At 38.3% G+C, this 71633-nt stretch overlaps 5 protein-coding genes across 13 annotated transcripts in view; 3 read left to right on the top strand and 2 right to left on the bottom strand.

Moving 5' to 3' along the window:
- Positions 1–5442, top strand: part of LOC103974351 (mitogen-activated protein kinase 10) — a 7971-nt gene extending 2529 nt beyond the window's left edge. Inside the window, exons 2-11 of one of the 4 annotated variants that reach the window (XM_009389156.3) lie at positions 1–374; positions 950–1077; positions 1234–1293; positions 2186–2335; positions 2445–2600; positions 2762–2973; positions 3076–3177; positions 4163–4317; positions 4403–5019; positions 5138–5442. The exon at positions 1–374 is cut by the window's left edge and continues 35 nt beyond it. In XM_009389156.3, the coding sequence (XP_009387431.2) occupies positions 1–374; positions 950–1077; positions 1234–1293; positions 2186–2335; positions 2445–2600; positions 2762–2973; positions 3076–3177; positions 4163–4317; positions 4403–4845 (1780 nt within the window). In that variant the 3' untranslated portion in view covers positions 4846–5019; positions 5138–5442. Of the gene's footprint in view, positions 375–949; positions 1078–1233; positions 1294–2185; positions 2336–2444; positions 2601–2761; positions 2974–3075; positions 3178–4162; positions 4318–4402; positions 5020–5131 lie in introns of those variants that run through there. The other 3 variants (XM_009389157.3, XM_018821807.2, XM_065143664.1) reach the window with 3 other exon arrangements.
- A 10480-nt stretch (positions 5443–15922) lies between these two features.
- Positions 15923–20620, top strand: LOC135632996 (ribokinase-like). The gene is made up of 4 exons (XM_065141981.1): positions 15923–16642; positions 19080–19265; positions 20073–20268; positions 20351–20620. The coding sequence occupies exons 1-4, from the start codon at positions 16007–16009 to the stop codon at positions 20461–20463; spliced, it is 1131 nt and encodes a 376-aa protein (XP_064998053.1). The 5' UTR covers positions 15923–16006; the 3' UTR covers positions 20464–20620.
- Positions 20621–22743: 2123 nt separating this feature from the next.
- Positions 22744–24480, bottom strand: LOC103974353 (WRKY transcription factor 28). The gene is made up of 3 exons (XM_009389159.3): positions 23965–24480; positions 23476–23619; positions 22744–23404 (listed from the first exon to the last, which is right to left on the bottom strand). The coding sequence occupies exons 1-3, from the start codon at positions 24417–24419 to the stop codon at positions 23122–23124; spliced, it is 882 nt and encodes a 293-aa protein (XP_009387434.2). The 5' UTR covers positions 24420–24480; the 3' UTR covers positions 22744–23121.
- A 2698-nt stretch (positions 24481–27178) lies between these two features.
- On the top strand, positions 27179–46403 carry LOC135581924 (tobamovirus multiplication protein 1-like). 3 transcript variants are annotated; one of them, XM_065144364.1, is made up of 13 exons: positions 27179–27524; positions 29587–29637; positions 31459–31492; positions 33120–33206; positions 33318–33369; positions 34740–34917; positions 35085–35180; positions 36699–36759; positions 44167–44231; positions 44820–44894; positions 44984–45065; positions 45325–45470; positions 45999–46403. In XM_065144364.1, the coding sequence occupies exons 1-13, from the start codon at positions 27414–27416 to the stop codon at positions 46020–46022; spliced, it is 1062 nt and encodes a 353-aa protein (XP_065000436.1). In that variant the 5' UTR covers positions 27179–27413; the 3' UTR covers positions 46023–46403. The 3 variants fall into 3 exon arrangements, with proteins under 3 accessions (XP_065000436.1, XP_065000435.1, XP_065000434.1); XM_065144363.1 differs by having other exon boundaries at positions 45325–45505; XM_065144362.1 differs by having other exon boundaries at positions 27185–27524; positions 45325–45491.
- LOC135634127 (cytochrome b561 domain-containing protein At2g30890-like) lies at positions 46045–48284 on the bottom strand. Of its 4 annotated transcripts, none has more exons than XM_065144368.1 (5): positions 47700–48284; positions 47388–47549; positions 47150–47298; positions 46780–47062; positions 46045–46449 (listed from the first exon to the last, which is right to left on the bottom strand). In XM_065144368.1, the coding sequence occupies exons 1-4, from the start codon at positions 47838–47840 to the stop codon at positions 46786–46788; spliced, it is 729 nt and encodes a 242-aa protein (XP_065000440.1). In that variant the 5' UTR covers positions 47841–48284; the 3' UTR covers positions 46045–46449; positions 46780–46785. The 4 variants fall into 4 exon arrangements, with proteins under 4 accessions (XP_065000440.1, XP_065000439.1, XP_065000437.1 ...); XM_065144367.1 differs by having other exon boundaries at positions 46790–47062; positions 47388–47525; XM_065144365.1 differs by having other exon boundaries at positions 46790–47062; positions 47700–48283.
- Between the last annotated feature and the right edge of the window lie 23349 nt (positions 48285–71633).

The following is a 71633-nucleotide window of genomic DNA, read 5'->3' as shown; positions in this document are numbered from 1 at the left end:
GGATGCCAATAGATACAAAATTCAGGAGGTTATTGGCAAAGGTAGCTATGGAGTGGTCTGCTCAGCAATTGATACACATACTGGACAGAAGGTGGCTATCAAGAGGATACATGATATTTTTGGACACATATCCGATGCAGTTCGAATTCTTCGTGAGATCAAACTTCTCCGTCTTTTAAGACATCCTGATATAGTGGAGATCAAACACATCATTTTACCTATGTCGAGGAGGGATTTCAATGACATATATGTTGTTTTTGAGCTCATGGAGTCAGATCTTCACCAAGTCATCAAGGCAAATGATGATTTAACAAGAGAACACTATCGATTTTTTCTTTATCAGCTGCTCCGTGCACTTAAATATATCCACACAGGTAAACTCTCACATATTTAAACAACCACAAATTGATGTGGATAAATGCAACTTTTAGTTATTTCTTTGTCAGCCACATATTTTTCCTAGATATTATTTTCTACCAAAATTGTCTGAACAATAAAATCTTTCAGCCTTTTTTATTGTTTTTGTTCTACCGATATGTCTGATTTAAGTTGTTGTTTTGGCATGTTTTGCACATTATTTGCCACTCGAACTTCACAATCCAATAGTATCAAGATTTACAAGCTAGAAGAAACAGACTTTGTCATGTCAAATTTTGGATTGTTCTTGTTGTAATCTTCACTTTGTCATGTCAGAATACTTAGTGTAGTTGTGATGTATTATTCTTCTATATGCTCAAAATTTGTGATGGTTGAAAATTTTTGGTACTAAACATACTTCGGTGATATTTCCAATGTTTTCGTTTGACCATTCAACAGTTCTAACTTGTATGGTTTATCTCTTTTAAGTTGTGACTCTAATTATCTTTTCTTTCAGCCATGTTTATTCTTGTGCTGGATGCTGATTAACATCTTAGAGCTAATGTACTGACACTAAATCTTCTGTGTCTAGCCAATGTCTATCATCGCGATTTAAAGCCAAAGAATATACTCGCAAATGCAAACTGCAAACTGAAAATTTGTGATTTTGGACTAGCAAGAGTTGCATTCGGTGATACCCCCACAACAATATTTTGGACGGTTTGTTAAAAGGATGATAATTCTTTTTTTCTTTGTTTTCCATTACAACAACTTGCTATTATGTTATGGGTCGTATATTCTTGATTGCTTGTTTTGCCATTTGAAGGAAGCAATGACATTATATATTCTTAACTCTATATCACTAACATATGACAGGATTATGTTGCAACCAGATGGTATAGGGCTCCTGAGTTATGTGGATCATTCTTTTCCAAGGTATAGGCATTAGTCTTTTGCTATTATGTTTGGTGCTTAAAGTATATTATGCAAACACATCTTACAATCATGCATGTATTTCTTGTGCTAGAACAACTGTTTAAAACCATTGTCAATCCTATATCAGACTATATGATAGGTTTATTTTCATGTTATGAAGATCTGATCCACAACCATATGGTTATGCATGTAGGCTTGAGCTTGTGTTCTTGTTTTGTAAACTTGTTCTTCACTTCTATGCGACTACTAAACTAGGAAAGAAATCCTTCCTGACATGCACCAGAAGATAATACTTAAATTTTTGATGCTACTAGACGAGCTACCATATGATATGTTCTCCGACATTGCAGAAAAATAATGGAAGCACCAATGAACTTCTAAAAGACAGTTTTACTTCGAATTTATCATCATTGCTCTTTTCATGTACATGCTCATTTTTTGTTTTTTGGCCTTTTTCTTGGGTATACGCCTATGCCTTTGTTTCGTACGGAAGTGGATCTGGGTCACCAGCTTGCTGGCATAACAGTGATCATGATTTTTATTTTAATTATTCTCTACCAATTTTTTCATCTGATGATGATTCTTTGGTAATTGATTTGCTTGATACTTTATTTGCTGACCGCTCAGAACATTCTAAACTTGGGATGATTGATGAGTTTGGTTATTTTAGCAGTTGTTTTGGTTTGGTGGGAGTCTCCATAAAACTTTTGAAGAATAAAATAGTTTCATAATTAAAAAAACTGCCTGTTCAGGAACAATTTTGAATTGCCCCGCAAGTTGAAATACAATGGCAGGTACCAGTATTTATTTTTTCCTATGTTGGTTTATATTTTTGGACTGTAAAATTTTCATTGTCAAAGAGATATTGATTGATTGCGTTCTAAAATCGCAGTATACTGCTGCTATCGATATTTGGAGCATTGGCTGCATTTTTGCTGAGGTATTGACAGGCAAGCCTCTTTTCCCTGGAAAAAATGTGGTTCATCAGTTAGATTTGATGACTGATCTTCTGGGAACACCTTCCTTGGATACAATTTCTCGGGTATGTTAGTTGCTTCGGAACTTTATAGTGGAAGGTGCCTTTTCTAGATGCAAAAAAAAAAAAAAATCAATTACATTCACAAATCCTTTTTCTTTCTTTTTTGCTGTAGGTTCGGAATGAGAAGGCAAGGAGATACCTGAGCTGCATGAGGAAAAAACAGTCTGTACCATTTGCACAGAAATTCCCAAATGCAGATCCTTTGGCATTGAAACTTTTGGAGAGGCTTTTGTCATTTGACCCTAGCAAGCGGCCAACTGCTGAAGAAGTACGCATTTCCAAATAGATTCACATTATATTTTTTGTTTGTCACCAAGTTATTTCTTGCAATCTTTTTTATAGAATTTCATGATCTTAATATGATAGTATATAGTATTTATTCATACATGTGTTTTGCATAAGATATCATGTTTCCTTCTGGTTTATCAGGCATTAGCTGATCCATATTTCAAAGGTCTTGCGAAAATAGAGAGAGAACCATCTTGCCAATCAATCACGAAAATGGAATTTGAGTTTGAGTGTCGAAGATTGACCAAAGAAGACGTACAAGAGCTAATCTTCCTTGAGATATTAGAATATCATCCTCAGCTGCTTAAAGACAAAGTTAATGGAACTGAAAAGACAAATTTTCTATATCCTAGGTTCTGAATTTCAGATATTTATTCCCTTCATTTCCTAATCATACACAACACATCACTGACATTCTCGTTCTTGGTATCATTTTCTGCTTTCTTTTTATGCAGTGCTGTGGATCAGTTTAGAAAGCAATTTGCATACCTCGAGGAGAATGGTGGTAAAAGTGGATTTGGCATTCCGTTAGATAGGAAGCATGTTTCTCTCCCTAGGTAATTTCACATTCAGATCCTGAACTTGATTCCTTCTATTTTTCATGCATTTAGCTTATGTTAAAAAACTTTTCATGATTGAGGAGGATTAATTCTTTTTAAGGTATAATTTAATGAGCTAGGCAAGGTAAGCAATACCGAATAATACCGCCCGGTACGGGCGGTACATACCGGTCCGACGGTATACCGGTACGCGGACCGCCTGTTCCCGGACGGAACGAATAATAATAATAAAATAATATTTATTTATATATTTATTTATATATATATTTTTTTAGAAAAAGGCTCGGCGACGTCGCCTTTTTCGACGATGCCACCGAGGCTCGGCGACGTCGCCGAGGCGCTTATATATATATATATATATATATATATATACCACTCGATATACTGTACCATACCGTACCGAGCGAACATCGAAATGGTGGTACGGTACGATATTTCGAACTTTGGAGCTAGGGCCTAAGCTATTCTTGGTTGCAGAACAGAACTGCTCTGGTGCATTTAGATTCTCCTTAAGCGCCATGTTGGTTAACTTTCCAAAAAAATTCTTAACAGCTATTGTTTTCATGTATACTATCAAAAACAAGAGAGGAAGGCTGCATCTCTAGTATTTTCTTCAACATAAACTATCATTAATTTCCATTTGAGCAGGAGAAATGCATCATAGGTGGAAAACGTGACCAAATAGGCCTTAAACAGTATTGTGGTGTCATCTTAGCAAAGCTTCATCCTCTTTTAGCATACAGATGAATTTAGTATTAGAAGAAATCTGAAGCATGAAACAGGAATCTACCATGCAACAGGTTCCTTTTTGTTTTTCTTATATTTTGACTTTTTCTCTGCCCTTTTCAAAATTTGTAGGAGCGACTGGTTAGCTTTTATTGGATGGCTTTGATGAACATGCTTTGCAACTGATTCAAATATGTTTATTGTTTTCTACTGCAGTTTTGGATCTTTATGCATAGATTCATTTCCCCCCTTTCAGGTCTACAGTGGTCCACTCTACTACCATCCCTCCATTGGAACAACCAAATATGGGCTCTTCAAGGGATGGGCCAGCACACAAGAACTCTCGAGATATTGGAAGGTCATCTGGAAGAATAGCAAGGGCTTCACAGGCACCTCAAAGGATCCCAACTGGTAATTGCTTAAATGCAAGATTGGCCACAAGTAATTGTGATGCTGTTGCACACCGATAATATAGTATTTTGCTTTATATTTCCAGCTAGGCCAGGAAAAGTTGTTGGTCCAATAATGCCAAAGGAAAGTGGGAGTATGAAGGATGCCTATGACCCTAGGCGTTTCGCTAGGAACCCTGTTCTTCCAGTGGAACCAGCCATTCCTTCATTTTGTTTTCATAGTACCACTGGCAGGTCAGAGAACTCAAACAGAGACCCAATAGATGCTGAACGTGAACGGGGACCCATACAGCATAGACCGTCCCAACCAGGCATGACTAGTAAGTTGACTCCAGATATAGCTCTTGACACAAGAGCTGCCCCCTTTTATCTTGCAGGACCCAAGGCTGATTCAGCTGAGAGAAATACCATGGAGGCAAACATGTTACAGGCAAAATCCCCATTTAATGGGATTGTCACAGCAGCTGGTGGTGGTGGTGGTCATAGAAAAGTTGGTACTCTTCAGTTTGGCATGGCTAGGATGTATTAAGCACTGCGAGCTGATCAATAAGCCATCTTGATGAGCAATACTCGCATTCAAACATTCAATTCAAGGCTTTCCAATAGGAAGACTGGAGAGCATACAAGGAAAAGAAGAAAATTACAGAGAGGGAAAGAATGTGATATAAGCGACAGCTTCCTACTTGCAATGCGCATTGCTACAGTAAGTGGGAACAGTTTAAAAGTTCATCTTTGCTTACTGCTGCAAATTTGGTTTCTAGTAGATTAATCGCGACCAGGTTTCTTATGGCACACTTGTACTTAATTCTTTGGAGGTGCAGGAAATGTCTATGGATGGAACTGTACATGATGGAGGGGCCCAGTAATGTAAAGTGGCTTACATTGGCAGGACTAAGGCAAGTTCTTTGAGTTCACCTCTGTATGAATAGCTGGAATAAGCAATCCACCAGGAACTTCATATCGGATGGCTTTTTTGTGCTTGTCTTTATGTTCGTTATTTTTCTCTGTGGACGGTTTGCACATATGTTGTTTATGTTTTGACGTGTGTTTCTTTTAGGGAACATAGCTCATGAGAAGTTTCCTGAATACCATTTTCGTGCATTTTGTGGAAAAAAACTCTTTTAGATATCTAGCAATGAGGCTAACACTGCGATGTTTCTGATGCTGACAAATAATTTGAGATTGGTTTGTGAAGGAAATCTAGCAAATTTCAAATTAAATATGAAAATAGAGCTGGATGGAAAGAATTGTTCGATGCAATTAATCTTCTTGATATTCTATGATTTGATTGGTTATCGATATGACCTTGTCAGTAAGAATAAAAAATGAAAAAAAAGGGGTGAGATTTTGCTTGGTTATTGATGCAATTAATCTTTTGGATTTAGTTTCAGGGTATAATTATGGCATGGTTGAATTTTAACCTTTCCTATCGATGAAAGTTTCATCTCAATCCATAAATTAGTTGAGGATTTCTATTATTGCATGGACTGTGATTTGGTGAGGAAAAGAAGGGGATAAGGACATAGATAATCTGTTTTGCTTGATGACATGTAAATATTTTACTATTTTTGTAAGAAAACCTTCTAGTTGGTCTCTTTTGTTTTCATTAAAAAGAATAACTTTTAATTTGGGATAATTATAAATGAGGATTATATTTCAAGACTAAAGTCAAAAACTTATATTTGTATCAGAAGACCCTTTTTAGAATTTTAAATTACACTCTTAGTTCCATTGATTTTTATTTTTTTTAAAATCAACATGCATTCTCAAATAGGGAAATCGCCATCCCTATTTGCAGCCATGACTAATAAAGCATAAATTTTTTACGTTTGCCGGTCCTATCCAACATATAGTAATTAGTTTAAATGACAAATATGTTTGAGCATCTATCATCCCATAGACGTTCAATCTCGTATTTTGATAATGAAACCAATTGATAGTATTTATAATTTGATCCGCGTTTTGAGTGATGCATAATGCTTCGATCAGGAAACAATTAAAGCAGGAAGAATCAAGTTGGGTTGGAAGAAAACATGTCAGAAGATTGGATGTTGGGTTGGAGGATCAATCGACATATCGATAAAAGGCTTCGGGCCATGGATTCGGGCATCGGGCCAAGAAGAGCGGATATTGCGCCTAAGGATATCAGAATTGCGGAGTCAACTGGTCGATTGGGCAATAGGCCGCAAGAGAGGACGATGCGTCGAAGAATCGGACGAAGCGTCGAAGAACCAATAACATGTCGGACAACATAATTAATGCTTAGTATTAATTGTCTAGATCGAAGTGTGTTTTACATGTGCAGGATTAAGTACGATAGCAAGACATGAAACAAAATGAAATCTCGAAGTCAAGGACGTGATTTCGTTGGGAGTTCGAGAGTTCGTCGGAAGTATGGACGTTCGTCGGAAGTTCTGTCGGAACCAACCGATAAGTCTCGGAGCTTACCATAGAAGCTCGTCAGAACTCGCTAAGAAGATCGTCGTAAAATCCGAGAGCTTGCCGGGAGTCCGTTGGAACATTGTCGAGAGATTGTCGGAAGTTTGCCGGAAGAAACTATACTTACAGACTTGTTTAGCTTAGAATATGTCTTAGGAATTGTAGTTAGCACATAATTAGGTTTGAATTTGGGCTAACCCAATTGGGGGCCAGTTGGGCCCATGTAAAAACTATGTTGGGCCCAATGAAAAGACCCAAATAGTGCCCCAAGAGGTGACACCGTCGTGATATAGTCTCTAAGACTATGTCAGGCGGTGGTACTGCCCAAACACAACCTTCGAGAGGTTGCAAGCAGTGGTACCGCGAGTCTGGCGGTGGTACCACCCAGTGTCAGGCGATGGTACTGCCAGACTGGGCGGTGGTATCGTCCAGTGCAGTGTTAGTGTCAGACTGGCACTGGCGGTGGTATCGCTTAGACCTAGGAAACCCGGGATGAGATATTTTTAGGCTCCAAGTTTGAATCAACTTGAGGCCTATAAATATCTCTCTCATCCCTGGTTAAAAATACATAAGACTTGAGAGTAAAAATAGAAAGAAACGCTACTGCAATCTTGTGCGAACTCTTCTCAAAAGTTCTAAGTGTTAGAATAGTTTGAGAGAGGAGTAAGTGGGGGTGTAAGGGTTATCTCCTAAACCCGGTAAAAGGAGAATCGAGTTGTAAAAGGTGGTTGGTCTTTGCCTATTGAAGGAAGATCGATAGTGGATGCCGGTGGCCTCGACGGAAGAGGAATCAGCGAAGTGGATGTAGGTCACGACAACTGAATCACTGTAAAAATCTGGTTTGCTTTACTTTGAGCAATTTACTTTAAACTGTAAACTGCCTTCTCATTACTTGCTACGCTCCTCTTATTGCTTTCAAAGTTAAGCATTTCCGAAATTGGTTTTATCATAAGAAACGAAGAAATTTATGTAACCGACGTGATTTGACCGTTGCACTAATTCACCCCCCCTCTTAGTGCCGACCCCTTTCCTAATAATTGGTATCAGAGCCTCGTGATTTCTCATTTGGTTTAACACCCAACGAGAAATGACTCTTTTCGGCTTTCAAGAGGGTCACTCTCTCATTCGTCCTCCCTTTTTCAATGGGCCAGACTATACTTATTAGAAAACTCGAATGAGAGTTTTCTTACTTTCATTGAATCTCGATTTATGGCATATAGTCAAATTTGGTTTTCAAATGTCTTCTCTTCCAATGAACCATTGGAATGATTTGGAGAAGAAAATTTTTTCTCTAAATGCTAGAGCTATGAACGCTCTATTTTGTGCTTTGGATAAAACTGAGTTTAATCGAATTTCTATGTGCGAAACGACTTTTGACATATGACACACTCTCAAAATCACACACGAAGGCACTAATAGAGTAAAAGATTCGAAGATTAATTTTTTAATACATGATTTCAAGCTGTTTCAAATGAAACCAAGTGAGACTATTGGAGACATGAACATCCGTTTTACGGATGTCGTCAATAGTTTAAAAGTTCTTGGTAAAAGCTTTTCAAATTTTGAACTCGTTAACAAGATTTTACGATCGCTTTCTAAGAATTGGGATTCGAAAATAACGGCTATACAAGAATAAAAAATTTTGAATACCTTTTTGATCAAAGAACTTATCGGGTCTCTAATGACCTATGAAATGACGTGCAATGCACGTAAAGAACTTTGAGAACCACTTTCCAAAGAACAGGAAGTGATGGTGAACATGAACTCCTCACTATGAAATTTAAAAGGTTCATGAAACAAGAGTTAAAGAACAAAAATAAACTTAAAAAGAACACAACTACTTGCTATGAACGCAAGAAGAAGGAAGCTCTCTGGGACGAATTAAGTTCATCCGAAGACGAGGAGAAAATTAACAAAGGCGAGGTGACAAACTACGTCTTAACGACTTTCGACGATGAGGTAATCAAAATGTCTTTAATTTATTTCGAAATTACATGATGCTTTTCATGAGTTATTTTTAATTTAGTTTAAAATAATTATTTTTCTTAAAAATTACATGTTTAATAATGTAATAAAAATATAAAAAATTAGGAATCATACTTCTCATGCTAGTAATTTTGAAAATGATAATGACAAATGCATGTTTCATGATAAATAAATAAAATGATTTTGAATGCCTTGTGAAATCATGTTTGATTTGATGTAATAATATAAGTATCATGCTTGATGAATTTATATTTAATTAAGCATGATGTGATGATTTGAAGAAATAGTGTAAGTGTTGACGATTATATATTTAATTATGTATAATGATGTAATGAAAATATTAAATGTTGTAATACCATGATTGACGATTTTATGCATGAGATTTTAAAGTTATACATGATGATTTTCGTGAATTATTGATCTTGATGATTTTTATGATGATAAATCTTGCACTTTCATTTTAAACGATGATATATATATTTTGATTTGGCATAAAAAAGATAAAGACATACTTGTATGAAACAAACTAAAAAGAGGAAACCTTTCTCCTTGAAAATTTTTTCTATTTTATTGATTTTTTTTTAAAAGAGATTAATGAATCTATTTGTATCACTTTTATGAATATCTTAAAAATGATTTTGATTTGACGATTTGAATTTGATTGAGTTTTATTCAAATCATAATCTTGAATTCTTCAAATTACTTAAGATTTTTTTCTTAATCAAGATCTCTTCTTTTTACCCCTACAATTTTTCTTGATATTTTATTTAAGAGGAGATCGATTATATGAATCATGTTTTTTGATATTTACATGATCTTATCTTTCATGATATGATTTATTTTTGTATAACTCCTTGTATTCATCACCCAATTAATTTTTCTTGATGAGATGAAATGAATGTGATGAAATGAAATTATGCATGAAATACTCATAATATTATTTTGATACTATAAAATGATATAAAATTTGCTAGCTTATGAGTATGATATGATTATAATGATGATTGATTTATTTTTTATATCATGCATGAAAAATGAAATGTAAGGTTTTGAAATCATGCATGTTTTAATTTTAAACTATTATGATGCACAAACATATTGAAAAAAAAAGGGGATTGATACTTCAACTTTGTCATGATTTAAAAATTATTGTAAAGGAAAAAGAATTACAATATTGTATTCTTCTCTTCTTTTTTACAATGATAAAGAGAGAGAAAAATTGCTAGCTCAAGATACAAAATTTGGAAACTTGCACATTGCAAAAGAAGTAAACTTGCTAGCTTGCTCATATCAAAAGAGAAGCAAGAAGTGCTATTTTACAAATCTCAAGATGTACAAATGCAAGCTTGCAAACATTGTAAGTTTGTACATCTTTAAAATTTATGATAATTTGGTGATTATGTATGTTCTAAAATATTGTAAGATTCACTAGCTTGCATGATATAGAACTTGTTATCTTGGAACATCACCAAGAAGTACTATCTTGCCTATCTCAAGAAGCAAAAAATGTTAACTTGCACATCTAGCAAGATTTATAAACTTGTATATTTCAATAAGCAAGAGTTGCTTTCTTGAACATCTCAAAATTGCTAGCTTGCATGTTTTAAAATGTTGTAAAATTATTGTTAGCTTGCATGATGATAAAATTGGAGATTTATGATGCAATATTTTGAACTTATATCACAAACACTTGATAGTTGGTACTTCTCATTTTTGTTGATGATAAAAGGGGAGAAGTATGATCATGTTATGCATGATGACGTATTGTAAATATTCATGATAAAATTTGCAATGACTTGAATTCAGCTTGAATTCAAGGTTCTATCAATATGACATATTGATAGGGGAGTTAACGTTAACTCTGTCATCAATTGATTGTCATCATAAAAAAGGGGGAGATTGTCGAATCTCATATTTTGATGATAAAACCAATTGATAGTATTTATGATTTGATCTGTGTTTTGAGTGACGCAGGATGCTTCAATCAGTATGAGACAATTAAAGCAAGAAAAATCATGTTGGGCCGGAGGAAAATATATCCGAAGATTGGACGTCGGGCCGGAGGATCGGTCGACATATCGATAGAAGGCTTCGGGCCATGGATTCGGGCATCGAGCCAAGAAGAGCGGATATTACGCCTATGATATCGGAGTTGCAGAGTCAACCGACCGATTGGGCAATAGGCCGTAAGAGAGGACGATGAGCTGAAGAATTGGACGAAGCGTCGAGGGACCAATGACATGCCGGACAACATGATTAATGCTTAGTATTAATTATCTAGATCAAGTGTGTTTTGCATGTGCAGGATTAACTACGATAGCAAGGTATGAAGCAAAATGAAGTCCCAGAGTCGAGGACACGATTTCATTGGGAGTTCGAGAGTTCGTCGGAATTTCTGTCGGAACCAGCCGAGAAGTCTCGGAGCTTGCCAGAGAAGCTCGTCGGAACTCGCCAAGAAGATCATCTTGAAGTCCAAGAGCTTGTCGGGAGTTCGCTGGAACATTGCCGAGAGATCGTCGGAAGTTCGTCGGATGATCGCTAGAAGCTCGCCAGAAGAAACTAGACTTATAGACTTGTTTAGCTTAGAATATGTCTTAGGAATCGTAGTTAGCACATAATTGGGTTTGGATTTGGGCCAACCCAAGTAGGGGCTGTTGAATCTCGTATTTTGATGATGAAACTACTTGATATATGTATATGATTTAATCTGCGTTTTGAGTGACGCAGGGTGCTTCGATCAGGATGAGACAATTAAAGCAGGAACATCATGTTGTGCCGGAAGAACATGTCAGAAGATTGGACGTCGGGCCGGTGGATCAGTCGACGTATCGACAGAAGGCTTCGGGTCGTAGACTCGGGCATCGGGCCAAGAAGAGCGGGTATTGTGCCAAGGATATCGGAGTTGCGGAGTCAACTGGCCGATTGGGCAATAGGCCGCAGGAGAGGACGATGCGCCAAAGAATCGGACGAAGCGTCGAGGGACCAATGACATGCCGAACAACTTGGTTAAATTGCTTAGGATTAATTGTCTCGATCAAAGTTTTGTTTTAAGTGTGCAGGATTAACTACGATGAAAGTTAGACAAGCAGCAGGAGTTACGCCGGAGTCAAGTTCATGATCACGTTGGGAGTTCGAGAGTTCGACGGAAGTTCGGACAGTCGTCGGAGGTTCTGCGAGAACAGATCCGAGAAGTCCAGAAGCTTGCCAAGCGAAGCTCATCGGAACTCGCCAAGTGGATCGTCGCAAAGTCCAGGAGTTTACCGAAAGTCCGTAGAAGAATCACCGAGGGTTCATCGGATGATCGACGGAAGTTCGCCGGAAACTCGCCGGAAGAAGCGATTGACGCATCGGAGCAAAGCTGCAGAAATTGTCTTAGATTTAATCGTAGTTAGCACATTGATTAAGTTGGAAAATGGGAGGTGATCCCATTAGCTTAATCTTGGGGCAATTGGGCCCTTGAAAATATTGAAATTGGGCCGAATGGAGCTAACCATTCGGACCCTGATTGCACCAGGAGGTGCAACCACCTAGGCCAGGAGGTGGCACCGCCTGGGCTAAGCCTCCCAGCGAGACTGGGCGGTGCAACCTCCCCAGCCAGGAGGTGGCACCGCCTGAGCTCAGTCTTCGAGCTAGACTGGGCGGTGCAACCTCCCTGACAGAGAGGTGGCACCGCCTGAGCTCAGTCTTCGAGCTAGACTGGGCGGTGCAACCTCCCTGACAGAGAGGTGGCACCGCCTGAGCTCAGTCTTCGAGCTAGACTGGGCGGTGCAACCTCCCTGACAGAGAGGTGGCACCGCCTGAGCTCAGTCTTCGAGCAAGACTAGGCGGTGCAACCTCCCTGACAGAGAGGTGGCACCGCCTGAGCTCGGTCTTCGAGCTCTGCCAGGCGGTGCAACCTCTCCAGTCAGGAGGTGCAACCGCCTGATCCCAGAATTCCGGGATTTGATCATTTTGAGCTCCAAATTTGAACTGGGTTGGGGCCTATAAATACCCCACCCATTCAGCACAGAAAGAGCAAGAGACCTACACCGAAATCTTGATCTTCTCTTTGATTCTTGAGCTCAAAATTGTTGAAAAGCCTTTAAGTTCTCCTCCTTCTGTTCTTCAAAGTCTTGAGTTGTAAAGAGAGGAGAGAAAGGTTCTGTAAGGGTTGTCTCCTGAGCCCATCAAAAGGAGTGAAACTGTAAAAGGGCAGTTGGCCTTCGCCCATTGAAAGAAGGCAGCTAGTTGACGTCGGTGACCTCGTCGGAGGAGGAAGCCAAAAGTGGAGTAGGTCAAGACTGACCGAACCACTCTAAATCTCTGGTTTACTTTTATTTCGAGTACCTTATCATTACTGCAAACCTCCTACATAACTACTGCTCTCTGCGCCTTTACGAACAAGTTCTAAGTGCTGATCTTTTCGAATCTGCATTCAGACGTAAATATGTGTTTTTCGTACGATCAGCTTACGTTTGTGTTTTGATTCTGCAAAACTGTCTTCTGCGCTTTTATGAACCAGCTTCTAAGTTTAGATCCCTTTGAAACTGTTTTAGATGCAAACTACGTTTAGACGTAAAACTGCATTTAAACGTAAACTGCGCAAACTGTGTTTAAACATAAAACTGTGTTTTAGACGTAAACTTCTTTTAAATGTAAAACTACATTTAGACGTAAAACTACGTTTAGACGCAAACTGCGTTTAGACGTAAACTGAGTTTAGACGCAAAACTATGTTTAGACGCAAACTGCTCAAACTGTGTTTAGACATAAATCTATGTTTTAGACGTAAACTACTTTTAGACGCAAACTGCGTTTAGACGTAAAATTGCGTTTAGACGTAAACTGAGTTTAGACGCAAAACTGCGTTTAGACGTAAAACTGTGTTTAGACGCAAAACTGCGTTTAGACGCAAGCTGTATTTAGACGCAAACTCAGTTTAGACGTAAACTGTGCTTAGACGTAAACTGCGCTTAATCTTAAGTAATCTTAGAATCGGCTTTTACATCGAAATCGTTTTTATCGGACGAACGCAGCTTTCGTTTTTAAATCGCTGAAAGATTTCCGCTGCACTAATTCACCCCCCCGCCTCTTAGTGCTCTTGATCCTAACAGGGGCCATTTGGGCTCATGTAAGAACTATGTTGGGCCCAATGAAAAGGCCCAAACAGTGCCCCAGGAGGTGACACCGTTGTGGCACAGTCTCCGAGAGGCTGCAGGAGGTAGCCTAGTGTCAGATGGTGGTACCGCCCAGTGCAGTGTCAGTGTCAGATTGACATTGGTGATGGTACCGCCCGAACTTAGGAAACCCGGGATGAAATATTTTTAGGCTCCAAGTTTGAATCAACTTGAGGCCTATAAATGCCCCTCTCATCCCCGGTTAAAAATACACAAGACTTGAGAGTAAAAATAGAAAAAAATGTTGCTTCAATCTTGTGTGAACTACTCTCAAAAGTTGTAAATGTTAGAATAATTTGAGAGAGGAGTAAGTGGGGGTGGAAAGGTTATCTCCGAAACCCGGTAAAAGGAGAATCGAGTTGTAAAAGATGGTTGGTCTTCGCCTATTGAAGGAAGACCGATAGTGGATGCCGGTGGTCTTGACGGAAGAGGAATCGACAGAGTGAATGTAAGTCACGACGATCGAACTACTATAAAAATTTGGTTTGCTTTACTTTGAACAATTTACTTTAAACTATAAATTGCCTTCTTTATGCTCCTCTTATTGCTTTCAAAGTTAAACATTTCCTAAATCGATTTTATAGTATGAAACGAAAAAATTTTCGTAACCGACATGATTTGAGTGCTGCACTAATTCACCCCCCCCCCCCCAAATTTGTGCTGACCCCTTTCCTAACAATGGAAATCCTATATTTAAAAGATTTATTACACATAAGTACACTGTGTGTTGTATTCCGGTGAGGGTTAACTAGAAAATGTGGTGGGTTGAAAATAATAGGAAGCTTATATTTTTGTACATATGAAAAAGAAAAATTAAGGTCAAATTTTCTTTAAAAAATCCTGATTTTATCTTTTTCCCTTTGAGTCGATAGTTTTCAAAATGACAAAGGTATCCTCAATCAATTTTTTTTTGTCTCTTTTCCTCCTTTCTTTTTCCTTTTCTCAAACATATTATATCGAACCAATCTGATGTATTAAACCAATCTAAAATTTAAATTGGTCCAAGATAAATAATAAATTAAATAATAGTAATATATATTAATAAAATAAAAATTAAAAAATAATTTTAAACTTATAAATGTAAATATTATAAAATTAAAAAAAAATATAACAAAAACAATGAGACAATTATAATTTTATAATTTCAACTTAAGTTGAACAAAAATAAAAAAAGTTAAAAATTTTAAAAATATTACGAGTCGAATTAGCTGGAAAGACATCTCTTAATTGCTAAAAAATTAAATATATATATTTTTTATATATGTAACCTCATTCAAAAACAATATAACTCAAGTATTCTATAATAATAATAAAATGATTTTTTATTCTAAAGTTATAGTAAATTAAACATAAATTGAGTAAAAATTAAAAAAATCATAATTCACACCTTTAAATGGTTGAAATAATTTAAAATATCTATTTTAATAGCTTAAATATAGAAAAATAGTCATTTAGGCATCTATATTTTATTTGACAGGTTATCTAAAAAAGTTAACAATTTTTAGAAAAGATGAGATGTTTTTTAATTCGATTATATTATTTTTGTATATGACCTAAGAACAATATAACTATATTCAAAAACAGTGTGACCCAATTTCTTTTATCCTTAAAATCTCATAAAACCTTTCTATAATAATAATCAAGTCGTTTTTTCTCAAAGTTATAATAAATTCATTAAATTGAGTGAAATAAAAATATTATAACTTCATGTAATGACTTAAAAAAAAAACATATTTGTAAGTTATTTGAAATGTTTCTTGAAAATTTAAAATTCAAAAAGAAAATAAAAATAGGAACCAGAAAAGATAACATTAGGAGCTTTTTTAAGGAATTTGTTCAAAAAGCATTCCATGTTATAATATTATTTTGCTAAAAAGATTACAACGATAAGATTGTTCATTTGCCACATACGAATTCGAGTCATAAAAATAATTTTTTTTAATATTTAAAACAAAAATGGGAGATCCGAGCTTCGCTTTTTTAAGAAAAACTAATTACTAGCAGATAAGCCCCATTCCATACGTTCGAAATATGCCATTAGGTATATTGTAATAGACTTCCATCGCCACTTCGCTCAACCAAGTTGTACAACGGCGAAGACGACCTCCCATGAACTCGTTAACTCGAGGCCCCCTCCTTTCTTCTTCCCCGCGGCAGCAGCGCCGCAGCCAGTGGTGGAACGCCGAGCACCCTCACCCCACCACCGAACGTCCCATCCCAGCCCGCCTCTCCTTTGCCGCCTTCTCCTCCTCTTCCCCCGCCGGCGCCGCCGCCATCTCCGTCTCGGCGGCGAAGCCGGTGGTGGTCGTGGGCTCCGCCAACGCCGACATCTACGTCGAGATCGACCGCCTCCCCCTTGAGGGCGAGACAATCGCCGCCCGCGCCGGGCAGACGCTCGCGGGAGGAAAGGGCGCCAACCAGGCCTGTTGCGGCGGCCGCCTTGACTACCCTACTTACTTCGTCGGCCAGATCGGAGACGACGCCCATGGGCGCCTTATCGAGGATGCCCTCCGTGGCGGCGGCGTCCGCCTCGACCGCCTCGCGCGGGTGTCCAGCGCGCCCACCGGCCATGCCGTAGTGATGCTGCAGTCCGACGGGCAGAACGCCATCATCATCGTCGGCGGGGCCAACATGAGCTGCTGGCCCGAGGATCCCCGCGACGAGGACTTGGAGGTCGTCCGTAGTGCCGGAGTGCTGCTGCTGCAGCGCGAGATCCCCGATCGTGTCAATATCCAGGTCGCTCAGGTAATCGAAGATTTGCGGTTTTAAGATTACTTACCACTCATCATTGGAGCTGCGTACCTTTTTTGAGATCTGGAATTGCTTGCATCTTGCATCATGGCTGAATGCTTTTTTTTTCCCCCTTCTGATCTGGATTTGCTTCGTTCTCCGGAATCCAAAATGTCATCTTTCCCCATTGTTACCGTTTATGCGTCTTTATTTCCTTATACAGAAATTGGCTGTTTCTTCGTTTTCTCTCGGTGCAAGTCTGTTCTTTCTTCTTCTTATTCTATTGCTGTGCTATATTTGAAAATCTCCCATTAAGCGGAAAAAGAGTCCAGACCTGTGCACAAGGTTGTCCAAGGTACCTCCGAGATGGAAACATCAAGTTTTCGAGGTGTCACCTGCACGAACACCAGGTCGAGAGAGGTTTTCTAATCCAATTCCTCCGACACCCAAGTTAGTGATCCATGGTAGATGGGTGTGGACGCGACGCAAGTGGTGAAAAATAACCCCTTACGATTGTGGTAAAATGAGATTTTATATTTGGTCATAAATAGGTAAAATATTCTTTGGAATATTCTACCTATTTACGAGGTGTCACCTGTACGAAGACCAAGGTCGAGAGAGATTTTCTGACCCAATTTCTCTGATACCCAAGTTAGTGATCCAAAGTAGATGCATATGGACGTGAGTGGTAAAAAATAACCCTTACGATTGTGGTAAAATGAGCTTTTATACTTGGTCGTAAATAGGTAGAATATTCTTTGGAATATCTTGTGGGGAGGCAATCCTCAACCACCTCTAACAACCTCACATTGGCCTTTTCTCCACGTGAGCGACAAGGGGGGAGACAACCAACAATTGCTTATCTTGGATCTTTGTCCACGCGTGAAGACCGGTGAGGGGGCATCCTGTCTCTTTTTTCTAGTCTGGATGCCATGTGGAGGCCATGTGTCGGATGATGATTGGTCGATGATATTCTCCCTATCATTTGTCCTCTTCCTCGAAGGTGCGCTTTAGGAATTTTTCCCAAGAGGTCCCGAAGTGCAGTTGTCAGCTTATCCGACACGTCCAACATCTCTCTCTTCTCTCTTCCCTTCCACTCAGCCATGGTAACCGTGATTGTTCAAAGGATGGGGAGAAGCTGGAAGGCGTTGAAGAACTTGTTGCCGAGTAACATCAACATCTCCATCGGCGAATCCTCGTCTCCGCTTGGGGGAAATGTGCAAGGAGAGCCGAGACGGGCTCTCCATGCTGCTCTTGTCGACAAGTCTTCCACGGTGGCTGGCGAGTCCTTCATAGACGAGTTGCAAGAACTATAGGGGTGACTGCATCTGCTCTAGCTGGAGGACAAGAAAATGGAGGAGCGAGGGGGATCGGGGCCCTCGACCTCCATGCCTCGGTATCGAGGAGGGGTCAGAGCACCCGACCTCCACACATCTGTGGCGAGGGGGTCAGGGTGCTCGACCTTCATGCCTTATCAATGAAGGGGGTGGGGCACCCGACCTCCACAACTTGCACGAAGACTAACGAGGTCGAGAGAGGTTTCTCGACTCGATTCCTTCAACGCCCAAGTTAGTAACCCGAGGTAGGTGCGTGTTGATGCGAGTGGTGAAAAATGACCCCTTGCAACTATGCTAAAATGAGCCTTTATACTTAGTCGTAAATGAGTGAATATTTTGTGGAATATTGTACAAGGAGGCAATCCTCAATCGCCACTAACAACCTCCCATTGGCCTTTTCTCCATGTGGGCGACAAGGGGGGAGACAACTTGCAATTACTTGTCTTGGACCCTTGTCCACGTGGGCAGATCAGTGGGGCCAACTTGTCTCCTTCTTCGAGCCTGGATGTCACACTGAGGCCACGTGTCGGATGATGATTGGTCGACGATAATCTCTCTATCACTGATAATACTAATCTATCTCTCACTTTTGGATGAAGATAGAATACTTCTACTATTTCTCTAGGATGTTATAAATGCTGTTGGATGTGAAAAAAATTGATTTTTATCTTTGTTTGTGTTGTTAATAGAAATAAAACTTGGAAATTTATGCCCTAGAGTAACTTTAGTTTATCATATTATTATCTCTAAGTTCAGAAACAGGATTCTCTTCTTTAATACTTTTTTTCTTGATTGATGTTGAGCATTGATGTTAAGATGGATGAAAACTGTGTAGTTCTGTTTTACTTTGATCCTGCACCATTGAATTTCAAATTACCAAGTCTTTTTTCTTGACTTCAAGCGGTCTGATCTGGTTTGTTCTTGAGCTCACATGCTTGAAAGTGTTTCTTAGGGCTTGATATCTAATACTATGTTGATGTACGTTTTTGCTTCGTGTGTGCTGATTGCTTGCGTGGATAATTATCGGCTACAACACATGTTTTGTGTTGTTTCCTGCCTTCCTTTATAATGCCTGTCCATGTTTTGGCATTAAGTTGAATCCTTGTCATCTTCAGGCTGCAAAAGGTGCAGGAGTTCCTGTTATTCTAGATGCTGGAGGGAAGGAAGGTCCTGTTCCTGTTGAACTCATAAAGCTTGTGGATATTTTCAGCCCAAATGAAACAGAGTTAGCACGTTTGACAGGAATGCCAACAGAGACTTTTGAACAGATCAGCCATGCTGCAAAAAGAATCCATGAGAAGGTGAGATCAATGTCTTAGCAATAACTTCATTCACCCCTTTTTTGCTTTTTGTTGCTTCTCGAAGAAACACTTAAAAGTGTCCTGAAACTTGGAATTGTCCCTTTATCAATGAATCAAGAGTATATTACTTTGCTTTGTTTTTTAATTTTTTAATGATAGCATATTTTAAAATGCATTATATCCTATCTTTTCTTTTTCCTTTTCGTCATAGGAAGTTATATGAGATGGACAAATGTTGAATACTATGTATAGGTATTAGATCATGGGACTTGTATTTTTCAAAATATGGGTCCAAGATGAACTATTAACCCAACGAGTCTGACTTCTTTTTAGGATGATGCTTGCCATGATGTTTTCAGAAAAATCTTATTTTAAAAGTTGATGCTTTTATAAAACACAATTGATGTAACAAACACAAGACCTTTCTGAAAGGTCCTGTGATGGTTGCTCTTTTAATTCCTGCATTTGTTGTTTTTGAGGTTCACTGATAATGTGAATACTCAGGACTGTACCTTCTGATATTTGATACAGATCAATGCAGGTCCTAAAATCAAATTCAAGGACTGTTAGTTTAGTATAGATCTAATCTTGCCGATAATTGTTCGTGCAATCTTTAGTATTCCAAAACATGCAATCTCCACATATCAAGTTGATTTGGCATCTAGCTGCCATCAAGAGCATATCAGCAATACTATGTTACTTAACAAACAGCATATAGGCAATTGAAGAATGATTTTATTAGAGAGATGCCCAGACATTAAATCTCATGAAGCATTAGATGGTAATGCTGCCACTCTTTTGTATCAGGCCGTCAAGAAAGTCCTAGTGAAACTTGGGGCAAACGGTTCAGCTCTATTTATTGAAGGGGAAGATCCAATCGTACAACCCATCATACCTGCTTCAGAAGTTCTTGATACCACGGGAGCCGGTGATACCTTCACTGCTGCATTTGCTGTGGCTCTTGTTGAGTGCAAGCCCATGAAAGAATGCTTGAAATTTGCCGGTACAGAGAAACAAAACTCCTATTGCATGGTTCTCATGTCATCCTAGGTAACTAATAAAACTCCTTGATCGTTTTGCTGCAGCTGCCGCAGCTTCACTCTGTGTTCAAGTTAAGGGGGCCATCCCAAGCATGCCTGACAGAGCTGCAGTTGTCGAGCTTCTACAGTCTCTCCAAGCTGATGCTGCTACAAAGTGAACAACTAAGCCAACATAATTCTCAAACTTTCGGAATAAACGTTGGCATGCCTTTTCTTCTTTTTGTTCCACCAAGTGTAATTGCTTATCAGTGTTTAAAGTACAGGTATTGAATCAGTAATCTCTTTGGTGGGCATTTCCAGTGTGCCAACTTTTCATGGATGTTTTCTTCTTACTTTGAGCTACAACACCATATACCCTTTTGCAATTCTGCGCAAGGGGGAAATAAAACATTATCTCTCACCATGTCACTTTTCCTTTATAAGGGCATCAGGACATCCAAGTGAGTATCATATGTCCAAGTTTTCAGTCTATTGTAATAATGCCTATTGCTTAACCTTTGGGTAGCAATTGATTATTTTCCCAAAGTGATTGTTTAATTTATGATGTGTTAATACAGACTGAGAAATTTATTGAGCTAATCACAGATGATGAATGTATATGCCAAAAACCTTTTAGCAGCTGATTTTACTTCGGCAGGAGATGAACTTGATCGAGTCGTTCATATTAATAATATCAATATCTGGTAAATTAGTGGCACAAGCAACTTTTTAAATCATCTAGGAATCTATTATTGTGAAATTTAACTTGTGTTTTTCGACTCCATGAATTATGAGATGATGTTGTGTCCCAAGTATTGTATTCCTTTATGCTACAAATAATTAAAGTGAATTTTTTGAAGAGATGATGAATCATGGGAGTGTGTGACTTGAGCTATTGATTAGGTCATATCAATTATTATTTTAGCTACACATCCAACCATCATGTAAACCCCCTATTTAGTAGGGGATATAGATCAGTTCATTTGAGAAGGATACGGATATGGTCATACCTGAATTATGTTATTATTATTATTATTATATATATATATATAATAATAATAATAATAATAATAAAACTTGTTCATGTATCCTTGGTAATGTTCATGCATCATTTTAGCTAATTCTATCAGTGTATGTTACAGTGATATGCTTATTTTAAGTGCATTGTGTTACTTCTTGCATGCATAGATTTAACAGTCAGTCTAGTTTATATTTATTTGGTAGACTGATGGACACTTAACAACAAATGGAGTATATAGCAACCTCAAAGATGTTAATGGGTGAAACTTGCATCACATTACACATGCACATATGCATCTTCCTATTGACTTTGAAGAAATTGGCAGCCATCCCTACTCTTGTGCTTCACTTATAGCCAGCCTTCAGAGAATCCTTGCAAACAAACTCCCTTCACATGCCACCAAATCCATCAAGAACAAAAGAAATGCCCCTGACCAAGGTCTCCCATGCTATGATATAATATTATTTGACGATATGAAGTCTACGTTATATGATCCATCCTGTATCACCTAATATGAAGTCTCCAATGATAAAAACGATCAAAATTTGATCGTTATCAACTTATTTCGTTCGGTAACGATCATATTTCAACTAATATTGATCAAGGGTAAAAAATGATTTGATTCAAACGATCCATTAGACCGTTTGAACTAGGAAAAGAGATTTTTAAGCCCTTTCTATTCTCTTGTTCCCTCCATTTTACACTCTCTCTAACTTTTCTACTCTCATTCACTTTCTCCACTCATATGTTTCTCTCATTTGTACTCTTTTGAACTTTACAAAATTATAATTTATGGATTGGATTAAACTTAAAAGATTAATTAAGGAGGATTAACACTCAAGTCAAATGAACAACTCTATAATCAAAGATATACATTTTTTTTTCTCATTTTTTGATCATTTTTTAGATGAATAATCATATTTTTGATTCTCTAATCAAAAGATATGTGATACTATTCTTTTATAATTTAAATTAACATTACTAAATTTATATTTATTTTTAATTTAATTTTTTTATATCTATTTTTAAAAATATTTTAAGTTAATTTGCACTATTGACACATTCTATCGTGCCGACACACGATACATCGATATAAGATCATATATATTATATCATCGATTAATCGATACATTGTTTCGTACCAGTAAAACAAACTTTACTCCTGATACAAGTCAATCGCCTAAACCTATATAAAAGTCAGCATAAGCCCTTCCTTCCTCGTAAATTCTACCTCATTTCAAGAAGGATGATTAGTTCTGATACATGTGATGCATTTTACTTGCACATTTAGTCCATTTGTATCATTTTTGATCTATAACTTTTATGATAAGATAATGTTCATGTCCTTAGAGAGTAACAAAATGAGTCACGAGAGAGAGAGAGAGAGAGAGAGAGAGAGAGAGACCGTCTTCTCACCTTTAAGATTCGATAAGCAAAGTGTAATAATGTGTACGAGTTCTGGCTGTTGTCATCTGCAATCATGAAGAAGAAATGGAGCCAATAGCATTCATGACTCCAAATTCCCCTTCGTAAACAACTGACGCTTTCACCATAAACTCCAGCTACCAAACAAGAACAAGACCAACCATGGCCAAGCATTTAATGTAGCCGTACCAAAAGCTTGGATTCCTCACGCAGAAAAGCCATGTCACTCACTCTGATCTCCCAGCCTGCTTCTCTGAATCATTAGTGTCCTTACACGGAGGCTAAACATAGAGTGAGCCCAGAATCGATTAGAGTTTCCCTGTTTCTACATCGTCGATTCATACCCATCTTATGAACACACACAAGCAGCATGAGGGAGTAAAGCAGTATGTTACTGTCGCTGCTTGCTGTGGATGAGAGTAGGGACGATGTCTTGCAAGAGACCATGGCCTTCGGCCTGCTGGTTAATGTTACTGTTCATGGGGGACGGCTGATGCGACAGCAGGTCGCCGCGAAAGCTCGTCGTCGGTGGAGGTGGCGCTAAGCGAAGATTGACTGGGCTGTGATGAGTGTGCTGCCCTTCGTAGGTGGTGACCACGACCGACGAATCCTGATACGATCTCTCCACTCTCTTCTTCACGTTGCACTTGGGCGCCGTGCACCGGTAGTAGCTTCTGCGGCTGATGTGTTAGCAAAGGAGATGGTGTAATGGGAAGCTGGAAGCTGGCGCAGTATACGTACTGACCTGGGATATGGGCTGTTCTTGACTGCCTTCTGCCCGTACTTCCTCCATCTATATCCGTCTTCGAGATGATCAACCTCGCTCTTGGTCATGAATGCAATCCGTGGCTCCCTCTGCCTTCTCTCGCCTTTCTTCCTTGGCTTGTTCCTGTTCCACATCAAAAGATCACATCACAGTTCACACTACCACCTCTTTCAGCTCTGGTTCCGGAGACCCGTGCATCTCTCATCCTAAATTGCACCATGGCAGATCATAAGCAGATCAAAGGGAATAGGGAAACCCTACAAACCGTGATTTGTTCTGCTAGTGGAGGAGAGAAACCCTAGACGCTAGACAAGTGTTCTTATCCCAGTAGAACAACAAGTCCAAAAGGCAAAAGCAATTAGCATATAAACTACTCATTTCTAAGCCGCCTATCATAATTGACTGCCACCAATCAAGAACAGAGAAAGGAGAGCTAGCAAAACATGCACAGAACCGATCAAAACCTACACTTTCTTGAACTTGTCACGCCCTTCTTCACCCCCTGCTGCCTGCTTCTCCTCTCCCTCCTCCTGCTTCGGCCGATCCGTCTTGCGGGCACCCAAGTCTTCTTCCCCTGCCGCTTCCGTCGACGACGAAGTCATCGAGGAGTTGGGAGTCACCGGAGCCGTGCCGTCGCCGCCCGCCAACAATTCACACGGCTCATGTGCACCGCCGAGCAGGTGTGACCTAGGGCTCGTGTCATCGAAGGCCGGAACCAGATTGTGGAAGTCCACCGGCGAGTCGTGGAGGTAGTCGGTGAAGCTCAGGAACGGCGATAGCGTTTTGAGGTCGGAAACCTGCAGACCGTTGGCTGCACCGCTGCTGCTGCTGCCCGGCTTCTGCGGCGACACCGACGACGGTTCACCGTGGAAAGGGAAGTGATCATGGCGGCGGCCATAGTGGTCGGCCTCGTCTCCGGACATAGGGAGAGAGGGCAGTCAGTGGGAGGAAGAGTGTGGCTTTTGCCTTCCTTCTTTTGTTTTGGTGCACATAGATAAGCGGACGTCTTCAGGACGCAAGAATCGTTGACGATGAGCCCCGAACCGTTCGATCTCGATCCGACGTCGAAGAGTGCGGCCACACCGCGGACGCGTTCCTCTACGGTGTGCGCCCGACCGCAGTGCCTTTAGGTTCGTAGACCACTTCCCCTACCCTTTTACGCTCCGCCCACTCTCCCACCGCTCTCGTGATTGGAGGAACCGATGGCTCCACAGATCAGCTCAGAGTATCCCACTTCGATACCGGCTCCGAAAAGCCGTAAAAAGTGGAGCCATGTGGGGCGTGGGGTCCACTCCCAATGGCGACACATGATCTAGTTTAGTCCGTCCGGATCGCGACAGCACACCAACCCGATCGGTGACCGAGATGTGGCTGCTCTCTCCCCACCTCATGCAATGAGTTCCTCCGCCATGGCTTCCCTTCGCGTCGTGCTCTCTTCATGTCTACAGGTCTTCGAGATGTGGCTGCAATAAGTTGTCAGCATCGTCTTAAGTGTGCTGAAATCAATCACTCGGTCGTGCTCTTTTCTGCTGCATGCTGCTCATTTAGCTCGCACAGAAAGAGAGGGGTAGGAACGGAGTCGTTGTATCCGGTAGAGCTTCTGATACGCTTTTGAGTGCAGCTGCGAGAAAGAGAAAGATCTGTGGAGCTTCTTCTGCGAGGATGGATGTGTCAAATCCAAGTCCTCTCGTAGACCGCACAATGATCTGTTTGCATGTGCACCAGTAACTATTTACATTAGAACATCCTTAAGTCCCTGCCAACTGCCAACACTCTTCCAGCTCTGCCTGGGTTTGACTTTGCTGAAGAGTTGCACTGGTCTCTGTAGCTTCGGTTCTCTTCACAAGAGCTGGTTTGGTTTCATTCACTGAAATCATGGAAAGGATGCAGTGCTTTTGTTATCATCCTTGGGTACCTAATGACATCAAACTGCGATCGCGGATTGGGAATATGTGTATAAGCTTATGAGACGTACGGCATGGAGTTGGAGGCGTCACGGCGTCGGATCCGAGAAAGGAGTGCGATGGTGTCTACACTTTACAGTAGAAAACATGAGTCGGTCGCTCGAGCTCGATGACGACGACTACTGTTTCTCCCTCTTCGCTGCAGAGAGAGAGAGAGAGAGAGAGAGAGAGAGAGAGAGAGAGAGAGAGAGAGAGAGAGAGATTGGGGACCAAGTGGTGGTCGTCGGATTGGGTGATCGGTGGGGGAGACGTCGCCATCGACGGAGAAGGGGGGAAGGGAGCTTTTGTTGGGGCTTTGGGCAACCATGCATGAGCTGCGGTCTGGCGTGCGGCATCTCGTTGACAAATGACAGCCGACATCTCCGGTGAACTGCTGCTGTCGCCCCCCTCGCCCCCCCGAATCCAAGACCCTACGTTTTGTTCCTCCATCGACGAACAGTACCAGCTCCAAAGAAGAACATCCACAAACAAGCTCGATTCATTCAATCTTCTTCTGCTAGCTGCTGCCGCTAACTATTCTAGTATCAAGATTTGATGAACAGTGTTCTCTCCAGCTAAAACTCTTACGAACTTTGAGCTTAGAGATATTTGTACATGCCGACATTATTTGACACATCAGTGTTGATCACCCAAGCACACGTCTTCTTCTTTACCGACGAGAGAGAATGAGATGATATCCTCTCCTTCAATTGTCCCGACACCTAACCTTGTCTTTACAAAAAGATTAAGGCATCTTTGAAACAATCATTTGGACTTATGCTTGTCATATAGCTGGAGAGTTGACGATGGCATTTGCATGATTCCAAGACTTCTTCCTTCCGTTCAAGTAAAATGTTGGTGAGTAGCTACCAACAAGTTAAATGTTCTCCAAAGCATGCCAATGATAATGACAAGAGTATAAGTAGCATCTGCATCATGAATGCCTATTAATAAATAGTATCCCACTATATACCTTATAATTTGTTTTCAATTGCAAGAATCTAATTGTTCCTCCCTCATCGCTGTGCCACTCTGTCTTTCTCATTTCAATTCATGCACTCATCCCCTTAATCTTAGTAATTACAATTTTCATTTTTCTTGCCCAAAAAATCAGTTAACTAATATTGCAATCACACATATCATCGCTCGTTAATTGGATGAATGAGTACATCAAACAGTTTCCTTGATTCATGATTGATGTGCAAATGGAGAAAGAAAGAATGGAGGCGAATCACCGAAGACAGGTCGATGGATCGCCACGGAACGGGCCACTTAATTTACCTGCCCGGCCCAAACCGTGTCATTTTCATTTCATTTCGTTGTGTTTCGTTCCGTTTGGTTTGTGCTGGGTTTAAGAACACTGCCCCCGTCTCATCTCATAAAGCGAGGAACCTTCTCTTCTATTCGACTGCAGTCTGGGCCCGCCTGGGACCCTTCTTGTGACTCCAGTCGAGTCGGGTGAGTCAGGAGGAGGGTGTCGTTTGGAGAGGGCTGTGAGAGGAACCCAAAGTACACCGCGAAGGAAGCAGAACTTCGCCGCGTCACGTGAGACAGGAGCGGTTTTCTCGTCCGACAGCTGTCGTTGTGGTGGGTCAAGAGGCCAAAGCCTTCGCCAAGAAACACGCCCACCGAGTTACCCGTGTTTTCTTCGAGCAATTCTTCACGGCTCATCGTGGCCACAGACTCCGGACCCACTTGAACTTCCAACTACGTTACAGGTACGAGAACGAGGAACCATTAAAACATAAATTGCTTCGATGGCATTGCCGTTGAGCGCATCCGACGACGACAATAGCTCTCCTCCTCCATCAGCCACCTTCTTCCCCCACCTTGTGTTTTGACGCCGGCAAATCTCTCTCTCTCTCTCTCTCTCTCTGTGCAAACCCTAGTCGGCGATAGTTCTTGAATCTGGGCAATAAGGTTGAGGGAGCAAAAATCTTCCCTACCGATCCGTTTCCGGAGCGGGCGAGGGGGATGCGGACCGAGGGTGGGGCGGGGCACAGGTGCCTGCCGACCGAAGTCGTGGCGGCAGATGCCGCCCTGGCGGTCGTCGACGGGGCCCTGGCGGTCGTCGCTTTCTTGCAGGTTGGTCCCCCTTGGTCCTGGAGTTCGTTTCCCTCATTTCTGCTCTCGCTGTTTGCTTAAAGAACTCGCTCTATTTCCAAATGACCAGCTATTTCCTTTATGGAATCCTTGATGTGCCTCGCCGGTGTTCTTTATCTTGCATCGGTTGGGAATCTTGGGTATATGCAGTGCCAATTACAGTTATCTTTTCTTACGCATTGCGGGCTGTGTTTGCAGTCATAAATTTGTTATGGTTCAATAGACCAAATGGGCATCATTCTAAGACATCAAGACATTTGTGGACTTCGCCATTCTCGGTAGACTTGATGCTTGAAGAGCCCATAATAGGTCGAGAACCATACGTTGTAGCTTATATTATCTGTTGGTAGCTAAAGATATTCCGTCTTATTAAAATTATAATTTTCAGCGCTTTCCAATTCTTAAAATTATTTATTTTTAGAACTATGTGAACTTGATGTATTATTCAAGTTTTTCAATTTGATCTTCAAAATAAATTTTACTTTTTAAATTCAAATGCTTCATATAATATTACTCAATCATCTTTTTGATATATAAAAATATTAACATAATATAGTATCTTTTTTATCATTATGATAATTATATAACTTATATCATATTAATTTATATAGTAAATTTTTTAACAAGAAGAATGAAACTAAACACATTTTGGGTTTCTTTTTCTTCCTTTGTGGTTTCATTTGTTATGCTTGATGATTTGTAAACTGACTCAATGATTAGTTCTGATAATTCTTCGAAAAATTAGTTGAGCCAAACAACACGCACCCCTATCGCTCACCAATAGCATAGGCTCATCGTTTCAGTGCATGCACCCTGACCACATAGTCCAGTTGTATTGCATACTACTGTAGGGGAAGAAATGGGGGAGAGGAAGACAGAGAGGAGGAGAAATTTGGAGAGGTATTCCACTCTTCTTCATACTAGGTGTGTTTTCAATGGGTTGTTATGCACCTGGTTTTCCATGAAAGGGAGGGGAGGAAAGGGCAGATATGATTTATTGTGGTGGATGGTGCTTATGATGGTGGAAATGGTAATTAGAGGTAAAGGGTGTCAGGTGGTGCAAGGAGAAGTGAACTGGAGTGCGAGGACTGAGATTGTAGAGTGCAGTTGATGTGTCATCTAGGTTGTAAGATGTGATGAAGGTGATGATTAGGCTGTGTGGGAGGTTGTATGATGAGATGGGAAGCAAGGGCAATGGGACAAAGTGACCAGAAAGTGGAGTTGCAGACCATTAAAGGGACAAAGGCTTTCGTATTAAGTTCTAGAGCCATTTTTATTCCATGTTGGGTCACTGATACTTAAATGCTTCTTTATATTATTAATCTTTTCCTTGAGATATTAATTCTCTTTTCTCCTGCACTTGCTTCCCAGTTTTTTGGCTCATTTTATCTTGCACCTATTTAGCTCTTATTTATAATGTGGTCCTTTCATATTTCAAATCTTTAGATATTATGTTTTGCTGAATGCCTAATGATTAACTAACTAGGAGTTAAGTAGTAGTATCTAATGGTCTTGTAACAGTTTTAGTTTCCTTAATTTATTTTATCTTCTCTAGGTTCCATAACAAGTTTTGGAATTTTCTTTTCCTTTTGTTTGATTTACCCTTTTTTTCCCTATATTGTTAGAGCACATTATAAAAATGGTGGTAGGATACATGGTGACCATTTGAGAAACATGCGTGTCTAGGACGTATAGTTATTGTATTGAAAAAAGTTGAATGCTAGCAGTCATAAAGGATGGGGTTCTTCCATTTTAATTATGGATCTATGGAATTGGAGATAGTTTAGATAATGCTTGTTTTTGTCATTACTTGTATGGTTAACTTGGAGTGGTGCATTATCTGAGATTGCAGCTAAACTCCAGCCTATTTCAGTATTTTTTCTCTCTGTTTTTCCTCTTAGTGAGCTTTGAGGTGATTGTAACTAATAATATGTTCCTATGTGATTTTGGGGTATGGGTCTTCATATGTTTTTTCATTTTAGTCTTCTTACACCAACTTTTATCGAGTTATGTTGTACATTGATTAGCTTTCTCTTAATGGCAGTTGTTGAGAATTCACTTACGCAACCAACAACTTGGCTGGACTCGCCAAAAGGTATGCGGAAAACAGCCTCGAGTTGTTCAGTGTAAATACATTATCTTCTTTATTTGTTTAAGTATGAAATCCATCTGCAAGTAGCATCTTAATATTATGTTATTTGTTCTGCTTTAATTATTTCTTATACTTATTTTGATTATCAGTTTTAAAATACAAATGATGAATATATAACCTATGTATTTGTCATATTTCCTTGAGATGCTTAAATTATTTACTGTGCAGTCAGTCAGTCTAGCTGCTACTTAATTTTAGTTTGGTTCTTACTTCATGCAGTGATGCAGGTGGTTGCACACACCTTTCTGATATTTCATTATTCACCAGTTGTGAAATAAGGCTTTAAATAAACCATGATTTCAGGAGAACTTTTCTTAGTATGAAGCTTATTTAGCCACTTGATTTTATAAGATCCATTTTACTGTCCACCTTAGGTAAATTGGAAGTAGAGCACATCCAAATAGAGATTAGCAAACTCAAGCAGTATGTTTCAGTATGTACTTACTGGATCATATACAATCACCTCTTTGAGGTTCTCAGGCAAAACCTGTCATCTTTGTCGTGCTTCTGAGGTTCTCGGGCAAAACCTATCATCTTTGTCATGCATAGACAACCTTGCTGTTAGTCGAATCCATATCTTGGCCCAGCTTTACATAATGTTATATCTTGTATGGAATTAGCTATCGACCTTCTGTCTTGGTTAATGATATATATTAGGCTTTTAGCCATTACTTCTGGTAAGTAGTCACTAGTGTATTGTAGTTATCAAGCAAGAAAGGAAAGCATAATCTCCTTGCTTGACTGCTTGTCTCAAAGTGGACAGAAATATCAATTCTTTTGTAGCAAGATGATATATGACTCGGTTTGTCTCTGATAAATTTACTATCCTCTTTGATTACCTTGGTCCTTTTTTTCATCTTGCTACTTTTACCTTCTAAGTTATATCTGTATGACTTATCATCTACAAATAACAAGTTTTCCAGAAAAAAAAATTATCACCCTTGACTATTCCATTTAAGCTTTGAATGTCAAGTAGATCTTTTTTTCTAAAAGCAAAACTCTATATGCTAAATAAGTTACAGATGCCACATATCATGATCTGGGAGTTATTTATAACCTTCTAGGACTATTTTAGTTATCCTGAATTTTGCATCATGCAGTATATGGAGGCCTTCAACTACTCCAAGTGTGCTTAAGGAGGTTATTTTCTTAAATCAGTGTCTATCCTGTTGGATTTTTTTTCCCTGGACAATGATTCTTCACTTTATTAATTACATGATTACATCTATTCCAGATGTGCAAGAACTTCAACATGAAATGTTGCTGCCTATAATATAAATCTTGTGATTGTTCTATCACCTATTTGCTCTTATTTCTGTACCTAGAATAAGAATGCATGTCACATAAAAAATCTCTACTTAGTAGGCCTTTTGGCACAAGGTGCATGCTCTTCTTGGGGGCTAGGCTTAGCTTTTTCTCCTCCTGAAGAGTAATTTACTTCTCCTGCATTTCCTATGCCAATTGATATAGATCTAGTCTCCTGTTCTCCCAATATTAATTACTCGAGAATATGAAGGGCTAAGTTCTTACTTTTAAGTTTTAAGAATGTGTACCATCATATTTAAACAATGTCATACAGTATTGTACACCAACACTAGAATAATTTGATTCTGGTTTTTTTAACAGATCTTTTTTAATGTCTAGATCATAGGTCTGCTGACCTTGATTTGTTTGAACAAAATCCATTTCATATTGCTATGCTATTTGTTTCAGCCTGTTTAATTGTGCCATTGATTAGTTCTGTGAATGTCTAATTTCTTGCAGATATTCCATCTCATGATTGGTTCATCCAACATCGGTGAGACACCTAAAATATGAACAGTATCTACTTATGGCGCTAAGTAATCTTGAATTTGACTGTTGTTCAACTTTAATCTCATGATCTCATTGTTCAAACACCACAAATTCTAGGTTCAATGTTAAGATTCTGCAACCTATTAACAGTATGCATAACATCAGTTACTTAGTAACACTTACAAAACCATGTCATAATCTGATTCTTTGATGTTGGCACTTTTTATAGTGGTCTTGGATGAACTTTTGAGATTTAGCATAAAATAAGTTATACCAATTAATGCTTGTCTAATTGACTTTTTTCCCTTTTGTACATTGTTTACAACTACAAAATTGACATTCAGTGATAAATCTAGTGTTGGAAATATATGTCTGTGTTTTTCTTCAAATATGATTTCTCATGGGGTAAACTAGATGGTACCACAATTTGCTGATGCATGGATTTTGCTTGTTATATAAAGTGACACATCATAAGCTGACGTCTATTAAAGCCATAATCTAGGGTATCTTGTTTGGTCCATTAAAAGCTAGCATCAATGATGATTGCACCTGCCAGACATGACAGTTTTCTTGAGCAGATATCATGTTATGAAGAAGTTTTACTACTTTACACATGGTAGCAGCATAGCTTAAAGCCCAATATAGTGTTAGGCGGCAACTAACACCAATAATTACAAGCAATGGTCAAGTGAAACTGAATTAAAATCAAAAGACCATTTGAGGTTGTTCAGGAAAAAATTGGCGAAGTGAAGCATTTAATTTTCTTCGGTAAGAAGAATTTATATCAACAATAACACTTTAAGATATGTGGATCAAGATTTTAAAAACTGATTTTACTGATCTGATAGTTGAGTAGTATGCAGACCAAACAATTTGACTCAGTCTGATCCATAAACAAGCTTATTGTGCAGTCAGCTGACTGGAATGAGCTCATCAAATGGTGAGTTGATATGTATTGAGTTGTATTTGGTGGTAAGTCTATCATCTGGTATTGGTACCTGCCGTATCCTACATTTTTCCTCTCTTCCTTTTCATCGTCTTCTGTTAATACTGCTCCACTCCTCCCAGGCTCCATTTGTTGAGCCTTCTCTTATACCTCCTCCTCTTCCTCTCTCTCTCTCTCTCTCTCTCTCTCTCTCTCTCTCCCCCTCTAGTTGTAGTGGTCTAGCCAGTGTGATAGTTTGGCCACCGACAAGTATTGGTACCAAACTGAGATTCCTTTTGTTCAAATGGAAGATAATTGTGCCATCATAACTAAATGGTGGCCACATAAGCTGGTCCACTTAATATGCACCTATATTACCTAGCAGCTTTTTTTTTGTCCACAGGTCTTAATCCAAATGATTCCTTGTCATTTTCTTTCAACTTGTAAAAGACCTCAGCATGCATTTTTTGTTGAAGTGTGAAGTCAAACCATTGTCTCGAGCGTGAAGGTTATTTCCATGAAAAGTGTTTTTCCTGCTATTTGAAGTTCTCCTGCTTATTCTGCTACATGTTATAGAGCTTCTGATAATTTTCATATGATAGTTCCAGTATATTATTATTTTATTTGTTCTAATATATTTTGTCAGCTATTCATAAAAATGATTCATTTTGCCACACTTAAATGATATATGTTAATCATATGGCAGGCTACTTGGTGTACTTTATTTTTACTATTGTTGCTACTTGTGAGGGATGGCAGTGTTGGTCACATGGCTGTGGGTTTATCCTCATGGGTAAGCACAATTTTAATCAAAGTTACTTCAGTTGGCTTCTTCAAATTCTACTGTACATTCAACTCTGATGCTAGTTTTTAAATTGGTTAAAAGTTAAAAACTATTTTGCAGCTTGTCCTCAGATTCTGTTTCTAGCTGCTTTCCTTCTGCTTGTGTCTTTCTGGTGAGTAACTTATCTTCTTTGTTTCTGAGATATAACTAAGGCATGTCACAAGTTCCTGAAATATTTGATTTAAAATAGTGCTTAAAGATTCTACTTGTGGCATACTTTGTATGTATTAATTGGTAGAACCTTTTTTGATGTTTAAAGATGCAATTTTTACCAATATATTGATTTGATGAAGTTATTTTTGTTGAGCATCAGACGAATTTGTCTTAGTTTTTAATAAGTTAAATCACCTTATTTTAGAACATTATGTTATTATAAATGCACACAAACTGCTTGTTGTTGTTCTTCATGTTTTATTATCGTGTATTCTTTGACTTATAGGAATTGTCTATGCTGGTCAGAAACACATTATATTTATTTAAAGTACATTTCATTGTCATATCCATGTCTTAACATTTTCTTTCTTTTTCTCAAATTTCACCATATTAGATATCTATAATTCCATATCATATTATTGTGTATTCCTTGACTTCTAGGAATTGTCTATGATGGTCAGAAACACAATATATTTATTTAAAATACATTTCATTGTCATATCTGTGCCTTAACAATTTCTTTCCTTTTTTCAAATTTCACCATATTAGATATCTATAATTTCATGTCCTATTGTATCAGTCTCATGTCAGAGTCCATGTTTCATAGCCATCATATCCTTGTTGACACAAAATGCTGATATCTCTAGAATCTCATTGTCTCAGCTGTCACATGTATACTGCTCATCTTAATTTGTTTGTAGCAAACTGTAATTTACACCCTTTTGAAAGCTGATGCCAATCACATAAGTTCTCTAACCAAAAGAATTAGCTAACAAAACTTCTGATTTCTTATGGAAGTTTGCATTTTTTTGATATAGAATTTCTTATCCCAACTGATCTTTTTTATTGATTTATGCATTTGTTGTATGGCAAATGATATTGATTTAGGCTGTATACAAAGTAAAAAATATTTTTTTTCGTTAATTTATTTTACCCACATAAGATATACCTTGTTAAGTACATTAATATATGGCCCTTGGATCTGTCTAATGTTTCCTAAATTTTTACAGTCTTCCTGTGAAATGCTAGTTGTATCTGTCTACTAATGAATTTAATTAAAAATTGTTTTAAGGATATAATCCACAAAAATCTCTATTTAAGTAGTGTCAGCTATACACTTTTAGACCTTGGCTACCCATGTTTTAGCTGCCTTCTAAAAATTATACTATGGAGCAACTTACATAAAGTCCATCTGTAAGCTTCGTCTAGGTTTGGAGGAACTCATAGGAAGTCCATTTGTAAACTATGTTTGCATTCTTGTAAAAAGTAAAAAAGGAGAATCTGTAAGCTTATAGTTTGGTAAGTGTTTTTGAAAAATTGCTTTTACAGGATTGACCTATGCCATCAGGCAAACGATGATGAAGAAGATGATGATGAACATGGATATAATGAAGCTTTATTGGAAAAGTCAAAGAGCAAACAAGGTTCACCACATGTTGATGGCCATATGAAATGTTGCTTTCCTCGAACCATTCATATTGGAAGTCGACAAAAGTTTGTAATCTTGGTAATTGAATGTTGGGCATGCCAACTAATCATATCTTCACATGTTTATTGGAGTAAATTTTATAGATTCCTTGGAAATATTCTGGTTTTTCTTCTGAAACATTCTGAAGTTTGATAACATAATATCACACTAACGAAATAAATGGATGTCACACCTTATTTTTGCAGGTGATTGTCCTGACATTTGTTTCGGTGATTTCTTTTGCCATCCTGATATGGATTGGTAGAGGAAAAACTCCTATCAATTCTTCTCTTGTGGCTAGGGTATGTAATTGGCTTTACCGACTTTTCGGACATTCTTTATTGCTTAATTTTTGGACCAAATCCAACTATCTCGAGTTATCTCCAATTGTTATTATCTTTTCTTATCACCTTGTCTTCATATCTCATGATTAATATGCCACCAAAATAAGGATAATTTGGGACTTTCGGCTGTCATTAGTTAAATTCAATTATTTTGTAGAACAACAGTTAATGCTAGGCATAACGTCAACTACATCTGGGACCCTACTCTCAAAATACCCGGAATAAATTAAAAACCTAGTTGCCAAAAACATACTGTTTATTGTACCAACTTTTCCTGACCTTATGCACTAGAGCGTGGAGCGTGTGGAAACTGGCTTATCAAAGAGAATTAGCTTCTCTCTGAAAACTGTGTTTGTAACAAGCTTTGAGTTGATCTCTTCTTTGCCTCATTTGAAATATATCTGCTATGGGCAGACCTAATAAAATTTGAAGTTCTTTTCTGTGAGGAAATTTGGGTGCATTGAAGATAGGACAAATTCTGCAATATGTCAATATCTGGGGTCTGAGCTCACCAAGGATTAAGAGCACTCATTGTTCCTCTCATGTGATTTGCATAGTTGACTGATATCTTAAGGACCCTCAACCATCTTTGCTTGATCTATTTTATGAGATACTTCTATCTACTAATAGGAGATGTGCTTTATGAGATACTTTTTGGAGCATTAACTACTAATGGGAGATGTGCTTTATGCTTTGCTGGAGAACTTTCTTTGTTTTGTTGTACTTGATCATTCTTTGTATCCTCTTGGAGGGTAGATTTTACTTCTTACCATACCACAAGTCCTCAATTAAGTGGAAATTGGATCACCAAGTTTAGGTTAGCTGGGAGATATGTTCTGCCTCAAGTAAGAGTATCTAGTGTAGTTCCCCAGTTTGCACGATAGTACGTGCAGTATGACACTTGCACTTTCTATGTTGAATGTAGATCCGGCTCCGTGGGCTAACGTGAATGCCCCTCGATTAGCTAGATGTGTTCTTGGTAGGCATGGATGTATCTTTTACCAGACTTATGATCTAGGGTAACCTTTGGATAGGTCATGTGTCCTTGTTGCATGGCTTGTGTCCCTGCTTCAGATATATGTGTATATCATAGTAAACACAGTTTTTGTATGTTCATGTCTATGAATATACATATAACTTTATAAGTCTTTGGGTTTATGTCTAAATTTAAAATATCTTAGCACTGATAATGTATCCTGAAAGGTCCACAAGAAATTTCAACAAGTTATGCTCAATCTTGAGTAGATGGATTGGATATCTCATTCAACATTGTGTCTGATAACTTGGTACATGAATGGAAAAGAAGTGGCAACACAACCTACTATTTTCATTTCTCTTATTCATATTATAGTTCTCACTAGTTTGTTAAGTTTAATGCTGTTCACCAGCATGATCTGATGAATTTCCAGTCCCTCTTGGGTTTGCTTTACATGGAAATATATAAAATAATTTTTTTTTTCTGTTTTTCATTTGCAGGTTTCTTTGGATATCTTTTCTGTAGCTATACTCCTACTAGGTGGTGCTTTAGCATGCTATGGTAAGCATTGTTTGATATGTTAACTATTGACTAGTTTAACCAATTAGGTTAGACCAGGCTCTTTTAATATCTCGAAAGTTACGAAACACATCTCATGTATATGTATGAGTTGCATCCATTATCCATGCCATCACCAATAACAACAAAGCCGTAAAGCATTATCAACATTACTAATAAGAAAACAGTTAGAGGGAATGGTGCCTATAGTTGCATTCTTCATCATCCAGAACATAAATGAGATCCAAACTCAAGGTACATGCTTGTCACCTGTATAGTAAATTAGCTTGCTAAAACTTTCTTTTAAAGATTACTAAATTGTGAAGATAAATATAGTTTTTTTTTATGCAATTCAACTCAAAGGGTTTGAGTGAGTCAAGCCTATGTTGAGTAGTAGCAAGTTGAACAGATCCAAGTCATTTTTCTAAGCTTTTGGTATTTTGTTCTGATTTTTTATTTCATCGTTAGAGAAGTTGTCGTTAGAAAAAGTTGTAAAGTGACAATTTTTTTTGGAGTTCTACTAGGAAAAAGGTATAGAGTCCAAGGATGTGTCTAGATTCATCATGTTTAATGTCTTAGTGAGAAAGTTCACCATAGCAGAAAATGATAGACCTAAGTTGTACTCATCTTTTCCTATCGATTTCTAGCAAACAAAACATCTCCAATGCTGGATTTCTTTCACTGGACAGAACTGAAAATTGCATTCATTCTTTACAATATTGGCCTGTAAATTGGGACCTATGAACTGAAGTAAAATTGAATGTTTTCCTGGCCCTAATAGTAATATGCCTTAGTTTCTGACAAATTTCTAAGCTGGAATCAGTCATGAGTGGTCAGATTATTTGGGTGCAGTTATCCTGTAAGAGACAAGGTGAGCTTGTTATTTTGAAATTTGTGTAGTCTCTCTGGCCAAACACCGAGTGATGCCAGCTGTTTCTGTTGACAGACACATCTTCTGGATGTCACCACCTCGTAATTAGGCAATTTTAATTATAATTTATCTTGTTAAAGAAAGTAATAAATCTGTCTAGTGACAGATTGTTTCAGATGGCACAAAGTGCAGGGGTATGTGCACTTGACTTGAGCAAATTCTTCATATATTATTATAATGTCACACATTGTACGTGTGACAAGTTTTTAAAGGAGAGCATGATAGGACCCTAGCAGGGTTGGGTCCTACTCAACTAAGAAGCAACTAATAAAAACCCTGTGAGATTATAATAAACCTCACCTAGCCGCCTCTATCCTATAAAGAAGAGTGGCTAGGGTTTATTTTGGGCCTTTGGGCTTCCTAGCCACCGCCCCCTTTTTACTGGGCCAGTCGACTAGGATTGAGGGTAAAAGGGGTAACTCACTTAGGAAGTAGCCCCTAGGGCTAGGGTTTGGAGCCCTATATAAGCATGTAGCCTCCATCTCTTTGGGAACAAGATTTATCTACAATTGCAGCCATTTGGCTGACTTCTAGGAGGGTGGAACCCCTATAGCGTTTCAAGGGTTGATCCCCCTCAAAGATCAATCTACATATAATTCCTCCGGGGTTCTATCATCTGGTATCAGAGTAGCGATCTTGCTGCTTTTGCTGCCAACTCTGCCGCCCACCACCAGCCAAGCAATTCCCACAATTGCTCTTGACGTCGCTATCTCCATCGTCATCTTCTGCTGTAGATCAAATCAATCTACTGTCGTCACCTCCAATTGCATCAGAGATGTGTTATTCTCCTATCACCAATAACTTTTGTTGTTGTAATTTTCCATTCAAAATACCAAGAAGTCTTTTTATCTATCCCGTGCTGCGAATTCCTTTCGTCGTAAAAGTTATCATCTTTGCGAACGAAGGATTGCTGCAGAAAATTTTAGTCGCATATTGTTGTCTTTAACCGATCTATTTGCTATCCTTTTTGAACGAAATTTCTTATACGCTTCATAGATCGTCTTGGCTTCCATCTAAGAGTGATCTATTGAGGAATTCATCTCTAAAACGTTTTTGTATTGCTGCAAATTTCGTTGCAAACCGTTGGAATTTTTCAACAAGAATTTTGCTATCGTAACTTGCACCGATTTCCTTGCTATTATACTGCCAAAATCTTCTTGATTAAATTTGTCATCATTGCTGTTATCTAAATTGAGATTTTGCTGCTAAATTTCCTCCTTAAATCTCTCAATTTTAGCTGAAAATTTTGTCGTGAAATCGTTGTTTCTTCGATGACAATTCTACTCTTACATACACCAATCCACCAACCCTTTCGGCCACCACTTCTCTCAACTGATACATGCCTCTAACCCGACAACAAAAGAGAGATCTTAACGTTACAAATTTAGAGGCGTATACTATGACATCTGAGGAGACAATCAATGTTAAATTCGAAGCCTTCGAGACGCGAATGAAAGATAAGATTCAGACTCTCTTTATCGAACTCAGTTTGGGCTAACCACCGAGCCTGAAGAAATCACATCAAGGAGCGAGCTCTGACCGAAGATATGACTTCCAAGATAGGGGAGGCTCTGTGATCGATCCCTATTATCCACGCATAAGGGTGGACTTCCCTAGATGGGAAGAAGGAGACCCGATTGGTTGGATCTCGCGCGCGGAACGATATTTTCAGTACTATAAAACCATGGACGCATCTATGGTGGAAATTGCGGCTATACATCTTTAAGGGGATGCCATATAATGGTTTGATTGGTTTGAACACACTCATTGAGTCCTCTTATGGCGACAATTCAAAGAAGGACTACTGATCAGCTTCGGACCAACAGATTACGAGAACATTGACGGACAACTAGTAAAGATCCGACAAACCTCCACCATTCAGGAGTACCAAACCAAGTTTGAAAGGTTATCTAATCAAACTCGTGATTGGTCTGAAAAACAACTATTGGGGACTTTATTGAGGGCTTAAAGCCGGAGATCCAGGGAGAAGTTAAAGCGCGACAACCGTACACGCTTATGGCAGCCATCACTTTTGCACGATTTCAAGATGAGTGATTGAACCATATAACCCGGAGGACTAGGGTCACTCCCCGACCAGCAATACCGAAGCCCTCAGCCCCCCCTATTGTCAGCCGAGCCCCTGCACCAAAAAAGTTGACAAGAGAATAGCTTCGGGAGCGATCTGCGAAGGGGTTATGTTGGCATTGCGACGAGCCGTGGAGCCACGAGCATCGTTGTAAAAAAGGGAGACTTCTTGTGATTGAACTAGTAGAAGAAGAGGTCATTGAACATCCAAAAGAGAGCCTTGAACATAAAGAAGAAGATGCGTAAGAAGAGCCACAACCGATCGACTTTATGGTACACGCGCTAGTTGGCTACTCAAACTCGCAAACGATGAAAGTTGGAGGCCTTCTCAAACAACAATCGATCACTGTTCTCATCGACACAGGTAGCATTAATAACTTCCTAAACAGTAAGGTTGCTGCTCAGATGGCTCTCCACATCGAAGGTTGCAACAAGTTCGACGTAAAGGTCGTCGACGGTAGAATCCTAAAGTGCGACCAAATATGCCCGCTGGTGAAACTATTACTATAAGACCAAGAAATTGTCGTCGACTTCTTCCTCCTACCAATTGATGATTATGAGGTCGTGCTTTACATAGAATGGCTGACAATGCTAGGTGATGTCTCTTGGAACTTTTCCAAATTAATTATGAAATTATATTGCAAAGGCAAACATATCATCCTATGCGGGAAGCGCGGAAGGAATGTAACCACCGTTTCGACCCAACGAATAGAGAAAGTTCTACACAAGGTAAATGGTGACATTTTGATGCATCTCCAGTAACAACTAGAGGGGAAGAAAATATAAATTGAAGATCAAAATCTCGGCTAATTGCTTGCTGAATTTGTTGACATTTTTGTTGAACCTCGCGGTCTTCCTCCTACTCGGCAACATGGCCATCAGATTCCAATTCTTCCGGGCAAACCACCAGCAAACACTCGGTCGTACCATTATCCTCACCTCAAGAAGGATGAAATTGAAAATATTGTAAAGGAGATGCTCGAAACAGGGGTGATTCGGCCAAGTTGCAGCCCCTATTCCTCACCGGTGCTACTTGTACGTAAGAAGGACAAAACCTGGTGGATGTACATCGACTACCAAGCTTTAAATGACATCACCATCAAGGACAAGTACCTAATATCGTGGATGAACTTCTTGATGAGTTAGAAGGAGCTCGAGTCTTCACGAAGTTGGATCTCCGATCCGGTTACCATCAAATTCGGGTATATGAAGACGACATTCCAAAATTGCATTCTGCACACATAACAGCCATTATGAATTCTTGGTAATGCCTTTTGGAGTCACTAATGCTCCTTCAACTTCCTAAAGTCTCATGAATGAAATTTTTTCGAGCTTTCATCGCAAATTCGTACTGGTATTTTTCGATGATATTCTCATTTACAACCCTTCTCTTGAGACTCACTTTCGGCATTTACGGGTTGTTTTGACGATCCTTCGGGAGAATACTCTTTTTGTTAAGCAATCAAAGTGCAGCTTTCTCCAACAAAAATTAGAGTACCTTGGGCACATAATATCAGAAGTAGCGGTAGACCCAACAAAAATTGAAGCAATACATGGCTGTCCGAAACCTACAAACGTGAAATTACTGCACGGGTTCTTTGGAATAACGGGTTACTACCGAAAATTTATGAATGATTATGAGAAGATCAATGCACCCTTCACTTCTCCACTGAAAAAAGACGCCTTCCAATGGTCGGACAAAGCCTCTGCTGCCTTCGACAAACTTAAGGTAGCCATGACGACGACGCCGGTGCTAGCGCTATCAGATTTCAGCCGACCCTTCATCATTGAGGCCGATGCATCTGGAGTTGGGATTGGAGTCGTTCTCATGCAAGATGGTTAACCACTTGCATACACCAGCAAGGTGTTGTCTCCCTCCTATAAAAAATGTCAATATATGATAAGGAGATGCTCGCCTTTGTGCACGTAGTAACGAGGTGTAGACCCTATCTGTTCTGCCGGCGATTTCAAATTAAAACCGACCATAGAAGCCTGAAGTACCTTTTGGAGCAGAAGATATCATCACCTGAGCAGCAAAAATGGGTAACCAAACCTCAAGTACCTATTATGAAATTATTTACAAAAAAGGGAAAGAAAACGTTATTGCAGATGCACTCTCATGGCTACTTGAGCAAGCTGAATTTTCAGCCATCTCCCTTCCTACCACTGGCTTCTTCGAGGACATTAGGGAGGAATGGAAGAAGGATCGCCCACTATACTTAAGATTCGAGGGATCTATGCTACAAAGGTCGCATTGTGCTTGTACCCGACTCCCCTTGCATCAAAATCATCCTGTACGAAATACACTCCACATCTTCAGTAGGGCACTTCGGATTTCTAAGAACCTACAAAAGAGTGAAGCAAAATTTTTATTGGAAAGGGATGAAAAAAATTATTTTTGATTATGTGGCACAATGTGATGTATGTCAATAGCAAAAGGGTAAAACAGTGGCGAGTCCAGGGAAGCTACAACCACTATCCATACTGGACTCGATGTGGACTGACATATCCATGGACTTTATCGAAGGGCTGCCATCTTCCAAAGGTAAAAACACAATCCTCGTGGTGGCTGATTGACTTACGAAATATGCTCATTTTTGTGCCGTGCGAAATCCCTACATTGCTGCTAGTATTGCTTAGATTTTCATAGAAAATATTGTTAAACTGCATGGGATGCCAAGGTCCATTATAAGTGATCGTGACAAGATCTTCACCAGTAAATTTTGGACTGAGTTATTTCAGTTACAATGCACTAAACTCAAGATGAGCACAACATATCATCCACAAACTGACGGCCAAACAGAGGTGGTGAACATGTGTTTAGAGACATACCTTCGGTGTTTCGCTAGTGACCGACCAAAGGAGTGGGCGAAATGGCTTCCCTGGGCCGAATGGTGGTATAATACTACATATTATTCATCTACAAAATGTGCCCCATATGAAGCATTGTATGGTCGGCCGACCCCTGTGATTCCAAAGTATGTAATTGGCTCGGCCAAGGTAGATCAGGTCGACCAAGATTTAATTGACAGGGACAAACTCCTATAGCTGCTAAAGGATAATCTCTCTACCACTCAAGCTAGAATGAAGCAGCAAGACGACACACGACGAAGCGAAAGAGAGTTTTCAGTCGGAGATTGGGTCTATCTTTGCCTATAGCCATACGAGCAACTCTCCATCAACACACGAGCCTCCATGAAGCTATCCCCATGTTTTTATGGGCCCTATCAAATCACAGAAAATATTGGAGTCGTGGCGTATAGACTTAAATTGCTTGAGGATGTCAAAATTCACCTTTTCTTCCACGTGTCATGCTTGAAGCCCAAGTTGGGAGAACACGAGTCACCCCAGATCCAACTGCCAAACACCACTGATAATGGAGATATTCAAGCCTAACCACAAGTCATCCTCGACCGTAGAATCATGATGTGTCGCCGACGTCCCTCTACTGAAGTACTAGTGCATTGGAATAGTTTATTACTCGAAGATGCCATATAAGAATCATATGAGGAGCTGAAGACCCGGTTCCCTGAGTTCATGGAACCTCAGCCTTGAGGACAAGGTTGATTTTGAGAGGACGAGCTTGATAGGACCTTAGTAGGGTTGGGTCCTACTCAACCAAGAAGTAGCTAATAAAAACCATATGAGATTGTAATAAACCCCACCTAGCCGTCTCTATCCTATAAAGGAGAGTAGCTAGGGTTTATATTTGCGCCTTTGGGCTTCGTAGCCATCGCCTCCCCTTTACTGGGCCGGTCGACTAGGGTTGAGGGCAAAAGGGGTAACTCATTTAGGAAACAACCCCTAGGGCTAGGGTTTGGAGCCCTATATAAGCATGTAGCCTCATCTCTTTGGGAACAAGATCTATCTACAATTGTAGCCATTTGACCGACTTCTAGGAGGGTGGAACCCCTATAGCGTTCCAAGGGTTGATCCCCCTCAAAGATCAATCTACATAAAATTCCTCTGGGGTTCTATCGGAGCATCTGCTAGACATTAATCAAATAAGATCAGTTATACATGTCAACCATTTGTGGACAGTGGATATGGCTTGCCAGAAGAGTACCTTCATGAACCCTGTTATTACTTGCAATCACACAGTTTGGTAGTTCAGCTTAGCCATTTGTGTTTACAGTCACTAAAATTTTATTTATGAACAAACTTATTCTCTACACTCTGGTTTTGGTTTATACTTTTTGTTTATAATGAGTGTAGTGCAAGCCATCTTGTATAATGATGTCAATGGCAAATAATATGTCAAAATATTTTTCATTGAAAGATATATTGTCCTGTTATAGATTTAGGTTTTCTCTTCATTACTACAATGCTTTACATTCTGTTAATTGTAGCCCTTAAAGTCTGAATTACCTTTTTTGTTTCTTAATCATGTTGAGGGGTGCTGTTGTTCTCAAAAATGAGCAAAGTACGATCTGAAATGGCTTCAAATGAAATGTGGAAGGTATATATGTTATAAAAAATAAATATTGAGTACATTTGCTTGGTTTATGTTTATTGAGTTCTTTGACTCCTTTATGGCTACATGGTAATTTGTTTTTTTATATCTTTGAATAGTGAATTTAGATGACAGAATTGCTTCATCCTTTAGCATCAAATGTCAGACACATTCTGGGAATCAAATTTCTCTAGCAAAAGTACTTAGATTTTAATTGGTTGGCCTTGCAAAGATATTGAATGACAACATGATATATGTAGTTTTCTTTGCTTAGCTTGTATTACATCTCAAGAGATTGCTTGATGATGGTTTCTCATTTGTTTCCTATGTGTTCGGTATGCATGTGGGGGAGCCCACTTGTCTCTAGATTTGTCTTGGTATTAAGTTAATTTTCATCTTTTCTAGATTCCAAAAAGGAAAATATAAAATGATAATTCCAACAAAAATTGATTTGTCAAAACATATTTCACTGAGCTTCAATACTTTCATAACATTGCCGTTTTGCAGTAAGTTTTTGTTTTGTGCTTAGATTGTACTAGTTGTTGCATTCTTTGTGAGCTGCTGAGAATTTCCCTGATTTGGAGCCATGTGCAGGTTGCAAGTTTGGCTGCTGTCTCTGTTACATGTTTCACATCATCTGCTGTGCTAGCTCTTGTTACTAATATTCCTGTATGTTGCTGCTTCTTGCTGACTTACAGTTTTTGTGCAACATCGAGTGAACTCAAGTTACATCTTAAGATTTCCATGTTTCTTTGCAGCTGGAGGTGCTTTTTTATTGGCATGCAGCACAATCAGACCACATAAGCAGTTCAGTTCTTATATTTCTGTATTATTTTATAGGTATGCCTGAATGTTTATGATTTACATACAAAATTAAATTAGTAGTTAAACAAGCACATGTACTACACGTGTCCTTTTTGTGATATACCATTCATATCTTTCAAGTAGACTAGTGTGCATGCATGATTTTGTCAAAAGGTTTGTGGAAGCTAGGCCGATTACCTTGTTGAACTCTAGCATCTTGCAAGTTCCATCTGCTTATCTGCTTTTGTCTAGTCATACTAATCCTGAAAAGCTCACCTTACACAAGTATTCTCAGGTTCATCAGTACCATCCGGATTTGTCTTGTGGGTTATGAGAGAAATGCCTCCTCGGCTTGTGGCTGATAGTCATAGACCAGCACGGCCTACGGTCGTAAATTTTATCAGTGAAAGAACTACTCAAAATCCACAATGGAGGGCTACGGTAACATCCTCACAGAATAAGGTGCATTCAAAATAGTATGGGCCTTTTCTATTTATTATTTTTGTTTTTGCTTTTACTTTTGATCTGAATTTTTCACTAATTTGAGTTAGCTGTGACTATCTTTTGTTGTTTGCCATGGGGATCACCCACATTTTTCACCTCAATAAAGATGACGAAATCTAACTATGCTGAAAACTCCTAAAATTGGGTAGCCTCACATGGTTAGATGTACAATTACTTGCCATGCATCTAAGTATGACACACAAACTAGACTTGGTTGCAACTTTTAGCATGGCATCTAATGTTGATGGCAGTCAAAATAATTCATTTTCTTTTCATATTTGTGGTCAGCCACTGTTTTCCTTTTTCTTTCTATTTTTTTTCTCCTTAACACCCTATTTTGAATTAATCTAGTGTATTCTGAAATCTGAAATACCAAAGTAAGGTTTCTTTCTTCTATTGAGCAAAATGTCAATTGCTCATATTTAACTTTGGAATACCTCAAAATCTTTGCACTTGCCATTGCAGGGTCTGAAATCAAGCCCAATATAAGAAGTATGCTGGTGCACTCTCGCAGCATAAACAGCAACAATTCCATTCACCCTGCTGTCAGTTAGCGAGCAAAGGATAACAATTCAAGCTTACACTGCTTGTTCTTGGGCCTAAGCCATCTATCACTGAGTTGGGAAGGCCGAATGAAATCTTTCCAAGGTATGGCAAAACTGCCTATCCAATGATAGGGGGACGATGAACAGTAGATTCTCCAGAGTCAACTGTACATAATCAGAAAGGTCCACGGCAATAAATGCTTGTGGTGCTCAATTGTATCCTTCTTTTTGACCTGATGTTGTTATATGATACTCTGATGCCTTTGTCCTACTATCGTCTTTGCAGCTGTAATTCCACTACTAATTCACCTTCCTGCTTTTGGTATCTCTCACTTCTGCTTGTAAAAGAAGCATGGCATCCATAATTGATTCTGCAGGAAGAGTAAAAAGTCAGAGGAAACCTCAAATAATTGTTGTTGTTTTTTGTTCTCCTCTCCTTAACTTTCAAAGAACAAGAAAAAGATTGTTTGAAGATGAGAACGGTTTGCAGAGTTTGGCTTGGAGATCTGCCAACTTGGTTATGATCTATGAGGTGCACATCATTCTCACTATATATATATATATATATATATATATATATATATATATATATATATATATATATATATATAGAGGACTTGGTTTACAATCTAGAGTAGATTTCAATTAAAAGGATCTAAAGGCATCCTAAATTTTAGAGAAGGAAGCAAAATCTACGACACCATTTCTTACTCCTTGTGGCTGCCACCGAGAGGAGATGGTGTGACCTGCTCATCTCCCACCCTTGCTTGCTTCATCAGATACTCCCATTTGTCTTGCAAGAGATAGACGACGGCAACGATCGACACCGCCGCCGTGAGTAGAGACGCCCACAGGCTCACACTTCTCGAGCTTCTCTCTCGGTACGTGTGCAGACCGATGTAGACGTTGGCGACGCCCAGCACGCAGACTCCGGTCCCGAGCAGCCAGTGCAGCAGGTACCACACCCCCCTAAGCTTCGTTCCCCTGAGACGAATACAGCAGGATGGATTTGGGTACGAGTCTCCCAAGCTTGCACGTGGAGCAAGAACAGTCCTCAATTGCATGCCATACCTGTGAGGCCTGAGAAAGGCAACCACTGGTTGAATCCAAATGAGTGCGTACAGTGCTGCTCCTAACCTCTGATGGGTGTTGCTGAAGGAGTTCTCGAAGTTGATTACCGATAGAACCGCGGCAGCAGTTGCAAGCAGGATCGCCACGGTCTGTCGGTTCGTATTATCGACGTTTTATTACTTACGGCTGCTGGTAGCTGTGTCGGGAATTCAGCATGTAGAAGAAAGAGTTTGCTGACCTGAACGATGACATGGGCGTAGAACAGAGCCTTGAGCTTTGTGATGCAGTGGACTCGGTGGGACACTCTGATGATGATAATGCCAACCGGCATCAGGAAGCCAACCGAAACCCAGAGCAGGAATGCATGAACAGTGATCTGGGTTGAGAGTTGGGGTGTCAGCTGCACAATCATGTGAGTCTCAGGATGGGATGATCTCGAGTGGTTTTATGAGTCCAGTAAGGAGATGAACCATCAACGGCTAAGAGAAGGTTAGCTTTCTTTGTATCTCTTGCGTTGCTGAAACAAAAGTAGATTACTACCATGGCATACCTGTAGAGGATTCGGCGGCTGGCCGTTCCTGCGGCTTTGGACCAATCTAGGCGTGTCTCGCAGTGAGCCCACACATGGAAGAAGAAGAGGAAGAAGAAGAAGAAGAAGAAGGGAAGCAGCCACAAAATTCCCAAGTATCATCACAATTGCAAGCTCCTCCACAGGCTAACAACACTCCTGAAAACGGTGAGTCTCTCTCTCTCTCTCTCTCTCTAGATAAAGTAATGTGGGGGAACATGCACTATGCTCTTAGGAAAGAAGGACAGATCAGTCGAATGGGAATGTACTGCAAAGAGAGCTACGACCCTCTTTACCTTCTTCCTTAAACTAACAAACACTGGCCATTTCAGACCTCTCATAGCTCTCCCAGAGAAGAAGAAATGCCTCCCTTCAGATACATTCTCAAGCCTCTATGTTCGTAACATCCGAAGCATACAAAGAGTAGTATCACTTGTTCTCTGCAAGCAACTGCAATCTACATGCCAAGCCAGCTTGAAGAAGAACAAAACAAGGCATCTCTCAAAAATGGGAAACCTAGAGGGATGGGATGGGATGGGATGGGATGGGGTTGGGTGGTCAGAGTATGAACAGCTTGTGCGCATATATTAAGAAAGTCTGTGCGTGGGGACTGGAATGAGAGAGGCTTTAGGCCCAGCCGTGTCAGCTTTTGGTACAGTGGTGAGGTTTGTGGAGTTGCAGCTGGGAGCACCAAAGCAAAAGAGAAGTTTGTCGTTGTTCCCTGAGATCCATTATAGGTTGCACAGAATCGACCGGGATGAGTCGCATGGATCCAAATGGTGTGTTGTCCTCTCCTCTTCTTGCATTCCACGGTAGCTTGTAGTGCTCAGGGAGCATGATAGCTAACCGATTGCATCATAAGAGTCTGACACTGTGGTGATGCCAATATGTGGTGGGTGCTCCATTCTTGTGGCTGGGCAGGTCATGGATGCTGTGCCCTGGGAGCTATAGACACAACTCTTTTTAGAGCACCCCATGTTCCGAAGTCCCCCACAGCTAGAGTTTTCCTCATGGAAGGTTAGATAGTGGGGAGACTTAAAAATGAATCCTTCGGATGAACTGTAGGTAGATAATGATAGAAGATAAAGATTTTAAAAAAGAATAGGGGATTTTCTCTATTCTTCTGTTGAGGAAAATCGTCTATCATAATCTATATAAATAGGAGAGGAACATGTTAATGTATTCAATCTAAAATTATTTCAATAAAACTTCTTCAATAATTATTCTTATCTTATATTCTTTTCATCAGATAAAACACTTGTGCTTCTAAGTCATGTTTCAAAATGAATGGCCAGAGAATGCTGCAATTTGAAAGTAAGGAAGAACAATTTTTTTTGACTGCTTCAAATGCCAAATTGAGACACAATTCTTCTTCTTCTTCTAGAAAAGTTGATGATGATCATGTGATTAACAAGAGAAGGCACCAAATGGAAGAGCATGGAGACCGACATGGCCACCTGAAACACTAGATTAGCATGTGGACCACAAGAGAGCAGCTTCCACAAATCTTTTATCGTATTGATCCTTCTCAGACTGAACAAAGTCAGCCTTACCACTCCAAAACAAAGCACACCGCTACAAGTCGACAACCCACAGTGCCTCAGATTCCACCTTGGAAACCACACTGCTTCTTCTCCGACCTGAGATCATCAGTCACAAGGAGAAAACCTGTCTGCCGCCGTTGAGAAGTTCTCCGACCGAACTAGTAGAAAAAGGGTGTTCTTGAGCTTATCATAAATTGATAGGCCACCGCAGAGGCCAGAGTTAATCTAAAGCATAATGATGACTTGGGTTCCTTTCTTAACAACCATGAATTAGCACGGCTTTTTCTGGATGTAGTTCGTTTTGAGGATCCAATTGTTCTCTTCGGAAAACCATGGGAGTAGTCTGCTGTTTTGCTCCAAAAAGGAGGAGAGGAAGGTGAAGTGGATCTGCGAATCATTATATGCTTCATGTTCGCCTTTTCTCTTCGTATTAATGAAGAATCCATCACCAGAGAGGCTTTGTCTGGCCGAAGCTGAAAGTTCAAAACATGCACACAGATCAAAATCCTCTTCAAATATGGAGCTGAAAGTTCAAAACATTTAAGGTTTCCATGTTCCCTGACACCTATATCACAGGGCAGATTTAGATCAGGAGTGTCCTCTTTGTTGCCTCCACCGGTGTGCAATGTCCTCAGGAAGCAGTTCAGATGCCAAGGTGCATGCCATCAAGTGTCAGAGGGGATGCCACTGAGTTCCTTTTGATGATTACCAAGAGTTGGAATGTGGACTAGGAAGCTTTTGCCTCTCAGGAAAAGAGATACAAAGCAGCTTTATTCTCAAACACTTGCTGTGCTAATGTTCCTCGGAATCTTATCTTGGAGGAGTTGGAGTCCACCAACACCGGTGAAGTAAATTTGCACTTCAAACTCGAACCTTTTCACATTTTAGCAGCATCTTGGAGTACTGTTCATGCTACAATTCCCGCTATAAATTTTTGGAGACATTCAGCATATCTGCACATTTTGTGGCGTCTAAAAGATTACTCCTTGGTAGACAAGAGGGATCATTCTGCTGAATGCAGGTGTAGAATGATCCCTCCAAGAAGATGAGGAAAACAAACGTCTGCTTCGCTGGCTTCAATAGCCACTCCAGATAAGGAAGACAAGCTCAGCAATGGCTTCATTAGCCGAGGCAGGTTTGCAGGAAAAGCAATTTAACCAGTCCTAAAGAAGATGTGTCGCAAGGATAAGTGATTGAAATGGCCTTTTTAGAAGGTGATAGGGATGAATCGTACCACCTAAATGAAGGATCGCCATGTAAGTAACACCTAAATAGACAATCAACGGGAGAGAATGGGGCTGCTCTCTGACAACATAAGGACAGATTTTTCTTTAAATTAAGGAGAAGGGTCTTCTAAAGGAGCCCAAACCCATGAGAGGGTCTCCAAAGTAGAGGAATAAATCCAAGTACTATCGTTTTCATCGGGATTATGGACATGACACAAAAGAGTGTCAGGATATGAGATACTAGATTGAGAAGCTCATCAGGAAGGGTCACTTGATAAGGCACTTGGGACAACCCTAGGAGTGCTCGCCTTGCCCCCAAGGATTCATGGAAAAGCATATTGACGTCATCTTCGAAGGGCACGCTTCCAAAGGCGAAAGCTCCTCAAGTCAGAAAGCCTATGCCCGGGCCTCCTCAGGAAAAACCCCAAGGATTAAAGAAAGGCCTAGGATTGTCTTCAAAGAAGATGTGTGCCACCTAGAACCCACTAATGACGATGCTTTGGTTATCTCTGTCCGGATGGCCAACGCCCTTGTCAAAAGGGTAATGATTGACATCGACAGCTCTATTGACGTGCTAAACCTCCATGCCTTTTAGAAGTTGGAATTAGCCATGAATCACCTCTCTTCGATAATGTCCTCACCGTTAGGATTCACAAGGGACCCCATCTCCCCTCGGGCATAGTCACCCTCTACATCACTTTTCGTGCGGTGCCCTGATCTAAGATGCTACAAACCAAGTTCGTCATGGTGGACCTTCTGCATATAATGCCATCATTGGTCACTCTCACCTCAATCAATTGAAGGCCATGGTCTCCACATATCATATGGTGATCAAGTTCCTCACCCGGGATAGCGTTGGTGAAGTATGGGGCGACCCTTGAGAATCTAGACACTACTATCTAATGAAGGTTTTACTTCCCAAGAATAAAGAAAAACCATCGAAATCCCAAGAGTCCCCTCACCACAAAACCATTGAGGAAAGGGAGATGACCCATCCACAAAAGACCTTGTGATTAGAAAGGGAGAACAAGGGTGACCCTAGTGTCATGAGGCCCCACTCGAGTCAGTTGTCCATAGCCCCCAAGGAAACTTTTAGAAATGATTCACAAGAAAAGACTCTCATCGTAAGGAAAATAAAATTTTCATTGATTGTTGGGAGTACAGAGCCCTATGGGCATCACAAAGGAGGAGGCAAAGCGAGAAGAGGGGTCACGGGGCGATCATCGAAGAGAACCTTCGTCAGAGCCATCATGTTAGCATATGTGAGATGCTCGATGAAGGGATCCTTGTCGACCTCCATCCTCGAGTACCTCATCTTGAAGCGACCTATAGTAATGTGATACTTGAACTCATAAGCGACCTAAGCTAATTGTCGGAGGCCACATTGGAACCCGTCGGACTCCTTATACATGGCCACAACTCCCCTCTCCCACTCCGAGGCCTGGCCCCTTGCTTCTTCCCATGCCTCCCTTGCCTCTTGGGCCTCGATGTGGGAGGCCACTAGTTCATAATAGTTCGCTAACAATTGGTCCTCTAGCTACCTCCCCCTCTCGAGGGCGTCACCCAACTGTCGGTGGGTATCTTTCAGCTCAAGCCACAGAGCATGTAGTTGCTCTTTAGCTTCCATGTTGCTACGCATCGCATCATCCTTCACGACCGCCAATTCATCCCAAGTCTCCTCAAGCCTCGACTTGGCCTCCCCAGTTCACTAATGAGCTAGCTCTAGCGCTAGAGAAAGCTCAGAAACTTGGGTCCCCACTGACGATGAGGTAGCAAGGAAGCCCGATCGGAGGCATCATCTTAACAGTCCCTAGATGCTATCCTTGGGAGCACGCGTTGGCAAGCCGCTTGCATTAAATGTTTCCATCACATGGGGTAAGGGGAGCCTTGATGAAGGTTCGTCTTCTCCACCCAACACCCAGGTATAAAAGTCATAGGCAAAAGAGACTCTTTACTCTCTTAACTTATTGATGATATTGTTATCTTCCTCTCCCTCTGCTTTTCTGATTTAAATATTAGAGGGATTGAGCCGGGATGCCCCCGGTGTAGGCCTATTATGCAAAGTCATCGATGTAGTCTGAAGGCGCAGCCAGAAAGCTACCCAGTAGAGGAGATCGCCCCACTCCTAGCACATTACCTCTTACTATAGCTTCCTTCATCCTGCCCACAACTCTTCCTCTCCATGTCAATAAGGAAGAGTCACTAGAAGATACTTATACTTTCGATAAAGAATCAATCAGACTGACTCACTAGTCAATAGTCTCTGCATGTTAACAGAACATATACAAACAATTGCTACAACATAACCAAAAACACGAAAGCTAAGCTATATGATGATGATACACGAAAATTGTCATTCTTCAAATCCGTTGAAGCCTTCCACCCTCCTCACCTATTCATTGCTTGCAAGAAGTCGCAACAACAGGATTCCTTGTTGTACTCGGTGTTCTTGATTGGAGTCTGTATTACATATTTAACAGGATGGATGAGCTGAACTTCGATTCCATGGTGTAGGCAGTCCTGTTCTTGATCATCTCCGAATGATGATTTCATCATCAACCATGTTCTTGAGCATCTCTGGTGGCACGAGCTTTCGGCGTGGATGGCATCTTTGTTTGGGTCTGGGCTAATCAGGTATAGAGTTGGCAGTCGTCGGACCTATTAAATGTCAATAATTAGAAGAAAATGACAAGATTCAATGCCACTTTGCTGTTAGCTAACCATTGTTCACCTGCATGTCCCTGGCAAACTCATGTTCTTCATCTGTGTCTACCTTCGCAGAGAGTGCATTGCCTTCGCACTCCACAGCATTTGTTCCCAAGCAGTGGAAGGGCAGTGATTTTTCCCAAGCATTTGTTCCTCGACCGGTTTGAAGACTATAAATAGGAATTTTTTATGATGATCTTCATTGATTTCAATACAACATTGGCACCAGTGATTGCTGAAATTTTGATACCAAAATATATTTCTAAATCATTATAATAGAAACACAAGAAAAAAACTAATGTGAAAATAAAATTACGTACCTCCAATCATTGTTGTCAAGAATTTCAACAACAATTTCTGTTAGATCTTTAACATATCAAATATGGATCAAACAAATATTTTATAGAATCAAAACTGAATTTTGGTTCAAATATGCTTTATAGATCCAAAACAAGATTTTAGACTGTTTTCATAAAACCTATTAAATCCATAATAATATGCATAAAATCTTATACTAATTAAGAAACATATTAATATGGAAGCGTACCTAATGAATCCATTAGAGTATTTTTTGAATTAATCGGTGATTTGACCTTCCAATTGCAGAGTATCCTTAAGAACTTTAGATTTCTCTTTGACGGATGAAGAGATACTTCATTACATTTTGCAATCGGGGACCATAACCTTATTTATAGTTATAACTGATGAATTTATAATTATGATTATATTCATAATTGATGAATTTACAATTATACCTCAAGAGTTTCATATTCCTAACTTATCTCGTCATTAAGTTAGAAATATGAAAATTTAATTTTCATAATAATTATGTCCCTTAGTCAAATAACTTTACTTTAATTAGATCATTTTAATTTTAGCTAATCAAAATAATAGCTTAACACATTTAATTATATGTGTCACCCTTAAAATTCTAACAATCTCCCACCGAGTCACATATGTATCATTATAAATATGCTATACTGTTACCATTATTAAACAAGACATACAAAACAATCTCATCCATTAGCCATATTAATATAGGACCAAAGCAGTCTTTGCTATATCAATCATAGCTAAACCCATCAATGATCACTAATATTAACATAACCAAATGACATAGATCAATTATGAAATGTGTAGCATAAAAATTACATAAATGTGATATGTACATGACAATTTTTAACTGGTCCAATTTTATCTTTATAAGATCATTGATAACTTTAATAGCCATAATATACAAAGTATAATAAACTGAAGCTTTATTTCTAATCAGAAAATATCTGTACAAATATAGAATCTGACATAGAACATACAACAAACATATGACAGACTCCCACTAAACTGAAATTTTCTCAAATTCTGATATACTCATATGAGTAGTATGCTCATGAAAGACCTTAGGTGGTATACCTTTTGTGAGAGGATCTGCCAACATAAAGTTTATTTCTAAGTGTTTTATAGAAATTTGTTTACTTTGTACCTTTTCTTTGACAACTAGGAACTTAATGTCAATATGCTTTGACTTAGTTGAGCTCCTATTGTTGGTGGAGTATAAAATAGCTAATTTGTTATCATAGTATATCTTTAGTAGTATTTCAATCCCTTGTACTATTTGCAGTCCCGTGATAAAATTCTTTAGCCAAATTCTATGATTTAATGTCTCAAAACATGCTACAAATTCTGTTGCCATGGTGGAAGAAGTAATAAGAGATTGCTTGACACTATGCTAAGAAATCGCCTCACCAGCCAATATATAAATGTAGCCTGAAGTGGATTTCCTACTATCTTGGCATCTAGCAAAATCGGAGTCAGAATACCCAATGATCTCAAAATGTCTGATATCCTATATATGAGTATATGATCTTTTGTTCTCTTTAAATATCTCATGACTCTTTTAGCTGCCTTCCAATGATCTATTCTAGGATTGCTTAAGTATCTGCCTAACACTCCAACAATATACGCTATATCTGGATGCGTACAAACCTATGCATACATTAGACTCCCGATAGCCGATGCATAGGGAATCTTCTGCATTTCTTGAGTTTCCATATTTCCTTTAGGGCACTGATTGAGACTGAACTTGTCTCCCTTTGCGATAGGGGTGTCTCTTGATTTGCAATCCTGCATGCCAAACCTTTTGAGTACCTTATCGATTAGCTCCTTTGTGATAATCTTAGAATACCCCGAGATCTATCTCAGTGTATCTGGATTCCTAATACAAAAGAGGCGTCACCAAGATCTTTCATCTCAAAATTTCTAGATAGAAATCTCTTGGTTCCGTACAATATGCCTATATCATTTGTGGCAAGTAGAATATCATCCACATATAATATCAAGAAAATAAATTTGCTCCCACTGAATTTGTGATACATGCAATCATCAACAGCTTCACCTCAAAACCAAATGAGATAATTACCTTATGAAATTTATGATACCATTGACGGGATGCTTGTTTTAGCCCATAAATGGATTTTATCAATTTACAAGCCATTTTCTTTGGGTCTCCTAACACAAAGTATTCTGCTTGTATTATATAAATTATTTCATCAATGTTTCCATTGAGAAATTCTGTTTTAACATCCATATGATGAAGCTCCAAATCAAAATGTGCAGCTATAGCCATAATTGTCCTAAAAGAGTTCTTCGTTGAAACCAGAGAGAAGGTCTCTTTAAAGTCAATCCGTTCCTTTTGAGTATAGTCCTTTGCCACAAGACGTACCTTGTACCTCTCCTACATTACCATTAGAATCCCTTTTAGTTTTAAAAGTCCATTTACAACCAATGGATTTTACACCTTCTTGTCACGAACAGTCGTTGTGCAATAACTCCGTTCAATGAACCATTCATCGCTCTCGTCTATACGTACAGTTGCTTGGTAGCATGTTTTGGCTTAGTTTGAAGTTCTTTTGCTTGTAAAAATATAAGTTCGAACAAGTTGTAGTGCTATAGTGTGATTACTCATCGAACCGAGCAAAATAGCCCTAAAACAGTTCCGTTTTCGCGTGCCATAGGCTGTTTTCTGTAGCCCGCTACCGCACGTAAAACGTCAACCATCTCAACACCCTGGAACCACCTGGGTGGCACCATGGGGGATGGGGCTTCGGTATAGTGTCGGGCGTTGAATAATCTTTTGCAAGTTCGCACGTTACCTTGACAGGAACTTGTTGTCGCGCCCAGCACCCGGTGAGCAGCTGTTTGTGGACTTACAATTGTTCGTTCAACCCTCTAAAGTCCTTGTTTTCCTCCTCTCCCTCTTTTCTCTTGTGCACGCAAGGTGCTCGCTGAATTGCTTGTAAAGCTTTCCCTTTTTGCGAGACGTCGGGACTTGTCCGTCGCTCGTTCTTCGAACTAATCAACTTTCTCTTTTACAGGTCCTTCGGGACCTGCGAGAGGTTGCAAGTGGGTTGATATTTGTAGACATAAATCACAAGGGCGAAGCATGACTTAGGCAACACAAGTTAAGTTCGCGTCTTTGCCGCAAGGGTGCCTCGTGACTTAGGCATCGCAAGCTAAGTTCGCGTCTTTGTCGCAAGGGAGCCTCATGACTTAGGCAATTCCAGCTAAGTTCGTGACATTCTGGTAACGGGACAAGTTTCTAAACTTTATTATCTTTCATGGACTTATACTCTTGATTCATTGCTTGAATCCACTTATCCGATTTGGAATCCTCTATGGCTTGATGGAAGTTGATTGGATCATCTTCCATTATACCACTAATTTCTTCATGTTCCTGGAGAAATATAATATAATCATCCGAAATGGCACTCCTCCTTTCCCTAGTGGATCATCGCAAAGGTGCTGGCTCTTGCAACACACATTCTTGAGGATGTTGAGTTTGTTCTTCATGAACAATTTCCTCGTACTGTATGAGAGTTGAAATGACTATATCCTTTTGAGGTACTGATTTTGCCACATTAGTGGCAACTATATGAATTGGATCAGATTGAACCAATTCTTCCTTAAAGGTAAAGTCTTTAACATTATTTCTTCCCCCAAACTTAATATCATAAAAAAATATAGCAATACCCATCTCAAAAATATTTTTTGATTTGGGATCATAAAATTTGTACCCCTTAGATCGCTCAGAATAACCAATAAAGTAACTCCTCATTGTTCGGGGTTCCAATTTCTTTTCATTAGGCCTATAAGGCCTTGTCTCAATTGGGCAACCCCATACATATAAGTGTCTTAGACTAGGCTTTTTCCCAATCCAAAGCCCATAAGGCATTTTTGCAGTTGCTTTAGTTGGTACTCTATTAAGAATGTAAGCTGTAGTTTTTATTGCTTCTCCCTAGAGTGACTCTAACAAAGTAGATTAAGAAATCATACTTCTTACTATGTCCTTAAGTGTGCGGTTTCGTCTTTCAGCTACACCATTTATGCTAGGTGACTCTAACATTGTATACTGAGGGACAATTCCATACTCCTTTAGGTATAAAGCAAATGGTCATAGACGTAGTTCACCCGAGCCATCATTTCTATCGTAATATTCCCCTTCGTGGTCAGATTTGACGCTTTTAATCCTTTTGCTGAGTTGATTTTCAACTTCAGCTTTAAATGTTTTGAACACATCTAAAGACTGAGATTTTTCATGTATTAGATACAAGTATCCATATCTAGAGTAGTCGTCTATGAATGATATGAAATATTATTGACCATTCCATGAAGGTATAGGAAATGACCCACAAATATATGTATGTATCAATTCTAATATGTCCGTAGCTTTATATGCACCTGATCTCTTAGGTTTAGTTTGTTTACCTTTGTTAGAACTAGCCCCAAGAAATTTACCAAAAGGTAATTTGATAACCCAATAAAGATAATGAAGTAGAAAAATAAAAGAGACAAGAACACCAGATTTACGTGGTTCGGTTAATTGACCTACATCCACGAATTCGTTCGGAGCAAATCACTACTATAAAAGGGATAATTACAAATGCCTTAGGAAGATGTTCCTAGGTCATAAAGTACCTAAAACTACTAAACAAGAAAAGCCTAAAGCAAACAATTAGGTTTTCTTATGGTGCATTTGGCTTTAAAGCTCAGACCTTATTTATAGTTAGAATAGGAGATAACAAGCTTGATTTTCCCGATGTGGGACTATGTGGGACTTGCCAAACTAAAAAATCTCCACTTTGGCATGTCCCAACATTGATAATTAATAAAACTTGCTCCACCTTCTTCACAAAAGCCCCAGTGGGCAATCACCAATAATGAACACCAGCCAAGTCCAAGCACTGCTTGAACTTGTAAACTGGAAGAGGCTTCGTAAGCATATCAGTTGGATTATCCTTCATATGAATTTTTTTACCCGAAGGCAGCTTCACAAGATCCCAAGTTCTATTCTAATGGAGAGATTTAATTTCTTCATTCATCGCAATCAACCACTTAGCAGAATTATCACAAGAAATTGTATCTAAGTAGGTAGTAGGCTTACCAACTTCACTTGTTTCTTCTACAACAGACAAAGCATATGCAACCAAATTTGCATATCTTTGTAGTGGTCAAATATCTTTCCGTGGTCTATCCTTGGCTATGGAATATTACTCTTCCACTGGATCATCTTCGTTAGTAGACTCGGGACCATCTATTGGCATTCTTTGAGTAGAAGAGTTCGACTGAAAAGAATCAGAACTACCAATCTCAAGCTTCATCTGCTTCTGCGCACAATCATTTATACAACTAGTAGATTCCTCTTTGGAAGATAACATAGACAATTCATCAAAAGTAACATCTCTACTGATTATAATTTTTTGGGATTTGGGATCAGAACACTATAATCTGTATCCTTTCACCCCAGAAGTATACCCAAGAAAAATGTACTTTTTAGCTTGAGGCTCTAATTTTCCTTCATTTACATGCATGTATGCTGGACACCCAAAAATTTTTAAATCAGAGTAATCAACAAAAGTACCTGACCAAACTTCCTCCGAAGGTTTAAAATTAAATGCTGCAGAAGGAGCGCGGTTGACAACGTAACAAGTCATATTAATCGCTTCTGCCCAAAAGTCCTTTGTCAACCCTGCATTTGAGATCATCTATCTTGCACTCTCCAAGAGTGTTCTGTTCATACGTTCGGCCACACCATTTTGCCGAGATGTCATCCTAACAGTACAATGCCAAACAATTCCTTCATTTTTATAGAATTCATCAAAGTCACCTTCACAAAATTCCATGTCATTATCTGTTCGAAGCTACCTAATCTGTTTACCTGTTTGCTTCTCAATCAAAGCCTTTTATTGTTTAAAGGTTAGAAAAAAATTATTTTTATACTTCAGAAAATAAACCCAAACTTTCTTGGAATAATCGTTAATGAAAGCCAATATATACTTGGTACCACCCTTAGATTGAACACGAGCTGGACCCCAAAGGTCTGAATAAATATAATCAAGAGTACTTTACATTTTGTGAACTGCCGGAGAATTGAAACTGACTCTTTTCTGCTTTCCAAAAATGCAGTGTTCATAGAAATCCAATGGCCCAGTACTCTGTACACAAAGAAGACTCCTTTTGCATAATATGCTCAAACTTTTTTTGCTCATATGACCCAAACACATATGCTATAATTTGGTGATGTCAGAATCAAACGATGATGATGACGAGACTACAACCGAGCCTGTGACAGTAGTTCCCTACAAAATATACAAGCTACCAGACCTACAAGCTTTCATAACAACAAGGGCACTTCTAGAAACTTTCATAACTCCACCTTCAACCGCGTATTACACCCAAGAGCCTCTAGGGTGCCTAAAGAGATGAGATTATTTTTTAAATCAGAAACATGTCTAACATTAGTGAGTGTCCTCACAATACCATCATGCATTTTAATTCGGATTGTACCTCTACCAACAACATCACACGCGGTATTATTGCCCATCAAAACAATTCCACCATTACAAGATTCATATGTGGAAAACAAATCTCTATTGGGACACATGTGATAAGAACAATCCGAATCTAAAATCCATTCATTTTTAGACCTCGTCCTGTTATCAGTAGTAAAAAAAATATTTTCAACATTCTCATTATATGCTACACTAGTTTTAGCGGACTTAATAGTTTTCTCAATAATTTTTCCCTTTTGCTTTAATTTATTTTTCAATTTAAAACAATTAGTCTTAATGTGCCCCATTTTATGACAATATCTGCACTCCAAATTTCTATGTCTGGATTTAGATCTAGATTTAGATCTACTACTGTCAAATTTTTTTTTATCCGTTCTACCCCTGACAACCAGACCATAAGCCTGATTCCCTCTACTTTCCCCAGTGATATCCTGTCTATCTGCTCCTTAGATTTTAGTGCAGATTTAATTTCCTGATACAAAATTATTTCTTTTCCATAAATCTTAGTATCATGAAAATACTTAAAGGATTGGGGAAGAGAATACAAAAGTAACAGGGCCTTATCATCGTCATCAATTTTCGCATCTATATTCTCCAAATTCATAACTAAGGAATCAAATTTATCAAGATGTGAGAGTATAGATGTACCTTCAGTCATCCGAAACATATACAAACTCTGCTTTAAGTAGAGATGATTCTCCACTGTCCTCTTCATATACAAGGCTTTAAGCTTGTCCCACATGCTCTTAGATATAGTCTCCATAGCTACCTCCCATAAAACCTCATCAGAGATATTTAGAATAATGCTTGATCGAGTCTTCTTATCCATACTCGCAAGATCTTCCTTTGATGTATCATCTAGAATGTTCTCAGCTCCCTATAGTGCCAAAACAACTCCGTCTTGAACCAGAATGACCTTCATTTTGAGCTGCCACATGCCGAAGTTGACATTTTTATCAAATTTCTCGACAATGATCTTTGTTATTGTCATCATTGCCAAAAGATCCTGAAACCAAGCTCTGATACCAGTTTGTTAGAGCTATCCTCAAGAAATTTACCAAAGGATAATTTGACAACCTAATAAAAACAATAAAGCAGAAAAATAAAAGAGACAAGAACATCAAATTTACATGGCTCGGTCATTTGACCTATATCCACAGACGAAGGAGGAGCAAATCACTACTATAAAAGGGACAATTATAAATGCCTTAGGAAGATGTTCCTAGGCCATAAAACACTTGAAACTATTAAACAAGAAAAGCCTAAAGTAAACAATTAGATTTTTTTGTGGTGCAACTGGCTTCAAAGCCTAGACCCTTATTTATAATTGTAATAGGAGATAACAAGCTTGATTTTCCCGATGTGGGACTTGCCAAACTAACAACCTTTAATACATTTAACACAAACATCTAAACTTGATAAGTCAATGGGATCAAGAATCCCTTCTAACATAAGTCTTTCAACTCTATTTCTATATATGTGACCCAAACGTTTATGTCATAATACACCCGAATTTTTAATTTTACGTTTAGTACCTCACAATTCTGCATTCAGGGATTTATGATAGGATGCTATAGTATTAAGTAAATATAGATTGTCATAAGCTATAAGTGAACCAGTTCCAATCACATTTGAATTTAAAGATAAAGTAAACTGATTTGTTTCCAAATGAATAAGAATAACTAGATTTGTCTCAATAAGAAACATAAATTTAGTTCTATCTAAATGACGGTACAACAAAAGTGTCTTTCAAATACAAATAATATCCAGTATATAATAACAATCTAAATATACCTATAGCTTCCACATCTACCGATTTTTTGTCCCCCACATAAATGCATCTCTCAGCATTATTGGGCCTTCGATAGCTCAGGCAACCCTGCATTGAAACACTGATGTTAGTAGTTACACCGGAATCTAACCACTAAGTGTTTCTAGGTACTGAAGTTAAATTGACTTCAGAACAAACCAAAGTAAGGAACATATCTTTTTTAGCATGCCAAGCATGATATTTGGCATAGTCATTCTTTAAATGCCCATATTTCTTGTAGAAGAAATAAGTATTATCCTTATTTTATTACTGGACCCTTATCAACCTCATTCTTTCCAGATTTATATTTTCTTTTCTTGCCCTTGTCCTTAGAGGTGTTGGCCATGTTGCCACTTTTAGTCTTTTCTTTCTTTAGCCTTTCTTCTTCTTGTACACAATAGAAATGAGCTCATTAAGAGACCATTTGTCCTTTTAGCAGTTATAAGTAACCTTAAACTAATTGAATTATGCAGGGAGAGATATCAGAACCAAATGGACAAGTAAGTCCTATGATAGGCTAAGCTTTAATGCTTTAAGCTTTGAAGCAAGATTAGACATTTCCATGATGTATTCCCTTATATTTCCTTTGTCGTTGTATCTCATGGAAAATAAGCTTTAAAGTAGAGTGCTTGTTTCTGCCTTATCATTTTTAAGAAAATACTGTTCTATTTTAGTAAAAAAATCTTTGGCCTTGGTAATCCCTTCGGATACCGCACCCCTAAAAGCTTCTGGAATGCCGCCCTTAATAATCATGAGACTCATGCGATTAGACCTGTCTCACTTCTCATATAGTCTCCTATCATCATGAGTACTATTTTCCGTAAGAGAAACGGGTTGGTCTTCTCTTAGTGCAAGGTCAAGATCCATGCAGCCCAAAACGATCAGAATATTTTCCTTCCAATCCTTAAAGTTTGTTCCATTTAGAACCGATATAGAACTGAGGTTAGCATATATTATTACAAGAGAACCTAAACAAAAGAACAATAGACAACCAGAAATTATGCTCATATTTATTACTATAAACTTAAGTAAATTCAAATAATGATATAACCCATCTCAAGATACCAAGTGTAATATTAATCTCTTATCTGTGGACTTCAATATTAATTGCTAGTGGTACTCTTGTTGTAACGATCAAATACTGATAATAAAGCATGTTAAATGAGAAACCCATCTTTGGATTGATTTATCATTTACATGTATAACTTTATAATTGTCACATGTTTATCATTACAGGTCTGTATAAAATCCTGCCAGCCATTAACCTTTCTTTGGGCCGAGTAATTACCACATGAATGTAAATACACACTACATTTAATATTTTCATTAGAAATATTATATATGAGAGGTCACTTTAGTGACTTTATACATTAAATTACTCAATCTAATATTAAACAATCACTAATTGAATTTAAATCATATTAGTCAAATTAGCTTGACCTTAATTTGTTGACTAAATTATTTAATACACATAAACCATTCAATTTATGTTAACAAACAACTTTATAGAACTAATATTATGTTTAAACCAACATAATATTACAATATTATTATTATTAATTAAATTTGTATATTGCAATAACATAATTAAACCAACATAATATTGCAATAATATAAATTTAATCAATAAAATCCAAAGTGAATTTAAGAAATTTATACCTTGTAATGCAAAAAATAAATTTGCATACTATGAAAAGGAAAAGACACAAGAGGAAAAGACATCTCAAAATTAAAGTGATCTAATATAAGAAAAAAGGCACTGAATTGAATGTGAAGCAAGCTGTAGCATGATTATATAAAACCATCAACTTCCTCGACAATGATATAATCAAATCACTCCAAAATATTGATGAAAACATCATTAAAATAATGAAAAACAAGCCTAGATGTTCAACAATCATTGTAGGATGGCTCTCATATCAATTTTTAGATTTTTAACATATCAAATATAGATCAAACAAATATTTTATAGAATCAAAACCAAATTTTGGTTCAAACATACTTTATAGATCCAAAACAATATTTTAGAATGTTTCCATAAAACATATTAAATCCATAATAATATGCATAGAATCCTACAACAATTAAGAATCATATTAACACTGAAGCATACTTGATGAATCCATCAGAGTATTTTCTGAATTAATCAGTGATTTGGCCTTCTAATTGTAGAGTATCCTTAAGAACTTTATATTTCTCTTTGACGGGTGAAGAAAAACTTCATTAGATTCTGCAACTGGGGATCATAACCTTATTTATAGTCATAATTGATGAATCTATAATTATGATTATATTCATAATTAATGAATTTGTAATTATGTCTCAAGAGTTTCATATTCCTAAATTCTCTCGTCATTAAGTTAGAAATATGACTGATGGTATCCACATAATTAATTTTCATAATAATTATTTCCCTTAGCCAAATAATTTTACTTTAATTAGATTACTTTAATTTTGGCTAATCCAAATAATGGCTTAATATATTTAATTATACATGCGTGACCCTTAAAATTCTAACAGTTTCTTCTTGAATTTTGGCACTTTTCGACTCAGAACTCTCACTTTAGAGAGTGTAGAAAATCCTTTAGATTTGAAAGAGATGTTGAGCTTAGAGACCAAAACTCTCATTTATATAGACATTCTCCCATTAAGAACATTTATTATCACCAACTCATAACATTTAAGAAATAATTCAAATATGTAAGGTTTAGACAATAATGAAGAATATTAATAATATTAAATAAAATATTTAATAATAATGATTCATTTAGAATGAAAAATTGAAATATTTAAAGCATAATAAATAAAAAAATTGATTATAATGAATGATAAACTTAATGAGAACGATTACATTATTATTAAATAAAATATTTAATAATAATGGTTACATTCTCTCACTTGGTCCATACGTTTAGCATAATAATTTGAATTAATATTTATCGAACAACTTTCTTAAGAAATAAATACATGAATCATGGTGATAAGTCCTCTAAGAGTGAGTATTATCATTCATGTATCACGATGTATTTAGTTTCTTAATCTTAATGTGGTAATATTACTTAATGAATAAACCTTATGTTTATTCTTGGTCCAGTATCCATATATTTTCTCAAAATAATGTGTACCTAAATGAGAAAATATCACAATATATAAGAGTTTCAATATCATTACAAAGTGGAACTAAGTCTCATTTGCTCTTCACGATCCTTGAATTTCAGAGGTGGCATGCCTTTAGTCAAAGGATCAGCAATCATCAATTCAGTGCTAATATACTTAATGACCATATTATTTTCTTTTACATATTCTCTTATGACTAAATACTTAATATCGATGTGTTTACTTCGACTTCAACTTTTATTGTTTTTTGTCATAAAGATAGCAGCTGAATTATCACGGAAAATTCTTAATAGCCTAGAAATAGAATCCATGATTCTAAGCCCAGAAATGAAACTCTTAAACTATACACCATATGAAGTAGCCTCAAAACTGGAGATAAACTCAGCTTCCATGGTAGAAGTAGCAGTCAAGATCTGCTTGGTACTTCTCCAAGAAATAGCTTCACCAGCATTTCTCTAAAAAATGCTTATGTATAGACATACACTATGAAGTAACCTTAGTATCCTGATATTGATTTATGAGAATCAATACAACCGGCGAAGTCTGAATCTGAGTAACCAATCACATCCAAATTGTTTGTATATCAATACATAAGCATGTAATCTTTGGTTCCTTATAGATACCTCATCACTTTCTTTGTAGTTCTCTAGTGGTCCATACTTGGATTACTCTGATATCAACCTAACATCCCCACAACAAATGCAATATCAGGTCTAGTATAGATCTGAGTATATATAAGGTTTCCTACAACAAAAGCATATGAGATATTTTTCATTGATTCTCTTTCAATGTTGTTCTTTGGGCATTGGTTCAAATTGAACCTATCACCTTTCACAATGGGAGCAACACTTGGTGAATAATTATCTATCCGAAATCTTTCTAAAAGTTTATTGATATAGGTTTCTTGTGATAGACCTAAAATGTCTCAAGGTCTATTTCTATGGATCTTAATACCAATGACAAAAGATACTTCACCCATATCCTTCATGTCAAAATTTTTAGAAAGGAATTGTTTCACCTCGTGCAACAAACCCTTATCGTTGGTTGCAAACAAAATAGCACCTACGTATAAAATAAGGAAACATATTTTACTTCCACTGACCTTCTGGTATATACATTGATCTATAGGATTTTCAACAAATTCGAACAAAGAAATTACCTCATAGAATTTAAAATATCATTGGCGGGAGGCTTGTTTTAAACCGTATATAAACTTCTTAAGCTTACAAACCAAGTATTCACCAAGAGGAGAAACCTTTAGGTTGTTCATATAAACCTCTTCCTCTAGATCTCCATTAAGAAATATTGTTTTTACATCCATTTGTTGTAACTTAATATCAAAATGAGCAACTAATGCAAAAAATGATACGAAGAGAATCTTTCTTAGATATAGGAGAAAATGTCTCTGTATAATCGATTCTCTCATTTTGAGTAAATCCCTTTGTAATAAGTCTTGCCTTGTATCTCTCAATGTTACCTAATGAATCTTTCTTAGTTTTAAAGACCCATTTGCAACCAATAGTCTTTGCTTCATTATGCGACTCTGTAAGATCCCATATTCCATTGCTCATCATGGAATTCATCTCTTCTTTCATAGCATCATGCCACAAATTTGATTCGTTGCAACTCATGGCCTGTGAAAAGGTTTTAGAATCATTTTTAGCTCCAATATTATAGTTAAATTCTTGTAGATATACAACATAATCATTAGAAATTACTTATCTTTTATTTCTAGTAGATCTTCTTAATATTATACCAATGTTTCCTTGAGGAACTTGTGGTTCAACTAGTTGTTCATGAGCTTGTTGTAATTCCTTAACTGTTTAATCTATTAAAATACTATCAGCAACTTGTGGAATTTCAATGATTGGTTGTTCAGCACCAGTTTGTACTTGAGGAGTGCTATAAACTATAACCAATCTATCATTTGATGTAGAATGTTGAGATTCTATATGATCATGTGTAGAACTATGTTCCTGAAATGATCACTCCCACTAATCATGTCATCCTCAAGAAATTTAGCATTTCTTGATTTCACAATACTAGTTGTGTGAGATGGACAATAGAATCTATAACATTTGGATTTTTTGACATATGCAATGAAATACCTACTAATAGTTCTCAGGTATAGTTTCTTCTCTTGTGGATTTTATATCTTGACCTCACCTCAGACAGACATCCCCAAACGCACATATGTCGCAAACTTGATTTCCAACCTTTCCATAATTCAAATGATGTTTTTTGGACAGCCTTGGTTGGAACTCGGTTTAATATATATATATATATATATATATATATATATATATATATATATATATATATATATATATATATATATATATATATATTCGTCTTTAGTGCTTCAGTCTATAAGAACTTATGAAGATTGGAGTTGCTAAGTATATTCCGCACCATATCTAATAATGTTCGATTTTTTCTTTCTGCAATACCATTATGGTATGGAGAACCAAGCATAGTATATTAGGCAACAATATCATGTTCTTGAAGAAACTTAGCAAAAGGACCAAGTGCTTATCTATTTTCAGTATATCTACCATAATATTCTCCACACCTATTTGATGTCACAATTTTAATTTACTTACCACATTGGTTCTTAACTTCAGTCTTAAAAGACTTTGAAGGCATCCAATGCTTCATTTTTGTTACGAAGTAAATAAATATACATATATCGTGAGTAATCATCTATAAATGAGATGTGTTAGGATCGGAGCGGCACTAAGAGGGGGGGGGGGGGGGCGTGAATTAGTGCAGCGGTAAAGTGTGATAAACTTTTGACGATTTAAACACTTTCGAAAACTTCGTACGATAAAAGTAACGTTTTCGTTTGAAACCGTTTCGATTGCGTTTTAACTTGAAGAGATAAGTAAGACGGAGACAAAGAAGTAGAGCATTAAAGTGCAAATGGTTTGCAGTAATGTAAATGACAATAAGTAAATTGCAAACCAGAAATCACGCCGATTTTATAGTGGTTCGGTCAAATGACCTACATCCACTTGCGAGGCCCCTCTTCGATGAGGCTCCCACCTTCCACTAGCAAATCTCTTGAAATGGAAGGGCAAATACCCCTCTTACAACTTTTTACAAGCGGTTTACTCTCTTACATATTTTCAACAAGAAAGAAGGAGGTGAACACTAGCAAATTGAAAACAAGACTAGCAAATACTTTTCTAAGACCTTTCTCTCAAACAATTGCTGCTCAAAAAGTTGTGTTCTCAGTTGAGACTTGAGGGGTATTTATAGGCCTCAAGAGGATTCAAATTTGGGCTCCAAAAATTTGAATTCTCTTATGTTCTCGATGCTGGCAGTGCCACCGCCTGTCACTGTCAGACATTGACAGTGCTGGGCGGTGCCACCACCCAACTCTCGGGTGCTGGGCGGTGCCACCGCCTAGGCCAAATCAGCTCACTAGTTGGGCTCCAAACTTGGCCCAAACCAGTCTGAACTCAGGCCCAATTGGCCCCTACTTGGATTATAGGATTAACACCTAATCCTAACCCTAAGTAACGAGCTAACTACAAATTTAAAGACATTTTCTAAGCTATTACAAAGTCTGTAAGTCAAGACTTCTTCCGGCGAGCTTCCGGCGAACTTCCGACGGTCTTCCGATAAACTCTCGGAAACCATTCTGCGGACTCCCGGCAAGCTCCTAGACTTCACGATTTGATCTTGGCGAGTTCCAACGAGCTTCTTCGGCAAGCTTTGATCTTTCTCGGTGAGCTCCGCGAACCTTCCGGCGAGCTTCCGAAAAACCCTTCGGCAAGCTCCCTACTCATTCTCGGCTAGTTTCGGCAGCATTCTCGACGAACTTTCAGACTTCCGTTGAACTCTTGAACTCCCAACGAATCCTTCGCGCTTGACTCTGGCACTTTGTTTCGCTTTATGTCTTCATCGTTATCATAGTTAATCCTGCACACACAAGCAAAAACTCTACTCCGATCTAGATAATTATTACAACGCGAATTGACATTTTGTTGCCCGGCACGTCATTGGTTGGCGCTTCGTCTGATTCATCAGCGCATCGTCCTCTCTTACGGCTTGTTGCCCAATCGGTGGTTGACCTCCGTAACCCCGATATCCTTGGCGCAATTCCACTCTCCTTGGCCCGATGCCCGACGTCCGAAGCGTTCAGCCATCCAATATCCTGACGTGATCTCTTCCGGCGCAACGTCAATTCCTCCTACGTTAATTGTCTAATCCTGATCGAGTAGACCTGCATCACTCAAAATGCAGTTTAAATCATAAACACATATCAAGTGGTTTCATCATCAAAATACGAGATTCAACAATCTCCCCCTTTTTGATGATGACAACCACTTGATGACGGAGTTAACCTTAACTCCTAGAGTTTAAACAAACTCCCCCTATCAATATGCCATATTGATAGAACCTTGAATTCAAACTGAATTCAAGTCATTGTAATATTCATCATGAATACTTGCAACACGTCATTATGAACTCATGCATAGACTTATGCATATCATGTCATCAACATACTTCTCCCCCTTTGTCATCAACAAAAAAGGAGAAGTACAACTATTCTTCGTGTTTGTAATATAAGTTCAACTCATTGCATGAAAAACATAATATTAAGTTTTATCATAATGCAGTTTTGAAGCTAGAAAATTTAGCAAGTAATGCATCATGCTTAGGACATTCAAGCTATCAAGTTTTAGATATGCAAGTTTTACAGCATACAAGATAGCACTTTTGGTAATGTTCAAGATAGTAAGTTCTACATCATGCAAGCTAGCAATATTGAGATGTTCAAGAAAGCAACTCTTGCTTCTTGAAATATGCAAATTTGTCAAGTTTTGCTAGATGTGCAAGTTAGCATTTTTGCCTCTTAAGATAGGAAAGATAGCACATTTGCTTCTTTTGAGATAGCAACTTTTTGCTTCTCTTTAGACTACAAGCTAGCAATTTTTACGATATGTAAGTTTCACAATATACAAGTTAGCAAAAATTTCGAAAGCAAATGCAAGATAGCTTTCTTGTGTAAGCTCATAATTCTTGCTTCCTATTGCAATGTGCAAGTTGCAAGTTTTACTTCTTGAGATAGGCAAGATAGCACTTTTGCAATTTTTGTTTCTTAAGATAGGCAAGCTTGTGATGTTCAAAATAACAAGCTCTTTCTTTTAGAAGTGTCATTTTTGCTTTCTTTGCAAAGTGTAAGCTAGCAAAATGTTTGAAAAAGTGATCAAGTTTTACAACATACAAGCTAGCAAAAATGCCAAACTAGCAAGAGATAATGTTTTACAAGAGGCAAGCAAACAATTTGGCAAATGTTACATTTGCATCTTCTCTTTTGAGAAGTGCAATTTTTGCTTTCATCTTGAATTGTGCAAGCTAGTTAGTTTGCCTCTTTTCATGATGTCCACGCTAGAAATTCTTGCTCCCCCTTTATCATTGTCAAAAAGAAGGGAAGACCCTTATATCAATTTTCATATTATGACAAAGGTAAGTATCATTCTTATTTGTGTATCATTATATATTCAAATTAAAACATACACAATTTCAATAACCATATTTTTCATGCACGATACCGAAAAATAAATCAATCATCATTAATAAGCATATCATACATGACACTCAAACATTAAAATTTTCAAGCATTTATCAACATGTTGATCATTATACCAAACATTCATCATTTAAAGCATTCATGATACACATTATATGCAATAAATACATCATGTACATCATTATCATAAGTATTGCATACATCATTTTAACTTTATGAATATTTCATCATTGCATGCATCATACCAAAATATTTCAAGCCATGCAAGCCATAAATACAAAGAAATCATGTCATGAAGGATAAAATCATTTGAATACCAAAAGACATGATTCATATAGTAAATATCTTCTTTAAATAAAATATCAAGAAAAATTATAGGAGTACAAAGAAGAGATCTTGTTTTAAAAGAAAAATGAAGTAATAACTCCAAGAACTCACAAGGAAAAATCATGATTCATTTAGAAAATCTTCTCTCCAGAGAATATCAAGTAAAATCGTAGAAGATAGATTAATGAGAAATTTTGATTTATAATAAAATCTCATGTATCGAATGTCGAGAAATCAAAATGATGATTTATATAAAAAATATCACAAGTTATATTCAAGAGAAAAATCATCATTCATTTTCAACTTATTCAATTTGTCACATCAATATTTTTTAGATATGCATGATACAAAAACATGGTTTTAAATCTTTGACATATAACATGCATAAATTGAAAGGAGAAGGGAAGAATTCAAACGTACAAAGATTTCAACCATCTCATAAACAAATGTAAGACAAAGTCATGAATCCAAAATTCCATGAATCAAAATGATCATCAAAGGTAATCTCATGTTATTCCAAGAAATCAATATCATGATTTTGATAAAACTCATTTCAAATTTAAATCATCAAAATCATCAAAATATCAACATTACTTTCAAGAGATTCAAAATGGTATACATAGATTTATCATAATAAACATCAAGATCAATAGGATAGAGAAAAATAATTTTTCAAGGAAAAAATATTTTCCTCTTTTTAGTTGTTTCAATTCATATGATTTTATTTCACTTATACCAAATAAAAACATGTATAATGTTTAAAACCGAAAGTGTAAGATTTATTACAACAAAGATTAAT

Source organism: Musa acuminata, chromosome BXJ3-3 (genome assembly GCF_036884655.1).
Source record: "Musa acuminata AAA Group cultivar baxijiao chromosome BXJ3-3, Cavendish_Baxijiao_AAA, whole genome shotgun sequence".
NCBI classification, from domain to species: Eukaryota; Viridiplantae; Streptophyta; class Magnoliopsida; order Zingiberales; family Musaceae; genus Musa; species Musa acuminata.
The sequence above is the reverse complement of the archived record's forward strand: the minus strand, read 5'-3'. Positions and strand labels throughout refer to the sequence as shown.

Coding starts and splice junctions, on each gene's coding strand:
- LOC135632996 (XM_065141981.1), top strand. CDS start 16,007: ATGAACTCGTTAACTCGAGGCCCCCTCCTTTCTTCTTCCCCGCGGCAG. Junction 19,266..20,072: donor CAAAAAGAATCCATGAGAAG/GTGAGATCAATG, acceptor CTTTTGTATCAG/GCCGTCAAGAAAGTCCTAGT. Junction 20,269..20,350: donor AGAATGCTTGAAATTTGCCG/GTACAGAGAAAC, acceptor GTTTTGCTGCAG/CTGCCGCAGCTTCACTCTGT.
- LOC103974353 (XM_009389159.3), bottom strand. CDS start 24,419: ATGTCCGGAGACGAGGCCGACCACTATGGCCGCCGCCATGATCACTTC. Junction 23,620..23,964: donor CGTGACAAGTTCAAGAAAGT/GTAGGTTTTGAT, acceptor GATGTGGAACAG/GAACAAGCCAAGGAAGAAAG. Junction 23,405..23,475: donor AAGAACAGCCCATATCCCAG/GTCAGTACGTAT, acceptor CATCAGCCGCAG/AAGCTACTACCGGTGCACGG.
- LOC135581924 (XM_065144362.1), top strand. CDS start 27,414: ATGCGGACCGAGGGTGGGGCGGGGCACAGGTGCCTGCCGACCGAAGTC. Junction 33,207..33,317: donor CTGTGGGTTTATCCTCATGG/GTAAGCACAATT, acceptor ACTATTTTGCAG/CTTGTCCTCAGATTCTGTTT. Junction 45,066..45,324: donor ATTTCTGTATTATTTTATAG/GTATGCCTGAAT, acceptor AAGTATTCTCAG/GTTCATCAGTACCATCCGGA.
- LOC135634127 (XM_065144365.1), bottom strand. CDS start 47,840: ATGATACTTGGGAATTTTGTGGCTGCTTCCCTTCTTCTTCTTCTTCTT. Junction 47,299..47,387: donor ACGCCCATGTCATCGTTCAG/GTCAGCAAACTC, acceptor ACGAACCGACAG/ACCGTGGCGATCCTGCTTGC. Junction 46,450..46,789: donor CTCGGTGGCAGCCACAAGGA/GTAAGAAATGGT, acceptor CTCTTCCTGCAG/AATCAATTATGGATGCCATG.